Genomic DNA, 60948 nt, shown 5'->3' on the forward strand with positions numbered 1-60948 from the left:
ACAGCTCTGGAGTATAATACAGGATGTAACTCAGGATCAGTAATGTAATGTATGTACACATTGATTGCACCAGCAGAATAGTGAGTGCAGCTCTGGAGTATAATACAGGATGTAACTCAGGATCAGTAATGTAATGTATGTACAGAGTGACTGCACCAGCAGAATAGTGAGTGCAGCTCTGGGGTATAATACAGGATGTAACTCAGGATCAGTAATGTAATGTATGTACACAGTGACTGCACCAGCAGAATAGTGAGTGCAGCTCTGGGTAATAATACACGATTTAACTCAGGATCAGTAATGTAATGTATGTACACAGTGACTGCACCAGCAGAATAGTGAGTGGAGCTCTGGAGTATTGCAGCGCCCCAGAGTCCCTGTCGTTGCAGTACCGATGCTCCGCCGCTAAGGGGGGCTGTGGTACATCTGATGGCACTGAAGGAGTTCATCTGACCAGGTATCACAGACACCAATACATTTCATAGTCTGGCCTCCAGGGGGAGCTAAGGGCACTATGCATTAGGCCACTCCTCACAGTCTGATAAAACTGGGGGTTGGATAGGAAGTTAGATCAGAAAGCTGACTGGGTTGGAACCAGGCAACACCTTGTGGCAGAGGGTGTTGTAGGGGAAGATTCAGAGGGGTCCCTGTCAGGGGTGGGATCCTGACAGAGGCCTAGCAACCAGAGAGAACGTTACGGGACCGCGCCTGCACTTGATCGCGGCGGTGCCCTAAGAAAGGACAAGAAGCGAGGTATATTGTGCTGAGTGAGAAACAAGATCAACGCAACAAGGAGAAATACCAGTAGGAGTCGTGCTGTAAGATCGAGGCAACATCCTACTGAGGCGCGTAGCCGGTGGCCGGAACGCCGAGGAAGTATCAGGCTCTAAGCAATACTTCAAACCTACGGCAGGACAGTCAGCTATAGGCGGGCTGTCTCACACCAATCACCTATGAAGACATGGGGCGCACACTAGGAGAAGGGCGACACTAGGGTCCAGGAAGAGCTCCGAGCCTACCCGTCATACGGGTGCGTCCTAGCCATATCATCTGAGGGACGAAGAAGAACATCAGAATCCAGTTGTGAGGGAACATGAGAAACAGACACAACAGTTGTGGGGACTATCCCGTAAGCCCAGCAGGGGAGGACCACAACACACAAGCGCTAGAAGGTAGGCACAGATTTCCACCTGCAAAGGGAACTCTGGAGGTGCCATCGGACCGGCCGGACTTGCGCAGCCTGGTTAACCGTATTCCGGACTGAGGACCCTGAAGCCTTCAGTAAAGAGGTAAAGAGACTGCAACCTGGTGTCCTCGTTATTTACTGCGACCGGCACCGCACCACAACATCATCACCATCATCCACATCTATTATTGGGCGCCCCTCAGCAGGGTCACGGACCGGGTCTAGCCACCGTGACAATCCCAGAGCAGAGACTCAGAGGCCCGGTACCGGGTACCCCTCGGCCCTGCGGCAGTGGGGGCGCTGCAAACTTGGCGTCACGAACAGGATCTACTTAAGCCTGAAGAATCAGGTCATGTGTGCCTTGGAATTGTGATTTATTGTGCTTGGACTGTGACTTATTGCAAAGACTGTGTATTGCCACTTGCCGCCAGAAGTTCCCGCCAAAACCGCCGCCATTACAGCGCTAAGGAGAGCGCAGGAGAAGAAGAAGGGCGTGGAGTGGGCGTAGACAAGCTGGAGAGCGCGAAAGACAATGGCCGCCCAGTCTAAATATTTCTGCCCCTTGAGGACGTGTCCGTCAGCAGCCGAGATCCGCCTACTGATCCTCAATGGGGGCGGAGACAACGAAAGCGAAACCGCCCACGAAGGAGAGAGCGGGAAAAGGACCAGGAAGAAGGAGCGAGCCACATTGAGGACGCCATGGCCAGCTGCCCGGAGCCGGAGCGTGGGGTCGGAGCCGAGGACTCCCCCAGCTACCCGGAGAGGCACCGCAGCCAGACCTCCACAGTTGACGCTAACCTCCTGCAGATCGGAGCGGACGAGCTGATCCACCAACTCCTGCGGACGCAGCTGAGCACTGAGGCCGGGTGGAAGAAGACCATCATCGGGAGCGTCACCAGACATCTGTCGGCAGCCTCGTCTGGTCCGGAGCAAGAAAGAAGTTCCAGCGCTCCAAAGCCAGAAGGCAGTGCCCTGCCGAAAAGCGAGATGCTGCGAACGGAGAGGACAACGCCGCAGCGCAAGGCCCTGCAACCAGCGTTCCAGATCCCAGCGGAGACGGAGCAAATCGGCACCGGAGGGACCGCATCTGAAGCAGGTATGAAGAACGACCCTGCCCCGCCAGCGGAGGACCTGCTGATAGGCCCCGTCGCGGCACCCCCTCTCCCTGGGACCTATAGACTCCGGCGCCTTACACCCTGGGATCGGGCCACAGGTATGGAGCACTTCTTAAAGACCCCGATCTCGCCGATCACCTTGCCGAGCGAGGTCTATGCGGAGCTACGGCCGCCAAAGCGAGAGTAAACCTCGATGCCATGGATATGTAAATAGTTAACTGCTTGTTTCCCTGCTTTTTGCTGCTACAACCCGATCAGGGTTAACTCTTAAAGGGATCCCTTTGTTTACCCGGGATCCCTTCTTTTGTTTTTTTTGTTTCCTGTTTATTCATCATTGAAATAACTGCTGAATCATGAACAATGCATGATTACAAACTTTTTGTACATAGTTTGCACCTTCTTAAAGGTGCTCTCTACTGGTTTTACACAAGGAAAGGACTCTTTGCGAAGACACTGGTCTTGGAACCAGCACCGGAGTCCTTACTGCGAACAGACTTGCAGCTTGAGAAGTTGCACTACCTCATAGAGACTTGGTCCCCTCTTAAAGGGAATGTTCACATATTGCACTTATGGACAGTGTTGCCTTAAGATGGTTAAATGGCAATAATGTCTTGAAAGAAGAAGTTAAATGTAGCTAACTAGTTGATTGTGAGAAATGTTTAATGATGTTGATAGAAGAATGAGGACAGAAAGTGAACCCGTATGGGGTTAGTCAGTGAGTCCTCCAAGGAGCCATACAGAGATGGCTCAGAGATCTTGAACTGAGAGATGGATGATACGTTCTATACTGTGTATACACTGTGTTCCAAATTATTATGCACAAAGAGTTTAGGAGTGATAAGGTTAGAATTTTTTTGTTTGTCATTTAAACTCATTGATGGTGATGTGTGTCAGGGCTCTTTATATCACTGAAAGCAATTGCAGATACCTGTGCAAATTAGTTTGGCAGGTGTGTCCAAATAAAGGCAAGACTACTTAAGAAGGCTGTTCCACATTATTAAGCAGCCTACATTTTTGGCCAAAATGGGAAAGAAAAAAGATGTGTCGGCTGCTGAGAAGCAACAAATTGTGGAGTATTTAGGTCAAGGCATGACTACAATCAACATTGCCAAGACACTTCATCGTGATCATCGCACAATCAAGAAGTATGTAGCTGATTCCCAGCACACATGTGTGCGTGCTGATAAGGAAACATTGAGGACCCTTTCCAACAGGCAATTGCGTAAGGTTAAAAGAGCAGCTGCAAAAATGCCTCATCATAGCAGCAGACAAGTTTTTGAAGCTGCTGGTGCCTCCAACGTCCCCAGAACAACAAGATGCAGGGTCCTTCAGAGGTGCGTAAGCCATCCTGTCGACCACCTCTATCCACTGCACACAAGCAGAAACAGCTCCAGTGGGCCAAACGATACATGAAGACTGACTTCCAAAATGTTTTGTTCACCGATGAGTGCCGTGCAACGCTCGATGGTCCAGATGGATGGAGTGGAGGATGGCTGGTTGATGGACACCCCATGAAAACACGGCTAAGGCGCCAACAAGGAGGAGGTGGAGTAATGTTTTGGGCTGGAATCATGGGGAGAGAGATTGTCGGCCCCTTTATGATCCCTGAAGGGGTAAAGATGAACTCCATAATCTATATGGAGTTTCTAAAAACACTTCCTGCCATGGTTCAAGAGGAAGAACCGTGCTTTCTGCAGCAAGATCATTTTCATGCATGATAATGCACCGTCTCATGCTGCAAAAAACACATCTGCATCTCTGGCTACTATGGGCATAAAAGAGGACAAACTTATGGTGTGGCCACCATCTTCCCCTGACCTCAACCCCATTGAGAACCTCTGGAGCATCATCAAAAGGAGTGTCTATGATGGCGGGAGGCAGTTCACATCTAAGCAACAGCTCTGGGAAGGTATTCTGTCCACATGCAAAACAATTGAAGCAGAAACCATCCAAAAACTGACAAATTCAATGGACGAGAGAGTTCAGAAGCTTCTTTCGAACAAGGGGTCCTATGTGCAAATGTAACATCACCTAGAATAAAGTTTTCACTTGAAAACTGTTTGATTTCATTTTTAATAAGCTGATAATGCTTATAACATCACAATTGACCATTTTTTTGTTCAAAATAAAATAAAAAAGGTTGAAAACACTGCTGTGCATAATAATTTGGAACATGCATTTTGAGTGTTTATTTTTTTTTAAAAGATACTGTTTTCATAGGCAGTTTGTTCCAAAACATTGCAATTATACTAGAATAGTAGATGACTGGAAAATAAAAATGACTGCAATTCAGATAGGTAATTTAGAGAAAATATGAGGAAATATTATTTGCATAATAATTTGGAACACAGTGTAGTAGCAGAAAGGCAGTAGGCCCGGGCAGAAAGGGGCGGTCCTGCAACAGAACGAGAGGCAGTAGGCCTGGGGCAGATAGACAGGCGGTCCTGCAGATGTAAAGATGGAAAATGAAGAAAAAGTTGACTAGCCTTATAATGTTCTATAAGAAGGTCTTTAGTGGAATCAGCGAGTACGTCCTTAAAGGCAAAGTTAAATTATTGTTCAAAAATTTTGCACTTAGTAGAATACCCGGTTGGGTAAGAGAAGTTATTTATAGTCTGTTATTTAAAGTATTTAACCATGTTTGTAACGTTCAAGTGTCCTCACCTCCCATAAAGGGAAGCTCTGTTAAAAAGTTTACTTGTACTTGCATTTTCAAAATTGTATGTCTTTTTGCTGACATGTATTGTTTTCTTCCCAGTCCAGGAGTACTGGATTTAACCGGGGGGGAGTGCAGCGCCCCAGAGTCCTGGTCGTTGCAGTACCGATGCTCCGCCGCTAAGGGGGGCTGTGGTACATCTGATGGCACTGAAGGAGTTCATCTGACCAGGTATCACAGACACCAATACATTTCATAGTCTGGCCTCCAGGGGGAGCTAAGGGCACTATGCATTAGGCCACTCCTCACAGTCTGGTAAAACTGGGGGTTGGATAGGAAGTTAGATCAGAAAGCTGACTGGGTTGGAACCAGGCAACACCTTGTGGCAGAGGGTGTTGTAGGGGAAGATTCAGAGGGGTCCCTGTCAGGGGTGGGATCCTGACAGAGGCCTAGCAACCAGAGAGAACATTACGGGACCGCGCCTGCACTTGATCGCGGCGGTGCCCTAAGAAAGGACAAGAAGCGAGGTATATTGTGCTGAGTGAGAAACGAGATCAACGCAACAAGGAGAAATACCAGTAGGAGTCGTGCTGTAAGATCGAGGCAACATCCTACTGAGGCGCGTAGCCGGTGGCCGGAACGCCGAGGAAGTATCAGGCTCCAAGCAATACTTCAAACCTACGGCAGGACAGTCAGTTAGAGGCGGGCTGTCTCACACCAATCACCTATGAAGACAGGGGGGGCACACTAGGAGAAGGGCGACTCTAGGGTCCAGGAAGAGCTCCGAGCCTACCCGTCATACGGGTGCGTCCTAGCCATATCATCTGGGGGATGAAGAAGAACATCAGAATCCAGTTGTGAGGGAACACGAGAAACAGACACAACAGTTGTGGGGACTATCCCGTAAGCCCAGCAGGGGAGGACCACAACACACAAGCGCTAGAAGGTAGGCACAGATTTCCACCTGCAAAGGGAACTCTGGAGGTGCCATCGGACCGGCCGGACTTGCGCAGCCTGGTGAACCGTATTCCGGACTGAGGACCCAGAGACCTTCAGTAAAGAGGTAAAGAGACTGCAACCTGGTGTACTCGTTATTTACTGCACCGGCACCGCACCGCACTACCACCATCATCCACATCTATTATTGGGCGCCCCTCAGCAGGGTCACGGACCGGGTCTAGCCACCGTGACAATCCCAGAGCAGAGACTCAGAGGCCCGGTACTGGGTACCCCTCGGCTCTGCGGCAGTGGGGGCGCTGCAGTATAATACAGGATGTAACTCAGGATCAGTAATGTAATGTATGTACACAGTGACCGCACCAGCAGAATAGTGAGTGCAGCTCTGGGGTATAATACAGGATGTAACTCAGGATCAGTAATATAATGTATGTACACAGTGACTGCACCAGCAGTATAGTGAGTGCAGCTCTGGAGTATAATACAGGATGTAACTCAGGATCAGTAATGTATGTACACAGTGACTGCACCAGGAGAATAGTGAGTGCAGCTCTGGGGTATAATACAGGAGGTAAGTCAGGATCAGTAATGTAATGTATGTACACAGTGACTGCACCAGCAGAATAGTGAGTGCAGCTCTGGAGTATAATACAGGATGTAACTCAGGATCAGTAATGTAATGTATGTACACAGGGACCGCACCAGCAGAATAGTGAGTGCAGCTCTGGAGTATAATACAGGATGTAACTCAGGATCAGTAATGTAATGTATGTACACAGTGACCGCACCAGCAGAATAGTGAGTGCAGCTCTGGGGTATAATACAGGATGTAACTCAGGATCAGTAATATAATGTATGTACACAGTGACTGCACCAGCAGTATAGTGAGTGCAGCTCTGGAGTATAATACAGGATGTAACTCAGGATCAGTAATGTATGTACACAGTGACTGCACCAGCAGAATAGTGAGTGCAGCTCTGGGGTATAATACAGGAGGTAAGTCAGGATCAGTAATGTAATGTATGTACACAGTGACTGCACCAGCAGAATAGTGAGTGCAGCTCTGGAGTGTAATACAGGATGTAACTCAGGATCAGTAATTTAATGTATGTACATAGTGACTGCACCAGCAGAATAGTGAGTGCAGCTCTGGAGTATAATACAGGATGTAACTCAGGATCAGTAATGTATGTACACAGTGACTGCACCAGCAGAATAGTGAGTGCAGCTCTGGGGTATAATACAGGAGGTAACTCAGGATCAGTAATGTAATGTATGTACACAGTGACTGCACCAGCAGAATAGTGAGTGCAGCTCTGGAGGATAATGCAGGATGTAACTCAGGATCAGTAATGTAATGTATGTACATAGTGACTGCACCAGCAGAATAGTGAGTGCAGCTCTGGGGTATAATTCTATAACTGCTGCAGTGCTCCACCATGCTCAGTAGTTCTCCTTTGGATAGGTGCAGGTATGATCAGTGACTCCATCTTAGCTGCGTTGTCTATTAACCCCTTCCCGACCCATGATGCCACGTAGGCGTCATGAAAACCCGTGCCAATCCGACCCATGACGCCTATGTGGCGTCATGGAATGATCGCGTCCCTGCAGATCGGGTGAAGGGGTTAACTCCGATTTCACCCAATCTGCAGAGACAGGGGGAGTGGTGCTTCAGCCCAGGGGGGGTGGCTTCACCCCCCCCGTGGCTACGATCGCTCTGATTGGCTGTTGAAAGTGAAACTGCCAATCAGAGCGATTTGTAATATTTCACCTGAAAAACTGGTGAAATATTACAATCCAGCCATGGCCGATGCTGCAATATCATCGGCCATGGCTGGAAACACTAATGTGACCCCCCCCCCACCCCACCGATCGCCCCCCCCAGTGCTCCGTTATGGGGTCCGGTCCCCTCGGTCCTGTGCTCCGCTGCCCCGTGCTCCTGCCCGCTCCCCCCGTGCTGCTATGCCACCCCCCTGTGCTCCGACGCCCCCCCCCGTGCCCCGATCTCCCCCCCCTTATACTCACCGAGGCTCCCGGTGTCCGTCCGCCTCCTCGCTGGGCGCCGCCATCTTCCAAAATGGCGGGCGCATGCTCAGTGCGCCCGCCGAATCTGCCAGTCGGCAGATTCGTTAAAAGTACATTTTGATCGCTGTGATAGGTTCTATCACAGCGATCGAAATAAAAAAAATAATAAATAAACCCCCCCCTTTATCACCCCCATAGGTAGGGACAATAATAAAATAAAGAAAATATTTTTTTATTTTTTTTTTATTTTTCCACTAGGGTGAGGGTTAGAACTAGGGTTAGGGTTATGGGTAATCTTAGGGTTAGGGGTAGGGTTAGGGTTACAGGGTTACAGGTAGGGTTAGGGTTAGGGGTAGGGTTAGGGTTATGGCATGTGCGGATTTGGCTGCGGATCCGCAGCGGATTGGCCGCGGATCCGCAGCGGATTGGCCGCGGATCCGCAGCGGATTGGCCGCGGATCCGCAGCGGATTGGCCGCGGATCCGCAGCGGATTGGCCGCGGATCCGCAGTGGATTGGCCGCTGTGAATTCGTAGCAGTTTTCCATCAGGTTTACAGTACCATGTACACCTATGGAAAACCAAATCCGCTGTGCCCATGGTGCGGAAAATTCCGTGCAGAAACGCTGCGTTGTATTTTCCGCAGCATGTCAATTCTTTGTGCGGATTCCGCAGCGTTTTACACCTGTTCCTCAATAGGAATCCGCAGGTGAAATCCGCACAAAAAAACACTGGAAATCTGCTGTAAATCCGCAGGTAAAACGCAGTGCCTTTTACCTGCAGATTTTTCAAAAATCGTGCGGAAAAATCTTACACGAATCCGCAACGTGGGCACATACCCTTAGGGTTAGGGTTGGAATTAGGGCTAGGGTTGGAAATAGGGTTAAGAATAGGCTTGTGGTTAGGGTTACGGATAGGGTTAGGGGTGTGTTGGGGTTACAGTTGTGGTTAGGGTTGGGATTAGGGTTAGGGTTGGGATTAGGGTTGGAATTAGGGTTACGGGTGTGTTGGGGTTAGGGTTGTGGTTAGGGGTGTGTTGGGGTTAGGGTTGGGATTAGGGTTATGGCTACAGTTGGGATTAGGATTAGGGGTGTGTTGGGGTTAGTGTTGAAGTTAGAATTGAGGGGTATCCACTGTTTAGGCACATCAGGGGCTCTGCAAACGCAACATGGCGCCACCATTGATTCCAGCCAATCTTGCATTCAAAAAGTCAAATGGTGCTCCCTCTCTTCCAAGCCCCGACATGCGCCCAAACAGTGGTTTACCCCCACATTTGGGGTACCAGCGTACTCAGGACAAACTGGGCAACAACTGTTGGGGTCCAATTTCTCCTGTTACTCTTGCAAAAATAAAAAATTACTTGCTAAGACATAATTTTTGAGGAAAGAACAATTATTTTTTATTTTCATGGCTCTGCGTTATAAACTTCTGTGAAGCACTTGGGGGTTGAAAGTGCTCACCACACATCTAGATAAGTTCCTTCGGGGGTCTAGTTTCCAAAATGGGGTCACTTGTGGGGTGTTTCTACTGTTTAGGCACATCAGGGGCTCTGCAAATGCAACGTGACGCCCGCAGACCATTCCATCAAAGTCTGCATTTCAAATGTCACTACTTCCCTTCCGAGCCCTGACGTGCGCCCAAACAGTGGTTTACCCCCACATATGGGGTATCAGCGTACTCAGGAGAAACTGGACAACAACTTTTGGGGTCCAATTTCTCCTATTACCCTTGCAAAAATAAAAAAATCTGGGCTAAAAAATATTTTTGAGGAAAGGAAACATTTATTATTTTCACGGCTCTGCGTTATAAACTTCTGTGAAGCACTTGGGGGTTCAAAGTGCTCACCACACATCTAGATAAGTTCCCTTGGGGGTCTAGTTTCCAAAATGGAGTCACTTGTGGGGAGTTCCTACTGTTTAGGCACATCAGGGGCTCTGCAAACGCAACCTGACGCCCGCAGAGCATTCCATCAAAGTCTGCATTTCAAAACGTCACTACTTCCCTTCCGAACCCCGACGTGTGCCAAAACAGTGGTTTACCCCCACATATGGGGTATCAGCGTACTCAGGAGAAACTGGACAACAACTTTTGGGGTCCAATTTCTCCTGTTACCTTTGGGAAAATAAAAAATTGTGGGCTAAAAAATCATTTTTGAGAAAAGAAAAATTATTTTTTTATTTTCACGGCTCTGCGTTATAAACTTCTGCGAAGCACTTGGGGGTTCAAAGTGCTCACCACACATCTAGATTAGTTCCTTGGGAGGTCTAGTTTCCAAAATGGGGTCACTTGTGTGGGAGCTCCAATGTTTAGGCACACAGGGGCTCTCCAAACGCGACATGGTGTCCGCTAATGATTGGAGCTAATTTTCCATTCAAAAAGCCAAATGGCGTGCCTTCCCTTCCGAGCCCTGCCGTGCGCCCAAACAGTGGTTTACCCCCACATATGGGGTATCATCGTACTCAGGACAAACTGGAGAACAACATTTGGGGTCCAATTTCTCCTATTACCCTTGGGGAAATAAAAAATTCTGGGCTAAAAATCATTTTTGAGGAAAGAAAAATTATTTTTTATTTTCATGGCTCTGCGTTATAAACTTCTGTGAAGCACCTGGGGGTTATAAGTGCTCACTATGCATCTAGATAAGTTCCTTTGGGGGTCTAGTTTCCAAAATGGGGTAACTTGTAGGGGAGCTCCAATGTTTAGGCACACAGGGGCTCTCCAAACGCGACATGGTGTCCGCTAACGATTGGAGCTAATTTTCCATTCAAAAAGTCAAATGGCACGCCTCCCCTTCCGAGCCTTGCCGTGCACCCAAACAGTGGTTTACCCCCACATATGAGGTATCAACATACTCAGGAGAAATTGCCCAACAAATTTTAGGATCCATTTTATCCTGTTGCCCATGTGAAAATGAAAAAATTAAGGCTAAAAGAAATTTTGTGTGAAAAAAAAGTACTTTTTAATTTTTACGGATCAATTTGTGAAGCACCTGAGAGTTTAAAGTGCTCACTATGCTTCTAGATAAGTTCCTTGGGGGGTCTAGTTTCCAAAATGGGGTCACTTGTGGGAGCGCTCCAATGTTTAGGCACACAGGGGCTCTCCAAACGTGACATGGTGTCTGCTAGCAATGGAGATAATTTTTCATTCAAAAAGTCAAATGGCGCTCCTTCCCTTCCGAGCCTTACCATGTGCCCAAACAGTGGTTTACCCCCACATGTGAGGTATCGGTGTACTCAGGAGAAATTGTCCAACAAATTTTAGGATCCATTTTATCCTGTTGCCCATGTGACAATGAAAAAATTGAGGCTAAAATAATTTTTTTGTGAAAAAAAAAGTACTGTTTCATTTTTACGGATCAATTTGTGAAGCACCTGGGGGTTTAAAGTGCTCACTATGCTTCTAGATAAGTTCCTTGGGGGTCTAGTTTCCAAAATGGGGTCACTTGTGGGGGAGCTCCAATGTTTAGGCACACGGGGGCTCTCCAAACGCGACATGGTGTCCGCTAAAGATTGGAGCCAATTTTTCATTGAAAAAGTCAAATGGCGCTCCTTCCCTTCCGAGCCCTGCCGTGCGCCCAAACAGTGGTTTACCCCCACATATGAGGTATCAGCGTACTCAGGACAAATTGGACAACATCGTTCGTGGTCCAGTTTTTCCTTTTACCCTTGGGAAAATAAAAAAATTGTTGCTAAAATATCATTTTTGTGACTAAAAAGTTAAATGTTCATTTTTTCCTTCCATGTTGCTTCTGCTGCTGTGAAACACCCGAAGGGTTAATAAACTTCTTGAATGTGGTTTTGAGCACCTTGAGGGGTGCAGTTTTTAGAATGGTGTCACTTTTGGGTATTTTCAGCCATATAGAACCCTCAAACTGACTTCAAATGTGAGGTGGTCCCTAAAAAAAATGGTTTTGTAAATTTTGTTGTAAAAATGAGAAATCACTGGTCAAATTTTAACCCTTATAACTTCCTAGCAAAAAAAATAATTGTTTCCAAAATTGAGCTGATGTAAAGTAGACATGTGGGAAATGTTATTTATTAACTATTTTGTGTCACATAACTCTCTGGTTTAACAGAATAAAAATTCAAAATGTGAAAATTGCAAAATTTTCAAAATTTTCGCCAAATTTCCATTTTTTTCACAAATAAACTCAGAAATTATCGACCTAAATTTACCACTAACATGAAGCCCAATATGTCACGAAAAAACAATCTCAGAATCGCTAGGATCCGTTGAAGCGTTCCTGAGTTATTACCTCATAAAGGGACACTGGTCAGAATTGCAAAAAACGGCAAGGTCATTAAGGCCAAAATAGGCTGGGTCATGAAGGGGTTAATATTCAGGAAATCTTATATCTGCCTCATATCTTTAAACAGACATAGGCCACTGCTGTTTTCCACCATACTTTACACTTTAGCTCTACTTTACTTGACCAGAATTTTGTCATTATTCATAGCTGTTTTGACTATTCCTGACGTCTTTCGGGGGCTGGAGCGGCTGCTCTGTACGTCCCTTATACTTTACACTTCAGCTCTAATTGTCTTCTGTGCATTAGGGGCTGAAGATCCTGACATAAAGGTTGTAGCTCGTTGTCCTCCTGGAAGACCCTGTAGACCACAGACTGATCACTAATGACAGCGCTGTGAGGGTCCTCGTATTATTAGTGCCGGTCCGGCCGCATTCACACGGTCAGTATTATCAGGAGAGGTGATAATCCCGGAGTGGTGACGAGCTTCTATGATTCTTTTCCTCTGATTGTTCCTCTCCTGGTTACAAATACTGATGTAAAATACTGACCATATACTGATAGTGTGAACGTGGCGTTATGGCGCAGTCGGAGGCTGTATAAATCGCTGCGCGGACTGACCGGCGGCTCTCTCAGCCCCAGTGTGGAATTATTAGGCAACTTAATAAAAACCAAATATATTCCCATCTCACTTGTTTATTTTCACCAGGTAAACCAATATCACTGCACAAAATTTAGAAATAAACATTTCTGACATGCAAAAACAAACCCCCAAAAAATTAGTGACCAATATAGCCCCCTTTCTTTATGATGACACTCAGCAGCCTTCATCCATAGATTCTGTCAGTTGCCTGATCTGTTTACGATGAACATTGCGTGCAGCAGCCACCACAGCCTCCAGGCACTGTTCCGAGAGGTGGACTGTTTTCCCTCCCTGTAGATCTCACATTTTATGAGGGACCACAGGTTCTCTATGGGGTTCAGATCAGGTGAACAAGGGGGCCATGTCATTATTTGTTCTTCCTTGAGACCTTTACTGGCCGGCCACACTGTGGAGTAGTTGGAGGCATGTGATGGAGCATTGTCCTGCATGAAAATCATGTTTTTCTTGAACGATACCGACTTCTTCCTGTACCACTGCTTGAAGAAGTTGTCTTCCAGAAACTGGCAGTAGGTCTGGGAGTTGAGCCTCACTCCATCCTCAACCCGAAAAGGTCCCACAAGTTCATCTTTGATGATCCCAGCCCATACCAGTCCCCCACCTCCACCTTGTGGCGTCTGAGTCGGAGTGGAGCTCTCTGCCCGTTACTGATCCAGCCTCTGGCCCATCCATCTGGCCCATCAAGAGTCACTCTCATTTCATCAGTCCATAAAACCTTTGAGAAGTCAGTCTTAAGATATTTCTTGGCCCAGTCTTGACGTTTCATCTTATGTTTCTTGTTCACAGGTGGTCGTTTTTCAGCCTTCCTTACCTTGGCCATGTCCCTGAGTATCGCACACCTTGTGCTTTTCGTTACTCCAGTAACGTTGCAGCTCTGAAATATGGCAAAACTGGTGGCAAATGGCATCTTGGCAGCTTCACGCTTGATTTTCCTCAATTCTTCGGCAGTTATTTTGCGCCTTTCTTGCCCAACACGCTTCTTGCGACTTTGTTGGCTATTTGCCATGAAACGCTTGATTGTTCGGTGATCACGCTTCAAAAGTTTGGCAATTTCAAGACTGCTGCATCCCTCTGCAAGACGTCTCACAATGGTGGACTTTTCAGAGCCGTCAAATCTCTCTTCTGACCCATTTTGCCAAAGGAAAAGAAGTTGCCTAATAATTAAACACACCTTATTTAGGGTTCTGATGTCATTAGACAACACCCCTCCTCATTACAGAGATGCACATCACCGGATTTACTTAATTGGAGTAGGACAACATGTATAAAAAGGATCATGTGATCAAAATACAACTTGCCTAATAATTCTGCACACAGCGTATACATCCAGGAGTTTCTCACAAAGACGGGATATTCCTGGGTGATGGGGCTGCTGTGTGTGGGCTGAATACCAGGGTCCAGCCAACAGGTGGCGCCCTGCACACGGCCCTGCACTTCACACATAATTAGTGTCTTTATTTTGTATTAGTGCTAATTACTTTATGTTATTACCATGACACCCACAGACATCACACTGACTCCATACACTGCCCGGGGTGTGCCAAGCTGTGAGAACACAGTGACGCCCATCTCACCCATCAGGTACACTGTAAAACTGAACGGAGTGTGAGGAGGGTGCTCTTGTTTAGGTATTATAATCCAGAGCTGCGCTCACTATTCTGCTGGTGCAGTCACTGTGTACATACATTACTGATCCTGAGTTACATCCTGTATTATAATCCAGAGCTGCGCTCACTATTCTGCTGGTGCAGTCACTGTGTACATACATTACTGATCCTGAGTTACATCCTGTATTATACTCCAGAGCTGCACTCACTATTCTGCTGGTGCAGTCACTGTGTACATACATTACATTACTGATCCTGAGATACATCCTGTATTATACTCCAGAGCTGCACTCACTATTCTGCTGGTGCAGTCACTGTGTACATACATTATATTACTGATCCTGAGTTACATCCTGTATTATACCCCAGAGTTGCACTCACTATTCTGCTGGTGCAGTCACTGTGTACATACATTACATTACTGATCCCGAGATACATCCTGTATTATACTCCAGAGCTGTACTCACTATTCTGCTGGTGCAGTCACTGTGTACATACATTACATTACTGATCCTGAGATACATCCTGTATTATACTCCAGAGCTGCACTCACTATTCTGCTGGTGCAGTCACTGTGTACATACATTACATTACTGATCCTGAGTTACATCCTGTATTATACTCCAGAGCTGCACTCACTATTCTGCTGGTGCAGTCACTGTGTACATACATTACTGATCCTGAGTTACATCCTGTATTATACCCCAGAGCTGCACTCACTATTCTGCTGGTGCAGTCACTGTGTACATACATTACATTACTGATCCTGAGTTACATCCTGTATTATACCCCAGAGCTGCACTCACTATTCTGCTGGTGCAGTCACTGTGTACATACATTACATTACTGATCCTGAGTTACATCCTGTATTATACCCCAGAGTTGCACTCACTATTCTGCTGGTGCAGTCACTGTGTACATACATTACATTACTGATCCCGAGATACATCCTGTATTATACTCCAGAGCTGTACTCACTATTCTGCTGGTGCAGTCACTGTGTACATACATTACATTACTGATCCTGAGATACATCCTGTATTATACTCCAGAGCTGCACTCACTATTCTGCTGGTGCAGTCACTGTGTACATACATTATATTACTGATCCTGAGTTACATCCTGTATTATACTCCAGAGCTGTACTCACTATTCTGCTGGTGCAGTCACTGTGTACATACATTACATTACTGATCCTGAGTTACATCCTGTATTATACCCCAGAGCTGCACTCACTATTCTGCTGGTGCAGTCACTGTGTACATATATTACATTACTGATCCTGAGTTACATCCTGTATTATACTCCAGAGCTGCACTCACTATTCTGCTGGTGCAGTCACTGTGTACATACATTACATTACTGATCCTGAGTTACATCCTGTATTATACTCCAGAGCTGCACTCACTATTCTGCTGGTGCAGTCACTGTGTACATACATTACATTACTGATCCTGAGTTGCATCTTGTATTATACTCCAAAGCTGCACTCACTATTCTGCTGGTGCAGTCACTGTGTACATACATTACATTACTGATCCTGAGTTACATCCTGTATTATACCCCAGAGCTGTACTCACTATTCTGCTGGCTTATTCCTGAATCCGTTAGCATGCTTTTGGACATACACCGGTTCCTTTTTCCTACATCAGTTTCTTATACAGTATGATATATATCTGTACAGCTGGCTATAATCCTTACTTTATGGACACCATATACGGCGCCTCCAGTGGTTGATTAGGATATGGCAGATCCATCGTTGAGTGTTTCACGTTGTGTGACCCGTAAGTTGATGGTCTGTGGATCTTTTCTTTCCCCATCAAGTGAAATTCTAGAGCAGTAATCTCTAATCTGTGGCTGTCAGCAAATGATGAAGGTGTAAATCTGAAACAGCTGGCAGGCCACATGTAGGAGACCACGGCCCCAGAAGATTGTAGAAGATTCAAAGCTAGCTCCTAGGTAAAATCTTACATCATGAGCCCAGGATTGTCCAGGAGGATTCTGAGAAATTCTAAAGTTGGTTCCAGTAGATAGATGAAAGGGTTAATGTCATTATCTCAGTAAATTAGAATACTAATTTACTAATACCAGCTTGAAAAAAATGATTGTAAAATCCGATTTGTTGGTCTACTGAATGTATGTTCATTAAATGTAGAATGTAACCCCGCAAGGGCAGGGTCCTCGCCCCTCTGTACCAGTCTGTCATAGTTAGCTTGTTTACTGTATGTGATATTTCTATTTTTATGTAACCCCGTCTAATGTTCAGCACCATGGAATTAATGGTGCTATATAAGTAAATAAATAATAATAAATGCACTCAATACTTGGTCCTTTTGCATCAATTACTGCATCACTGCGGCGTGGTATGTAGGTGATCAGCCTGTGGCTCTGCTGAGGGGTTATGGAAGCCCAGGTTGCTTTGATAGCAGCCTTCAGCTCGTCTGCATTGTTGGCTCTGGTGTCTCATCTTCCTCTTGACAATACTCCATAGATTCTCTATGGGGTTAAGGTCAGGCGAGTTTGCTGCCAATCAAGCCCAGTGATACTGTTGTTTTTACACCATATATTGGTACTTTTGGCAGTGTGGACAGGGGCCAAGTCCTGCTGGAGAATGACATTTCCATTTCCGAAAAGCTTGTCGGCAGAGGGAAGCATGAAGTGCTCTACAATGTCCTGGTAGACGGCTGCGCTGACTTTGGTCTTGATAAAACACAGTGGACCTACACCAGCAGATGACATGGCTCCCCAAACCATCCCTGATTGTGGAGACCTCACACTAGACCTCCAGCAGCTTGGATTGTGGCCTCTCCACTCTTCCTCCAGACTCTGGGACCTTGGACCACTGACAACAGTCTGGTTCTTCTTCTCCTTGGCCCAGGTAAGACGCTTCTGGTGTTGTCTATTGGTCATGAGTGGCCGGACACAAGGAATGTGACACTTGTAGCCCATGTCCTGGACACGTCTGTGTGTGGTGAAGCAATGACTCCAGCAGCAGTCCACTCCTTGTGAATCTCCCCCACATTACTGAATGGCCTTTTCTTAACAATCCTTTCCAGGCTGCAGTTATCCCGGTTGCTTGTGCACCTTTTCCTACCACACTTTTTCTTCCACTTTCCATTAATATGCTTGGATACAGCACTGTGTGAACAGCCAGCTTCTTCAGCAATGACCTTTTGTGGCTTCCCCTCCTTGTGGAGTGTGTCAATGACGCCTTCTGGACATTTGTCAGTCAGAGTCTTCCCCATGATTGTGGAGCTACTGAAACAGGCTAAGTGACCTTTATAAACGCTTAGGAAGCCTTTACAGGTGATTATTGTTAATCATTCTAATTTATTGAGATAATGACTTTTGGGTTTTCATTGGCTGTAAGCCATAATCAACATTAACAGAAATAAACATGTGAAATAGATCACTCTGTGTGTAATTACTCTATAGAATATATGAGATTCACTTTTTGTATTGAAGAACTGAGATAAATTCACTTTTTGATTATATTCCAATTTTGTGAGAAGCACCTGTATATGTGCATCTACCTAAAACATCACATCATAGACTATAACATGTTCTAACCAGAACATTACATCATGGGCCATATCAGGTTCTACCTAGAACATTACATCATGGACATATCAGGTTCTTCTTCCTAGAACATTACATCATGGACATATCAGGTTCTTCTTCCTAGAACATTACATCATAGACATATCAGGTTCTTCTTCCTAGAACATTACATCATGGGCCATATCAGGTTCTACCTAGAACATTACATCATGGGCCTTATCAGGTTCTACCTAGAACATTACATCATGGGCCATATCAGGTTCTACCTAGAACATTACATCATGGGCCTTATCAGGTTCTACCTAGAACATTACATCATGGACATATCAGGTTCTTCTTCCTAGAACATTACTCATGGGCCATATCAGGTTCTACCTAGAAAATTAAATCATGGACATATCAGGTTCTACCTAGAACATTACATCATGGGCCTTATCAGGTTCTACCTAGAACATTACATCATGGACATATCAGGTTCTTCTTCCTAGAACATTACATCATGGACATATCAGGTTCTTCTTCCTAGAACATTACATCATAGACATATCAGGTTCTTCTTCCTAGAACATTACATCATGGGCCATATCAGGTTCTACCTAGAACATTACATCATGGGCCTTATCAGGTTCTACCTAGAACATTACATCATGGGCCATATCAGGTTCTACCTAGAACATTACATCATGGGCCTTATCAGGTTCTACCTAGAACATTACATCATGGACATATCAGGTTCTTCTTCCTAGAACATTACTCATGGGCCATATCAGGTTCTACCTAGAAAATTAAATCATGGACATATCAGGTTCTACCTAGAACATTACATCATGGGCCTTATCAGGTTCTACCTAGAACATTACATAATGGACATATCAGGTTCTTCTTCCTAGAACATTACTCATGGGCCATATCAGGTTCTACCTAGAAAATTACATCATGGACATTTCAGGTTCTACCTAGAACATTACATCATGGACATATCAGGTTCTTCCTAGAACATTACATCATGGGCCTTATCAGGTTCTACCTAGAACATTACATCATGGACATATCAGTTTCAACCTAGAACATTACATCATGGACCATAGCAGGTGCTACCTAGAATAACACATCTTGGACCATACCTAGCTCTACTTAGAACATTACATCATGGACCATAGCAATATATAATGGTCTGGATTCTGTGTAGAGCTTTAGATTGTAGGCTACATCTGATTCTACATACTAGCCTTTGGTTGCAAACCCTCAGCCTGGTGCTTGCTGGGCTCTCTGGTGAGGGCTGGGAAGCACATAAATTAGAGATCAGAGGACTCAGGAGAGGAGTAGCTGGTGCCATGGCTGCTGCTGGGATGGGACACTTGACATTCCCACACTTGCTGGGCAGGTGCAGAATATGACACATAGAGTGTGATGTAGATTAAAGGACCAAGCACCCAGCAACATCCCAGGGGAGAGCATGCTCTGATCACAGGCAGGGAAAATAGGAGGGAGAGAGAAAGTAAAACACAGAGAGGAAGCCGGGGAGATAGAACACCAAGAGATCTGAGCAAATGGCAGCACTTCTGTTGACACAGGCTGCAGGAGTGCACCCTCGGGTATTTATGGGGCCTGCTGAGAGACGTTCACAAGACATCACCTCAGGGGAAGGAGAAAAAGATATAATAATAGAGGATACAAAAAGGCACCATACGTGACTATAAATAACATGCAATTGGGATATTAGTGCCCATGTGCCCTCCATGTTCATACTTGGTATGGTCCAATGGTTCAGCTAAGCAGTAGTAATACTGTAGATGCTTATGTTTTCAAACATTTACAACAGCGTTGTCCATGGAGAAATTAGTCCTGACCGTTTCCCAAAGAAGCCCAGACCATGCCTTCAAGACCACAGCTCAGTGACTATGCCTGATAGACCAAGGTGCCCAGACCATGCCTCCATTACCACAGCTCAGTGACCATCCCTGACAGACCAAGGTGCCCAGACCATGCCTTCAAGACCACAGCTCAGTGACCTTCCCTTATAGACCAAGGTGCCCAGACCATGCCTTCAAGACCACAGCTCTGTGACCTTCCCTTATAGACCAAGGTGCCCAGACCATGCCTTCAAGACCACAGCTCAGTGACCTTCCCTTATAGACCAAGGTGCCCAGACCATGCCTTCAAGACCACAGCTCTGTGACCTTCCCTTATAGACCAAGGTGCCCAGACCATGCCTTCAAGACCACAGCTCAGTGACCTTCCCTTATAGACCAAGGTGCCCAGACCATGCCTCCATTACCACAGCTCAGTGACCATCCCTGACAGACCAAGGTGCCCAGACCATGCCTTCAAGACCACAGCTCAGTGACCTTCCCTTATAGACCAAGGTGCCCAAACCATGCCTCCATTACCACAGCTCAGTGACCATCCCTGACAGACCAAGGTGTCCAGACCATGCCTTCAAGACCACAGCTCAGTGACCTTCCCTTATAGACCAAGGTGCCCCGACCATGCCTTCAAGACCGCAGCTCAGTGACCATCCCTGGCAGACCAAGGTGCCCAGACTATGCCTCCATTACCACAGCTCAGTGACCATCCATGACAGACCAAGGTGTCCAGACCATGCCTTCAAGACCACAGCTCAGTGACCTTCCCTTATAGACCAAGGTGCCCAGACCATGCCTTCAAGACCGCAGCTCAGTGACCATCCCTGACAGACCAAGGTGCCCAGACCATGCCTTCAAGACCACAGCTCAGTGACCATCCCTGATAGACCAAGGTGCCCAGACCATATCTCCATGACCACAGCCCAGTGACCATCCCTGATAGACAAAGGTGCCCATACCATGCCTCCATGACCACAGCTCAGTGACCATCCCTGATAGACCAAGGTCCCTATACCATGGCTCCATGGCCACAGCTCAGTGACCATCCCTGATAGACCAAGGTCCCCATACCATGGCTCCATGGCCACAGCTCAGTGACCATCCCTGATAGACCAAGGTGCCCAGACCATGCCTCCATCACCACAGCACAGTGACCATCCCTGATTATTACTCCATGATGCCTATATCATACCCCCATGACCACAGCACAGTGACCATCCCTGACCATAGCACTAAATGCCCAGATCCCAAGATAATGCTTCCATGACCACAGTGTATTGACCAGCCCTGACCATAGTCCTAAGATACCCAAAGCCTGTCTTCATGACCACAGCAGCTCAGTGACCATACCTGACCATACCTCCAAAACCAGCACAGAACATAGCTCTAAAATGCCCAGACTGTGTCCCTATGACCACAGATAAGTGAGCTTCACCTACTCCCTGGTGATCTATTAAAGTCTACTGACGAGCTGGTAAACCATGTTGTCCTTAGTAACTTGAAACCCATTGAATGTACCTAATTTTTGTTCAGGGATCCAATCCACTCCTAATGCTAATCTGTCATTGTGTTGATCCGCTGAGATAATACCCAGCTCCTGTTGGCCCAGTGAGATAATCTCTAAATTCGACTAGGTCCCTGGTGGTCCACTAAGATGGTATTTCTAAATAGTGTCAGGTGGACTAGGGGGATAGTTTCCCATTCAGTGGTTTGATATAATCCCTTGTGGCCCAGTGAGACAGTCTAATAAGACTATAGTCCCTAGTGGTCCATTGTGATAGTGTCCAACTCCGTCCCCTAGGACATCATCGACCTTCTGATGACCACTAAGTGGTCCAGCCGTGTTGAATAAACCCCCTCATGATCTCATTGCACTATGTATTGCTCCTGGTAAAGTGGTGGTCACTGTCCCCCCCCAACTGCCCAATCCAAAAAATGGAATGTCTAAACCTTTTGTGTGACTGTGGGACTTCTAGGATATTCCATGTATCAGTGCAGACACAAGGAGACCTCCTAGCAGATGTGGTGACAACAGCTGGGGAGGGGTCCCAGTATTATAGGGGGGGCGGGCAACAAGGTGTTAATTGAGTAATGATGGAGATTAGGTGAATCTAAACATAGAATTACCCTGTGTACAGACTGCCCCCCATGTGCGGGGTCACAATGATACACTAATGACCATTTATCATTGGTGGGGGCTTCAGGGTGCCACATGAGGGTCTTGGCATAGGAGCTTGCCCTCTTCTGTCCCATGTGAATGAGACAATGATGGGATCCTGCCCCCCCCCCCTCCCTCTGAGCAGTATGGGGTCTCTCCTCCCACTGTATAAAGCTCTCCCCCCAGGTCCTGGCTGTCAGATCACATCATGCACTCAACTGGAATACTGGGCTGCTGCCTGCGCACCCCACCCGAGGCCAGGAGAGACATGGGTGAGTACCAGGACACCGCCACGGTATATGTGTGTGACACGTGTGCGCTATGTGTGTACAGGTGCGGGACGGGGGCACGAAGCTGTATGGAGTCCTCTGATCACTGAGTACAGATAATGTAGTACATGTCACCTGCAGTCCTATGTAACACCACAGATAACACAGTGATAACTCTCTGAGTACAGATAATGTAGTAGATGTCACCTGCAGTCCTATGTAACACCACAGATAACACAGTGATATCTCTGAGCACTGATAATGTAGTAGATGTCACCTGCAGTCCTATGTAACACCACAGATAACACAGTGATAACTCTGAGTACAGATAATGCAGATGTCACCTGCAGTCCTATGTAACACCACAGATAACACAGTGATAACTCTCTGAGTACAGATAATGTAGTAGATGTCACCTGCAGTCCTATGTAACACCACAGATAACACAGTGATATCTCTGAGCACTGATAATGTAGTAGATGTCGCCTGCAGTCCTATGTAACACCACAGATAACACAGTGATAACTCTGAGTACAGATAATGCAGATGTCACCTGCAGTCCTATGTAACACCACAGATAACACAGTGATAACTCTCTGAGTACAGATAATGTGGTAAATGTCACCTGCAGTCCTATGTAACACCACAGATAACACAGTGATCACTCTGAGTACAGATAATGTGGTAGATGCCACCTGCAGTCCTATGTAACACCACAGATAACAGTGATAACTCTCTGAGTACAGATAATGTGGTAAATGTCACCTGCAGTCCTATGTAACACCACAGATAACACAGTGATAACTCTCTGAGTACAGATAATGTGGTAAATGTCACCTGCAGTCCTATGTAACACCACAGATAACACAGTGATATCTCTGAGCACTGATAATGTAGTAGATGTCACCTGCAGTCCTATGTAACACCACAGATAACACAGTGAGTCTTTTATTAAATAAAATACTTTCACATGACACTAACTATGATACATTACAAATGGAACACAACAAAACAAAACATAAGAACAAAGCTCCAATCAGACGGCCACAAAAGACAAAAAAAAGAAACCTACTAATCAGGGACAAGAAAGAAAATTCCAATTAAATAAAGAAAGCAAAAAGAAAGACAACAAACAAAATACTCATAACTTACATTAATACCCCTGTAAAAATTATAAATAGTAAATAGTATAAAATCATACAAGACCCCCGGCCCAGCTTCATTCATACTACTATATACAACCCCAACTACATTCACACCGTCCTATATATAATATTATAAACAATATATACACTATAAACACATTATATACAGATTTATACAACGCCGCAAACACAGCAAAACCCTACTGGTCCCACTGCCTTACCTTACAGCCACCCGCTTGCACCGCCACATACACCCTACAACAAACCTAAATACAATACACTATACAAAATTATTATTATTAAAAAAATTTTATTTTTTTTTATTTTTTTTTTATTTTTTTTTTTATATATATATACACACACCTACACTAACTATCCCGCCACCCCTGATCCAGCTCTGGCCACAAAGTTCAGGAATTATCCGAGCTAGGATCAGGCCCCAAAGTTTTTCCCCAGGCGGGGCCTGGGCCAGGCCAGATCAGTCTCATATCACCGCTGTTGAAACCCCCCAATCCCCCACCCAACCTAACTAAGACCCTCTATTATACACACTATATACAATATATACAATACACTATATACAATATATACATAAACCAACTTCACAACCTACATACTCACCACCCAAGGCTCAAGTTCGATGCCTGCAAACCTTCTATTCAGGGAACAGAGATACAAAACAAAAATCTAGGGTGTAAAGATATCAGCCCACCACCAGGATATAGGAGCGCTAACGGACTAAGGCACCCCGAAGGAGAAACCCCTCCAGAGATGGGCCGCCCTCCGGGCACCCAGTCTTTCGCACTCCAGAGAACGCACCTTCACCAGGGCACCTAGGATGCTGCTACAAACTTCATCTACACGGAGGATTTTATGCTGCGTTGAAACTAAAACTCGTGCGTTCCACGTGAAGTACCTGACCACTGCGCTGACTAAGAATAAAGTGGCTCGGTCCCTTCTCCCGAGGTCTCTGAACGCTCCATAGGCCCACTCGGCATAGGACAGAGTGGCCAGCCGCGGCCAACCAATGGAAGCGCCCAGCCTGTTGTACACCTCTGTATTAAAAGGACAATGAAGCAGGAAGTGCTCCATGCTTTCCAGCATGGTAGCGCAAGCCTCACGGGGACAATTCCTGTCCACGGAGCTCCTGTGCTTCAAATTGTCCTTCACATACAACTTACCTTGGAAGCAGCGCCAAGTCAAGTCCCAATACTTCTTGGGGATCCTGCTAGAATTTAGCAAACTTAACCCAACCTCTAGATCCCGACTTGGGCAGTCCTTGAGGACCAATGGTTTCTGAAAATGCGAAAGCAAGACCCGCATGTCGAGGAGTTTCCTCGGGAGGGACCTCACTTCCCACATTCCCAGACCCCACCGGCGCATCATTTTCAGAACCGGGGTAACATAAGCCGGGAGATGCCCGTGCGGTGTGCGGAGATCCTTCAATCTTCCCCCTGTCTCCCATTCCTGGAAGAAAGGCTGAAACCATCCCTTGCAGGAGAATACCCACGGAGGAGCCCTCTCTTTCCAGAGGTTTGCCACGTTAACTTTCAAAAAGGTGTTCACTAGGAACACCACGGGGTTTACCATATTCAACCCCCCTAGTCTCCTCGTGCGGTAAGTGACCTCCCGTTTGACTAGGTTCAGTCTATTCCCCCATAACATCTGGAAGAACAGACTGTAGACCCGTGTCCAGAGAGGCTTTGGTAAGACACAGACGCTGCCCAGGTAGATTAGCAAGGGGAGCAGGAAAGCTTTGCACAGGTCAACCCTTTCCCTCAGGGTCAAAGACCAACCCTTCCATTGGTCCACTCTTTGGGCGACACCTTTGATTCTGCCTTCCCAGTTTTTCGTGGGGTAATCACCCTGGCCAAATTCGATGCCTAGGACTTTGGCATGTTCTTGGGGTTCGGGGAGGGTGTCCGGAAGATCAAACGCGGGATCCCCGCCTCCCAGCCAGAGACTCTCACACTTGTCCTGGTTGACCTTGGACCCGGATGCCTCCGAGTAGCTCTCCACTTCTGACATCACCACCATCGCCTCCTCTTGCGAAGAAACAAAGACCGTGACGTCATCCGCGTAGGCCACTACCCTCAGGATAGCCTCCGGCGCCACCCCGCCCATCCTCACCCCCGCCAACGGCCCACAATCGACCCTTCTGAGGAAGGGATCGATCGCAAACGCGTAAAGCAAAGGGCTAAGAGGGCAGCCCTGGCGGACACCGGACCCTACCCCGAAAGGTTGTCCAATCCACCCGTTTACCAGAGGGAAAGTCTCAGCCCCTGCGTACAAGGTCTTAAGCCAGTCCACAAACCCTCCAGGCAGACCATACCTCAAAAGAGTGGACCAGAGGTACTCGTGGTCAACCCGATCAAAGGCTTTTGCCTGATCCAGGGTCAGCAAGAACCCCTTCCAAAGGCCTGCCCTGCCTTGCTCCACGGCCTCTCGGACACCCAGAACAGCACTGAAAGTGCTACGGCCAGGAACGCAACAGTGCTGGGCCTCCGAAAGGAGCCGCGGCGCAAACTTCACCAGCCTGTTGAAGAGTATCTTAGCCAAAACCTTCCTGTCCACATTGAGAAGTGATATGGGACGCCAATTCTCAATGCGTGATGGATCCTTACCCTTTGACAAAATGATCAGAGCCGACCTCCTTAATGATCTCGGCAGAGTGCCCGAGGAGAGACACTCATTAAACACCTGAGTCAAGAGGGGGACCAAGGAGTCCCTAAAGGTCTTAAAGAACTCGGATGTTAAGCCATCCGGACCTGGCGATTTTTTGGGCCGGAGCCCATCGATCGCCAGTCTCACTTCCTCTTCTTTGATCGCTTCTGCCAAACCGCCCAGCGAGAGGTCAGCCCCTGGCTCAGGAACAGCTTCAGCCAGGAAAGCCGACATCCTGTCACGATCCAGTTCCTTCCTTCCCAAGAGGTGCGAGTAGTATGAACTGACGACCTCCAAGATCCCTGATCTGGACCTTCTCAGGGATCCCGTACTGTCCATCAGCCCCGTCACTTTCTTACTATTCACTGACATCTTGCAGCTTCTGTAGGGGTCGGGCGAGTAGTACTTCCCGTAGTCCCTCTCAAAAACCAAAGATGCGTGCCTATCGTACTGACACCTCATTAGCAAGGATTTCACACTGGAGATCGCCTCGCGGCTACCCCCAGTCGAGACAAGATGCTCGAGTCTCCTCCTCAGGCTCTGATACAGACGATCCCTGTTCAGGCTTCTGAGGTTCGAGAGTTGCCGGAAGAATCTCGCCACCCGATGTTTGAACATCTCCCACCACTCCGACTTAGTGTTACTTAGGCCCAGCAGCGGTACCTGGCTCTGAAGAAATTCCTCAAAGGACCGTCTTACAGCTTCTTCCTCAAGGAGTGACGAATTCAGCTTCCAATAACCTCTTCCCATCCGAGGAGTCTCTGTAACGCTCAGAGAAAACATAATCAAACAGTGATCGGAGAATTCCACCTCCACAACCGACAACGGCGAGGAAACGGCCTCCTCCTTCAAATAAAACCTGTCTAACCTAGACCTGCACTGACTACCTCTAAAAAAGGTGAACCCCGCGTGGCCTGTGTTGTGCCGGATGTGGACATCCACCAGGCGTGCCTCACTTACTATCCTATTTAGCGCGACGCAATCGTAAGCCAGCCGGTCTACGGAACCTCCTCTATCACAGGGTCTCGTGACATTGTTGAAATCCCCTCCAAAGACCACCTGCCGACTCGAAAATAAGTAAGGTTTGATCTTCATGAAGAGACACTTGCGGTCCCACTTGGACTGGGGACTGTAGATGTTAATGAGCCGAAGCTCCTGTCCCCCCATGGAGACATCTAGGATCAAGCATCTCCCCATTTCTAACTCGATCAATCGTCTACATTCAACCGCTGCGGTCTTAAAAAGGACCGCCACCCCACTATACGGCTCGGCCGCAAGAGACCAGTAGGAGGGCCCATGCCTCCACTCCCGCCTTGCTTTATGCATGGTTGATAGGTCGGTCAACCTGGTCTCCTGCAAAAACAAAATGTCGGCGTCAAGTTGGCCGAGAAAATGAAAGGCCGTGTACCTTGCCGCTTCTGACTTTATGCTGGCAACATTAATGGTTGCCAGCGTCAACGGGGTGGGTGCCGCCATCATGATTGATTGAATTAGATAGCCTTTTTCTTCCCACCCCCAACAGTTTCACCCTCTTCCTCTGACAATGATGAGTTTTTAGTGCGCTTAAGACAAACTGACTCATCCATTCTCTCCTTACATACACTCTGGCCCTTGTCTGGTGGTCCCGAGGTAGTCCCCCCCCCAGAAGGCTTTGTATTTGCCCCCTGAGAAGAAGACCCAGCGACCTCCTGAGCCCCAACAACCCTGTCCGCAACCTCCGGCCCCGGGTCCCCATCGCCCCCCTCTGGAGGGGAGTCCTGGAGGGCCCGGAACCGGTTAGAGAGATCCACCAGAGGGGGGGCGGCTGGACCTTCCAATGGCACCTGGATCAGGGCTACGGAGTCAGAGGGGTCGCACTCCGAGGAGGAGGCTCGAGGCCCGGACCCCCTCTTATCCTTAGTTGTTTTCCTGTTACCCTTTTTCTTTTGCTGTGACCACTCCCCCTCTCTCTCATCCAGACTGTCACCGGATGAAGGTTCCTGGGCAGACATGGCGTCCTTTTGCTCCTCTCTTTCAAGTCTCTTGACTTCCTCGCTCAATTCGCTGTCTTTAGGATCCTCAGCTGCAAGTGAAGCACCCGGGTCAGAGTTTAGGGTCATTACTCCCTGCCCCCTTTTCCCATGGCGCTGCTCCTGCCGCCTGATATTGGATGGCGGCAGCCTGCTCCTCACCGGTTCCCTGCCTCCTCCGCCTCTGCTGGTCCCTTCACCGGCGAGATTAGTCCCGGCTTTCGCCTGTCCCGCACTCGCCGCTTTCAGGACCGCATTGGCAAAGGAACGCGGACAGCGACTGAACGGGTGACCGAGGTCACCACACAGGTTACACCTAATCCTGCCACAGGTAGCAGCAAGATGGCCGAGGTCCCCACACAGTGCGCATTTCTGGGTGGTACACTGCGCACTGAAGTGTGTGGGGCTGCCGCACCTGTGACAGACCTTAGGCTGCCCCCGGTAGAAAATCAAGATCCTGTCCCTCCCCAAAAATGTTGAGGAAGGGATATGGGTAACGGTGTTTCCTGAAACCTTCAATTTCACCATGAAGGTCCAGGCTCCTGACCAGATACCATGCTCATCGAGGGTCTTCTCGGGAATACCGACGATGTCGCCGTATCGTCCAACCCAGGTGGAGATGTCGACACAGGAAAGTGACTCGTTACTGGTCAAAACGGTCACCTTCCTGACTGAGTTCTGGCGGGATATTGCCACAGCGAGGAAACCCTGCCATTCGGGGCGACCCCGAGCCAGCTCATGGCGAGACCAGAAAAGCTCAAGGCCCTCCGGTCTCACGAAGCTGACATCGAAGTAGGAGGTCCCATAGGGATGGATCAAGGCAAAGATGTCATATGCCACGAAGCCCATCCCCAGCAGGAGCTCAGCAACCTTTGACCGATCAGGACAGGCATCCTTGCTTACCCACTGGAGACGGGCCACGTTCCTACGGTTGCTCCTCTGCCCTGGTGTCGGCAGAGACCAGACAGTCTCTGCCCCTCTATCTCGGAAGGCGGAAAGACCGTGTCTCTCTATCCAGAAAGACAGATCAACTTCCCTCCCCTCTACATTGATGGAACTCTCCCCTCTCCTCAGGGCGTCCAGGAAGCGCTGTTGCAAGTCACCATCCTCAGGGTCACCAGACAAGGGCGCACTACTACCCCCAGCAGTGACAGCCGCTGAATAGCTTGGGGCTGAAGCCCCCGCCACCGCTGGGGGGGCAGCGGGACCACTACCTGCTTCCCCTCCACCAACACCAGTAATGCTCTCCTCATTCACTCCTCCACTACTCCCATCATTTGCAACATCACTACTCCCACCATTCACTCCACTACTACTCCCATCATTTGCAACATCACTACTCCCATCATTTACTCCACCACTGCTCCCATCATTCATTCCACCACTACTCCCACCATTCACTCCACTACTACCATCATTTCCTGCACAGCTCCTTTCATTCCCCTTACCACTGTCACCACTTCCCGTCACTTTATTACCTGTATTGTCACCACCATTTGTCCCAGTGTTCTCTGCACCTGCCACAGTCACATCCATTCCTTCCTCACTTGTGTCTGCTAGCTTCTCTGCACTCACACCTGCCGGACCGGGGGAGGGGTGCAGCACCACACCCGATTTCCCTTGATTGGTGCTGACTCTCTGTTGTGTCCTTGGAGCGCCTTGCCCCCCCACTGCAGCAGTTTGCACTTTATTATTTTGGGCCCGCTGCTTGTTGGGGGGCGCCGCCTGCCCCGCACCCACAGACTTCGCGGTCCTGGTGTCATGCTGGGGTGCTGGAGCACTCTGTCCCCCTGTCGCAGCAGGGCGCCTCGTGTTCCCTGCAGATGATTTATCCTTTTTCTGTCCTTTTTGGACACGCTGCTCTCCTGTCACAGCTGCGTGCCTGTTCTCCTTTAAGGCGCACTGCGCCCCTGTCACAACAGTGCGCCCTCCTTTCGCCGCACCATGTTCCTCGGACCTGCCCCCCACAGCCCCGGCGTCGGCCGGCTCAGCCGTAGTGAGCAGGGATGGAGTCTGCCCACACCGTCCCCCTTTCGCAACGGCGTGGACACCCACCTCACCCTCCTCAGCCCCGGTGATAACCGGCTTAGCCGCAGAGGGCAGAGAGGGAAACTCCTCGGGGTCCCCTATGTCCGGCGCTGTGAGTACCTCCACAGCCTCGCCCCCTGCACTGTTCCCCGCACAGACGGCAGCACCGCCGGACGTCCTCCTCCTCTCCCCACCTTGCCTATGCCCCGGACCCACTGCAGAGCCCGTGCGTTTAGGTTTGGTGGGGTTTACACAGGAGGTGGTAGGTGTAACATCATCCATCGGTACATATTTGTAACTCACCACCTCCCGTGCGGTCTCCTTCGTTTTCTTCTTCCTCTTCTTTGTTTCCTCTGCTGGCTCGTCCTCACCAAAGGAGAAGCGGTCCAGGTTCACTGGAGACTCCAGCTGTCGGATCTCCTGTAGCAGACCGCCCTCCTCCTCTTCCTCCGCTGACACTCCAGCCTGTGCTGTCGGAGTCCTCTGCCGTGCCGGGAGGCCGCTTCCCTGTTGTCGGCTCTGCGGCTCACTCTCCCGGCTGGTTCCAGCTTGTAGGACTCCAGTCACGACCACATCGGCGTCCTCCTCCTCCTCGTCGCTTAGGACGCCGGCTGGCGGCTCTCCTGAGGTATTTAACCCCTTCATTTCTGAGAACCGCCGCTGGTTCTTAAACCTCTCCAGGAAGGGACCTGCGCTTTTCTCAATCCCCTCCCGGAGGAGCACTAACCGGGCCACCTCATCTCTGAGGGCTCTGAACCTCTGGGAGGTCACAGGTTTCTCCTTGTTAGAGGCTCGGGTATTCAGGATCCGAGCCTCCCGCAGCTCCTCCTTCAGCTCGGTCAGTGCTTTGCCGGCGTCCTCATACTCACGTAGCATGGCGACCACTCGGGAGGAGAAGGTACTCGTGGACTCGCCGGAGCTCCTCTCCCCCCAGGATGTTCCTGGGCTCTCCTTCCTGGGGCCTGGGGTGCCCCTGTCTCCCTCTCTGGGCGGACGATGAGCCGTCTCAGGGTTGGAGTAGGTGGGTAAGGTTTTCTTCACCCGTCCTGACCTCCTCAGTCCCTCTTGGGCCAGTTGCTGTTGCTGCTGCTCTCTGTCCCCCGCCGGCACAGACCGGGGAACAGAAGCCTGGGAAGCCATGTCGGCCTCCCGGGAAGCCTGCCTCTCCCTGGGGAGAAGAGAGGCAGACTCTGGGCCTCCTGCTGGAAGTCCTGGAGCTCACAATACAGGTGCTGCTCCCAGCAGGGTGTGACTGATTGTGCGCACCTGTCCTCCACACTCAGTCCTATGTAACACCACAGATAACACAGTGATAACTCACTGAGTACAGATAATGTAGTAGATGTCACCCGCAGTCCTATGTAACACCACAGATAACACAGTGATGACTCTCTGAGTACAGATAATGTAGTAGATGTCACCTGCAGTCCTATGTAACACCACAGATCACACAGTGATAACTCACTGAGTACAGATAATGTAGTAGAGGTCGCCTGCAGTCCTATGTAACACCACAGATCACACAGTGATAACTCTCTGAGTACAGATAATGTAGTAGATGTCACCTGCAGTCCTATGTAACACCACAGATAACACAGTGATAACTCTCTGAGTACAGATAATGTAGTAGATGTCACCTGCAGTCCTATGTAACACCACAGATCACACAGTGATAACTCTCTGAGTACAGATAATGTAGTAGATGTCACCTGCAGTCCTATGTAACACCACAGATAACACAGTGATAACTCTCTGAGTACAGATCATGCAGTAGATGTCACCTTCAGTCCTATGTAACACCACAGATAACACAGTGATAACTCTCTGAGTACAGATAATGTAGATGTCACCTGCAGTCCTATGTAACACCACAGATCACACAGTGATAACTCTCTGAGTACAGATAATGTAGGAGATGTCACCTGCAGTCCTATGTAACCCCACAGATAACACAGAATGTAGTATTGCCTGTGTGTATACTTCTTTACCTCAGACGTCAGAGCAGACATCTTTTGGGCCTAGCTCATGAAAACTTGAGTAAAGGAGGCGCTGTCCTTCTTGCCGCTAGCGACCAATCACAGCATAGCTTTCATTTCACCAGAGCTGTTTACAGAATGAAAGCTGCTCAGTGATTGGTTGCTTGTTTTTGGTCTCTTTTGGTCGATGAGGCCTAAGGAATGATCTGTAGGAGCTTTTGTGACAATATAATTCTCGGCCCCTCCGTCCGCATTGTCTTGTGGGGTCAGCTTAGTGTTTTCTTGGGATTTTGTGAATTATTTGAGAAGCTGTAAAGGCGGCCATATGCGTCACCTCCTGGCCATCCACAGGTCTCGTCTGTCCAGTTGTCACTACAAGTCCGGGCAGGTGTGTTATGCTGGGACTTGTAGTGCGCAGCTCTGGACAGGTCTTCCGCTGGTAGATTCCTTGGGCAAACATGGCAGCGGTGTGTGAATTGCGGTAACCTCAGGTCACTTTCTCCTTGGGTCAGCATTTAGCCATTAGTGACATCGGACGTCTCTTCTGCTTCACTCAGGCACAAAGTTTCCTCATCCCGCTGGATATTATCTCTCTCCGCCATATTGCTCTCCTCCGGGATCGCCAGCCGCGACCGCGCCACAAATCTCTGCCCAATTGGAAAACAGGGAATTATGGGAGAAGTTTAATACCGTGGGGACAGAAATGATACTGACCAAAAATGGGCGGTAAGTGTGTGATGTTCGTCCTGGGCCTCCTGGTTCATGAACAGAATGGGAAGGCAGTAATGGTGGCCAACAGTGGCCGCCACTCTGCATCTGACAGGAACCCCTGGGGTGGGCTTCAGCCTCCCAGCTCGGGGGACGAGTCTGACTGTCCTTCTTGTCCCGACAGGCGGATGTTCCCAGAGTTTTCGGTCTCTTTGTCCGGCCTGGACCCGCACGGTCTCTACAGTCTCTGTGTCCAGGCCGTCCCTGATGGTGAGAACCGCTACAAGTGGCGTGACCGGACCTGGAGCATGAGCAGCAGGGCAGAGCCAGGACCCCCCACCCGTCTCTACCTCCACCCCGAATCCCCAGCCCCTGGTCACCGATGGATGGAGAGACCCGTCTGCTTCAACAAGATCCGACTGACCAACAACACCCTGAGCCAGGGAGGACAGGTATGGCGGAGATGTGTCCATAGAACCTATGAGGATGGCGCCACCTAGTGTCGTATAATCATGAAAAACTGAGAATTATTGTGGTGGCAGGGAGCCCCCTACCTGGACGAGCCTCGTACCCTCATGGCGGCCCTCATAACTTCTCATGATACTTTCTGCTCAGATCGTCCTGCAGTCCATGCACCGTTACTACCTGCGATTATTCATCATCCCCACATCTAATAACGGACCCCATGCCCGGCCGGCCTCCTCCATCTCTTTCCCAGAGACGTCCTTCATAGCGGTCACCAGCTACCAGAATCCCAAGGTCAGTAAGGGTCATTACTTGTGTATGGACACCCCCTTTAAGAGGGTATTTGTGTCTTCGTAGATGGATATTGTCGGATGGTTCTTGTAAAACCGAGCACTTTGGCAATTTACTATTTGTTAAAATCTGCAGCCGTTCATGAGATATTAACACTTTTCTTTTTGTTTACAGTTTGTTGCCTAGGTGACCGACCACCGCTGCTGCCGAGCTTGTAAGCACTGTGCTGAAGCTTGCTGAGAATAGGAGGTAACAGACTGCTCCACCAATGCTGGCCAGCTTTAAAGCAGCACTTACAAGCTCAATAAAAAAGAGCTTGAGCACAATAGGTGGTCGATCTCCATAGCAACCAGGTGTAAACTAAAGTGTTCATATCTCCAGAACGGCTGAAAATTTTAATAAGCTGTAAATTGCAAAATTGCTTGTATTTACTATTTACGATTTGGCAACACCAGATTATGACGATGGGAACAAACCCTTTAAGTGCATTGGGCTCCCTATAAAATCTAAGTTTTATGGCTCCTCCCCCTATCACTGTCTCCTCCCACTTGCACTAGCTCCTCCTCTCACCCATTCTCCCTCTCTGCAGCTCTCCTTGCTGAAAATAGAAGAAAATCCATTTGCAAAAGGAATTAAATATTTCAAGAGTCAGCAGGAAAAGTAAGTGTCGCCCCCTACTGGCACAATATTGGTCTGTGGGTGGTGTCAGCCCCCATAATGTTTTGATTGTGGAATCGTTTATTAAGATGAAACTTTATACAACATAATAGTAAAAAAAAATCTATTTTAGCAGCAATCCAAGAAAAAGGCACCACAGGCCGGGACTGGACGGAGATGGGTCCCCAGGTCAGTCCGAGAGCGCGATATCATCTGCACTAAATGACAAGACATTACAACATACCTCCCTTATTTAATACGTAAAACTCATGCTGAGTCACATCCTGTATTATACTCCAGAGCTGCACTCACTATTCTGCTGGTGCAGTCACTGTGTACATACATTACATTACTGATCCTGAGTTACCTCCTGTATTATACCCCAGAGCTGCACTCACTATTCTGCTGGTGCAGTCACTGTGTACATACATTACTGATCCTGAGTCACATCCTGTATTATACTCCAGAGCTGCACTCACTATTCTGCTGGTGCAGTCACTGTGTACATACATTACATTACTGATCCTGAGTTACCTCCTGTATCTCTTTTTTATTATAAAAGTACAAAACAAAACTTACAGACAAACTCAATAACAAAACAAATTATTCACAGTCCCCAAAAGTCCAATGTCCAGCATATTTATACAAACAAAATGTTCCTCCATTTCATTAATACCCCCAGCAAGGGAAGAGACCTCAACCTATATCCTTTTTCCTCTCCCCTTGTACCTTTTTCCCTCATACACACATACCCATGCATTCATCCCTAGAAAAATAAACAAAAGTCGGCCAACTGCCCTAAAGAAAGTGAATAGGCCACCTGGCCGAAACTTAATCATATATTTTATATATATATATTTTTTTATTTTTATTTTTTTTCCTTTTTTTTTTTTTTTTTTTTTTCCTCCTAAACTAAACCACCACCATTCCCCCAAAGGTCCCACGAAAGTTTGTGGCCTATCACACAAGGTCCCACGAGAGTTTGTGGCCTATCACACAAGGTCCCACGAAAGTTTGTGGCCTTCACTATACAACAAGGTCCACAGAAGTTTATGGCCCTTTTATCCTCTTCTTGGCATCCCGCCGGACGTCCATTCTCCAAAACCCATCCCCCCACCCCCCAAGAAACCCCCCACCCCACCTAAACTAAATCCCCCCTACACGCATCATAGTACACATGTAACATATATACAACCTTATAATAACATATAATCAATAATAACATAATAATAACCAATACACACCTTAACCATGACCAAAGAACAGGCCCAAGTTCAATGCTTGCAAGCCCTATACCCGGGTTACCAATTACAAAACAAAAATCTATAAGTGAGGGTTACAGCCCACCACCAGGAACTGGAGACCATAGAGGCTCTCACCCTAATCTACCGCACATCACCCTGACCCTCCCTAACACAAAAGAGAAAATCCTGTCCCTATTGCCCTACCAATCTCTCCCTACCTGCCCCTACCTGTCCCTCACTGACCCTCACTACCAACCTAATACTAACTACCTGTCCCTAAAGACTGTCCCTATCTGTCCCTCCCTGTCCCTACACATCTATCTGACCCTACAAAATAAAGATGAAAAGATAAATAAGACTAACTCAACCCTATCACAGGCACACAGAACCTAACTCTCCCTAGGGCACATTAAAGGAGAAACCCCTCCAAAGAAGAGAGGCCCTCCCTGCACCCAGCCTCTCAAACTCCAGCAAGCGCACTTTTGCCAGGTCACCCAGGATGTTCCTAATCACCTCTTCCCTGGGGAGGACTTTCCGCTGAGTAGACACTAGACACTGTGCATTCCACGTGTGGAACCTAGTTACTAAACTAACTAAGAAAACAGTGCCCCGATCTCGGCCACCAAGGGACCTGAATGCCCCATAGGCCCACTCCGCATAGGAAAGGCCTGCCAGCCTAGGCCAGCCAATGGAAGCACCCACCCTGCTGTAGACCTCTGTATTAAAGGGACACCGAAGCAGGAAATGCTCCATGCTTTCAAGCATACCGCCACACTCTTCGCGGGGACAATCCCGGTCATCAGAGCATCTGCACTTCAGGTTGTCCCTCACATACAGCTTCCCATGGAAGCAGCGCCAAGCCAAGTCCCAAAACTTCAAGGGGATCCGCTTAGAGTTCAATAACCCGAGCCCCACCTCCAGATCCCAGCTTGGGCAATCCCTGAGCGCCAGGGGCTTCTGAAAGTGGGTCAACAGGACCCTATTGTCAAGTAACCTTCTCGACATGGTCCTGATCTCCCACACTCCCAGACCCCACCGACGGATCACCTTCAGAACCGGGGTAGCATAAGCCGGAAGATGCCCATGAGGTGTTCGAAGGTCCTTTACCTGCCCTCCTGTCTCCCATTCCTGGAAGAAAAGCCGAAACCACCCCCTACAGGAGAATACCCACAGAGGAGCCCTCTCTGACCAGAGGTTGGCGATGTTTGCCTTAAGAAAGGTGTTTACTAGAAACACCACTGGGTTGACCATACCCAACCCTCCTAGTCTCCTCGTGCGGTACGTGACCTCCCTCTTGATTAGGTTCAGCCTATTTCCCCATAACAATTGGAAAAACAGGCTGTAGACCCGTGTCCAAAGAGGCTCTGGCAAGATGCAGACGCTGCCCAAATATATTAGCAAAGGAAGCAAATAGCCCTTGGCAAGACTAACCCTTTCCCTTAGGGTCAAAGACCAACCCTTCCACTGATCCACCTTCTGGGCGGCAATCTTAAGTCTGCCCTCCCAGTTTTGCTGGGGATAGTCCCCCGGGCCGAAACTGATGCCTAATATTTTTGCTGTGGCCTGAGGCCCTGGAAGGGTGTCCGGGAGATCAAAACTTGGATCTCCCCCTCCCAGCCAGAGACTCTCACACTTGTCCCGGTTGATCATGGAACCGGATGCCACCGAGTAGCGTTCAACCTCAGACATCACCCAATCTGCCTCCTCTCTCGAGGATACAAAAAGGGAAACATCATCAGCGTACGCCACTACCCTCAAGGCGGCCTCTGGCTCCGCCTGGTCCATCCTGACTCCCACCAACGGTCCACGCTCCACCCTCCTTAAAAGGGGGTCGATCGCAAACACGTATAACAGCGGGCTCAGAGGACAGCCCTGGCGGACACCAGACCTCACCTCAAAAGGGTGTCCGACCCAACCGTTCACGAGCGGAAAAGTCTCTGCCCCATTGTATAAAACTCTCAACCAATCAACAAACCTCCCAGGCAGACCATACCTCAGAAGGACGGACCAGAGGTACTCATGGTTAACCCGGTCAAAGGCCTTCGCCTGGTCTAAGGACAGCAAGTACCCCTTCCAGTGACCTGCCCTGCCCTGCTCCACTGCCTCCCGGACACCGAGCACAGCACTAAATGTACTGCAGCCTGGAACAGAGCAGTGCTGGGCCCCCGAAAGGAGCCGGGGCGCAAACTGCACCAACCGATTAAAAAGCACCTTTGCCAGAACCTTTCGGTCCGTATTGAGAAGCGCTATGGGACGCCAATTCTCAATACGGGACGAGTCTTTACCCTTTGACAGGATAATCAGGGCTGACTTCCTCATTGAACTGGGTAGAATGCCCGAGGAGAGGCACTCATTAAAAACCTCAGTCAAGAGGGGGACCAAAGAGTCCCTAAAAGTCTTGTAGAACTCGGATGTTAAGCCATCCGGACCGGGCGACTTTTTGGGCCGGAGCCCATCAATCGCCCGTCTCACTTCCTCTTCCCTGATTGCTTCTGCCAAAACATGAAGAGAGGGGTCATCCCCTGGCTCAGGGATGGTTTCAGTCAGGAAAGCCGACATCTCATCCCGATCAGGATCCCTCCTCCCCAAGAGGTGCAAGTAGAAGGATCTGACCACCTCCAGGATCCCTGATTTGGATCTGTTCAGGGACCCCGTACTGTCAATCAGTCCTCTCACCATCTTACAATTCACTGACAACCTGCAGTTTCTGTAAGGGTCGGGCGAGCGGTACCTCCCGAAATCCCTCTCAAAAACCAAGGATGTGTGGCTATCATACTGGCACCCCTTGAGCAAGGTCTTCACCCTGGAGATTTCCTCTCGGTCCCCTCCAGTCGAGACGAGCTGCTCGAGTTTCCTCCCCAGCTCCCGATACAGGCGGTACCTGTTCAGGCCTCTGAGGCTCGAGAGCTGACGGAAGAACCCCGCGACCCTTCTTTTGAAGATCTCCCACCACTCAGACTTATTGCTACAAAGACCCAAGAGAGGTACCTGGCTCTGAAGAAATTCCTCAAAGGACTGTCTTACTTCCGCCTCTTCCAGAAGGGACGAATTCAGCTTCCATAGGCCTCTCCCCATCCGGGGGGTCTCTGTAACATTCAAAGTAAAGAAAATGAAACAGTGATCGGAGAACTCCACCTCAACAGCGGACACTGCAGAAGAGACGGCTTCCTCCTTTAAAAAAAACCTATCTATCCTAGACCTACTGCTTCCCCTAAAAAAGGTGAAACCCCCGTGACCTGGGGTGTGCCGGATGTGGACATCCACCAGGCGAGCTTCGCTTACTATGCTATTCAAGGCTACGCTATCATAAGCCAGCCGGTCTCCGGGGCCTCCCCTATCACGGAGTCTGGTTACAGTATTAAAATCCCCACCGAAGACCACCTGCCGGCTCGTAAAAAGATAGGGCTTGATCCTCAGGAAGAGACATTTACGGTCCCACTTAGATTGCGGGCCATATATATTGATGAGCCGAAGCTCCTGTCCCCTCATGAAGACGTCAAGGACCAAACATCTCCCCATTTCTACCTCGATCACCCGTCTGCATTCCACCTCCACGGTCTTAAAAAGGACCGCTACCCCGCTATACGGCTCGGCCGCAAGAGACCAGTATGAGGGCCCACTCCTCCATTCCCTCTTTGCTTTGTAGATGGACCCCAGGTCCGTTAGTCTGGTCTCCTGCAAAAATAAAATATCAGCCTCAACCCGGGTGAAAAAATCAAAGGCCGTAAATCTAGCCGTATCCGACTTTATGCTGGCGACATTAATCGACGCCAGAGTCAACGGGGTAGGTTCCGCCATCATGGGTGATTGAGTTAGATGGCCTGTTTTTTAACCGTACCCCCTGATTTCCTCTCCCCTTCTGAGGAGGAGCCCGACTCACCCCTCCTCTTTAAAGATACCGAGGTGTCCATATCCTCCTTTATAGCACTGGATTTCCCAGAAATAGATTCCTTGCCCCTGGACCCCGAGGTAGTCCCCCCTCCAGAGGAGTGTGAATCCCCCGGAGGACAGACCTCACCACTCCCCGAAGGCACCCCAGATGTTGCGACCGGCCCCTCACCCCCGACCTCCGACACAGCAGAGTCATCGAGGGCTTGGAACCGATTGGAGAGGGGGATCAGAGGGGAGTCAGCGAGCTTTTCCGTAGGCACCCCAGTGGCCAGGGGGGGAGCTTAGATTTTTTAGCCTTGCTCTTCCTCTTCTTCCGACTCTTACCGGTACGATTGTCACCCGTTTTTTTAGGCTGCTCCACCACCTCTTCATCCAGACTTTCATACTGGGAAGAGTTATCAGAAGCAGCCAACTCCTCCCTCTCCAACCTCCGGATCTCCTCGCTCACCGCCTTCTCCCCCAGGGCCTCAGAGGCTTCGGCTGCCGTCTCCAGGGTGGGGGCAGTCATCACCCCAGTTGCCTGAGGCTTATCCTGCCCCCTGCCCTTACGGCTCCTCACCTGTTGCCACTGGTGGGCAGATGTACCAGCCTCTCCTTTCCTCACCGACCCCTCAGCTCCCCTCATGCCTCCACCCTCAGCCACAGCAGAAGTTGCACCACCGGGGACCCCCCCTTGGCTCCCCCCTGCCGGGCCAGAGATGGTGCTGGAAAAGGAACGGGGGCAGCGGCTATACGGGTGACCTAGGTCACCACACAGGTGACACCTAATGTCACCACAGGCCGCGGCAAGATGGCCTACCGCGCCACACAAGGCACATTTCTGTACCTTGCAGCCTGCGCTGAAGTGGCGGGGATCACCGCACCTGTGGCAGACCTTCGGTTGCCCCTGGTAGAAGATCTGGATTCTGTCCCTACCCAGAAATGCTGAGGAAGGGATGTGGGTGACCGTACCTCCTGAAACCTTCAACTTTACCATGAAGGTCCAGCCCCCTGACCAAATGCCAAACTCGTCCCTATTTTTTTTAGGGACCTCGGTGACTTCCCCATAACGGGAAAGCCACGTCATTATGTCGACCCCAGAGAGTGACTCGTTACTTGTCAGAACGGTCACCCTCTTTACACTATTTTGGCGAGACACCGCCTGCACGGCAAAGTCTTGCCAGCCGGGCTCCCCCTTTGCCAGTTCGAAATTCGACCAGAAAAGCTCCAAGCCCTCTGGCCGAACAAAACTGACATCGAAGAAGGAGGTGCCAAACGGATGAATCAGGGCAAAGATGTCCGTCGCCCTGAAGTCCATCTTCAGAAGGAGCTCCACAACCCTCGCCCTTGGCGGGCACGCTTCACTGCCCCTCCACCGAAGACGGACCACATTCCGCCTGGCCACCCCTTGCCCGGCTGTCGGGAGGGACCAAACCGTTTCCCCTTCCCTTTTATCTTGGAAGGCAGCCTGGCCGTGTCTATCCAGCCAAAAGGCCAAGTCCACCACTCTTCCCTCTACTTCGATCGTCCGTTCTCCCTTTTTGAGGGCCTCCAGGAAGCGGCGCCGCAAAACGCTATCCCTGAGGTCCAGAGGCGAGGAAACCCCCTGACTAGACCCCGGGGCTCCAGCCACCACCCCCGAATAACTCCGAGAACCTGTGGCTGGGGGGGCAGATGGACCGGCCCCCTCCCCCCTTCTCCCACTACCATCAGACACCGTACTCACACTTGCCACCTTAGACGCACTGCCACTCGCATCCTCAACCATAGACACTTCCATACCCGCACCCTCCTCATCCACTCCATCAGTCACCCTACTCTCACTCACATGCACACTGGGGTCAGTATTATTTTGCCTCACCTTTTGGGTATTTCCAGGTTCTGTTACACCTCTGCTACCGCCACCTACTGGTGGCATCCTCCCTGCTGGGGGGTTTGACACACACAGCGCTGCTGTCCCTTTAAGAGTCCTGCTGCCATGGGACTTAAGCAGCACAGCCTGACTTTCCACCACAGCAGGCACAGAGTCTCCTCCCTCACTGGCAGGTAGGAAGCCAGGTGCAGACTCACCTCCATCCTGCCTTGTCACCGGAGCCCCCACCGCAGGTAAGCCCCCAGACTCAGGGGACCCCACCAGGCAGGCGCCCTTGCTGCTATCTGCTGCAGTCCCTGCTCCATTGCTGGCTAAGACCATTTTTTTTCCTTTTCCTTGGGAAGCCACGCCCCCAGCCTTCAGCCGCACAGCAGAGCTATCCAAAGCTGCACCTGCATGGGCAGCAGGTGCCGAGGAGGCCACGCCCCCTGAGACCGGCCGCAGCGGGACCCCCAGAGCCGACCCAGAGCTGGATCCACCCCCAGGAATCCCCCCGGCGGTACCAGTCCCCTGAGGCACAGCACCCCCCACCACCACACCCTGGGCCACAAACAGCCTGGCCACAGCAACTCCAGCGGCTGGCCCCAGGCTAGGCCACTCCCCCTCAGCATCCACCAGCGGCGGTGCCCCCAATGCAGGAGGCCCCGACTTCACCGCAGACCCCGCCAGGGGAGGCCCCACCATTTTCTTTTTATGAGCCTGTAATGCCGAAGCCGCAGGCCCCTCCCCCTTTACTTTACTAGGTGCCTGGGACCCCAGAAGCGATCCAGATTTAGCGGATCCGTAAGTGGGGGACCCGGACACCCCAGCGCTCACCGCCGGAGATGCGGTCCCGGCTGCCACTCTCTTGCCCACCTCTGGGCCACCTTCCACACCATGCTCCATATCAGACACATCACTACCCCCTCCGTTACCACAAACAGAGGCAGCGCCCTGCGTGTCATAGCCTGTAATCTCCCCGCTCCCTCGCTGCGGACCCACAACAGAGTCCGAGCCGGGGTGGGTAGCGGGTGCCGCACAGCGGGATCGGGGGGCCCCAGAGAGGGGGACATACACATATTTCTCCACAGTAGATGTTTTCTTGTTATTCCTTTTCTTAACCTTCCTCTTCATCCCCCTCCTGGTTGCCTCGTCCTCACAGATCTCATCCCCGAACCTCAGCTGGTTAAAACGGACCGGGGACTCGATCTGCCGGATCTGCTGCATGACGAGGCAGCCCCCCTCACTGCTACTACCACCATCCTCATCCTTCCCCTCGCTCCCGCTGTCCCCTGAAGGGCCAGAATCTGACGGGAGAGCCACCTGCTCGGGGGCTATCCCGCTATGCGACGCCTGGAGATCTCTTACCAGGCCACCAGGCGGTGGGTAGGGCGCGACCTCCTCCTCGCATTCCTCATCATCCTCCTCCACCACCTGGCCGGAGCTCCGTGATCCCTCCGGAGCCACACCGGTCATGGCTCTGAACCGGTCGTCGTTCTCCAGCTTTTCACGGAAGGGCCCGCTGCCATCCAGGATCTCACACCTCCGGCTTTCCAGGTCTTGTATGGATTGTTTTATCTTCTTGACCGCGGCGGATAGCTCGGCCTTCTTATTGCCGGAGGCCCTGTCAGACCTGTCCTTAGCTACCCTCAACTCCCCCCAGAGGGATTTTAGCTTCCTTGAGGCGTCATCATACTCGCAGAGGTGCGCATGGATGCGTGAACCATAGCCCACGGCGGATTCTCTAGCCGCCTTAGTACCCCAACCAAGGGGCACCGCTGCAACACCCCTGCTCGTACTAGGCCTACCTCCGGGGGAAGGAGCCGCCGCGGCCTCAGGGGTCCTACGGGTCTTCATGCTGGATCCCTTGCCTGATCCTTGGCCAGATCTTGTGGCCCTAGCCGGAGTTGGAGTCCTCCCACCCCCCGCCGGCTTGGACCGGGAGGCGGGAGCCGGGGGCCCAGCCCCGGAGGCCAGTCCCAAAATGAGCCTTCTTTCCTGGGAAGGGGGCAGACAAAAAGTCCTGGATGAAAAAGTTTACCTCCCTTCCCAGGAGCTCTCTCTATGCAGCACACAGAGCACACGGCAAGCAGGCTCCACCTCTTCCTGCTGTGCAGTCACTGTGTACATACATTACATTACTGATCCTGAGTTACATCCTGTATTATCCTCCAGAGCTGCACTCACTATTCTGCTGCTGCAGTCACTGTGTACATACATTACTGATCCTGAGTTACATCCTGTATTATACACCAGAGCTGCACTCACTATTCTGCTGGTGCAGTCACTGTGTACATACATTACATTACTGATCCTGAGTTACATCCTGTATTATACTCCAGAGCTGCACTCACTATTCTGCTGCTGCAGTCACTGTGTACATACATTACTGATCCTGAGTTACATCCTGTATTATACACCAGAGCTGCACTCACTATTCTGCTGGTGCAGTCACTGTGCACATACATTACATTACTGATCCTGAGTTACATCCTGTATGATACCCCAGAGCTGCACTCACTATTCTGCTGGTGCAGTCACTGTGTACATACATTATATTACTGATCCTGAGTTACCTCCTGTATTATACCCCAGAGCTGCACTCACTATTCTGCTGGTGCAGTCACTGTGTACATACATTACATTACTGATCCTGAGTTACCTCCTGTATTATACCCCAGAGCTGCACTCACTATTCTGCTGGTGCAGTCACTGTGTACATACATTACATTACTGATCCTGAGTTACCTCCTGTATTATACCCCAGAGCTGCACTCACTATTCTGCTGGTGCAGTCACTGTGTACATACATTACATTACTGATCCTGAGTTACCTCCTGTATTATACCCCAGAGCTGCACTCACTATTCTGCTGGTGCAGTCACTGTGTACATACATTACATTACTGATCCTGAGTTACCTCCTGTATTATACCCCAGAGCTGCACTCACTATTCTGCTGGTGCAGTCACTGTGTACATACATTACATTACTGATCCTGAGTTACATCCTGTATTATACTCCAGAGCTGCACTCACTATTCTGCTGGTGCTGTCACTGTGTACATACATTACATTACTGATCCTGTACTGATCCTGTATTATACCCCAGAGCTGCACTCACTATTCTGCTGGTGCAGTCACTGTGTACATACATTACTGATCCTGAGTTAACTCCTGTATTATCCTCCAGAGCTGCACTCACTATTCTCCTGGTGCAGTCACCGTGTACATACATTACATTACTGATCCTGAGTTTCATCCTGTATTATACTCCAGAGCTGCACTCACTATTCTGCTGGTGCAGTCACTTTGTATATACATTACATTACTGATCCTGAGTTACATCCTGTATTATACTCCAGAGCTGCACTCACTATTCTGCTGGTGCAGTCACTGTGTACATACATTACATTACTGGTCCTGAGTTACATCCTGTATTATACCCCAGAGCTGCACTCACTATTCTGCTGGTGCAGTCACTGTGTACATACATTACATTACTGATCCTGAGTTACCTCCTGTATTATACCCCAGAGCTGCACTCACTATTCTGCTGGTGCAGTCACTGTGTACATACATTACATTACTGATCCTGAGTTACATCCTGTATTATACTCCAGAGCTGCACTCACTATTCTGCTGGTGCTGTCACTGTGTACATACATTACATTACTGATCCTGTACTGATCCTGTATTATACCCCAGAGCTGCACTCACTATTCTGCTGGTGCAGTCACTGTGTACATACATTACTGATCCTGAGTTACCTCCTGTATTATACCCCAGAGCTGCACTCACTATTCTGCTGGTGCAGTCACTGTGTACATACATTATATTACTGATCCTGAGTTAACTCCTGTATTATCCTCCAGAGCTGCACTCACTATTCTCCTGGTGCAGTCACCGTGTACATACATTACATTACTGATCCTGAGTTTCATCCTGTATTATACTCCAGAGCTGCACTCACTATTCTGCTGGTGCAGTCACTTTGTATATACATTACATTACTGATCCTGAGTTACCTCCTGTATTATACCCCAGAGCTGCACTCACTATTCTGCTGGTGCAGTCACTGTGTACATACATTACATTACTGATCCTGAGTTACCTCCTGTATTATACCCCAGAGCTGCACTCACTATTCTGCTGGTGCAGTCACTGTGTACATACATTACATTACTGATCCTGAGTTACCTCCTGTATTATACCCCAGAGCTGCACTCACTATTCTGCTGGTGCAGTCACTGTGTACATACATTACATTACTGATCCTGAGTTACCTCCTGTATTATACTCCAGAGCTGCACTCACTATTCTGCTGGTGCAGTCACTGTGTACATACATTACATTACTGATCCTGAGTTACCTCCTGTATTATACCCCAGAGCTGCACTCACTATTCTGCTGGTGCAGTCACTGTGTACATACATTACATTACTGATCCTGAGTTACCTCCTGTATTATACTCCAGAGCTGCACTCACTATTCTGCTGGTGCAGTCACTGTGTACATACATTACATTACTGATCCTGAGTTACCTCCTGTATTATACCCCAGAGCTGCACTCACTATTCTGCTGGTGCAGTCACTGTGTACATACATTACATTACTGATCCTGAGTTACCTCCTGTATTATACTCCAGAGCTGCACTCACTATTCTGCTGGTGCAGTCACTGTGTACATACATTACATTACTGATCCTGATTTACCTCCTGTATTATACTCCAGAGCTGCACTCACTATTCTGCTGGTGCAGTCACTGTGTACATACATTACATTACTGATCCTGATTTACCTCCTGTATTATACCCCAGAGCTGCACTCACTATTCTGCTGGTGCAGTCACTGTGTACATACATTACATTACTGATCCTGAGTTATCTCCTGTATTATACTCCAGAGCTGCACTCACTATTCTGCTGGTGCAGTCACTGTGTACATACATTACTGATCCTGAGTTACCTCCTGTATTATACCCCAGAGCTGCACTCACTATTCTGCTGGTGCAGTCACTGTGTACATACATTACATTACTGATCCTGAGTTACATCCTGTATTATACTCCAGAGCTGCACTCACTATTCTCCTGGTGCAGTCACCGTGTACATACATTACATTACTGATCCTGAGTTACATCCTGTATTATACTCCAGAGCTGCACTCACTATTCTGCTGGTGCAGTCACTGTGTACATACATTACATTACTGATCCTGAGTTACATCCTGTATTATACTCCAGAGCTGCACTCACTATTCTGCTGGTGCAGTCACTGTGTACATAAATTACATTACTGATCCTGAGTTACATCCTGTATTATACTCCAGAGCTGCACTCACTATTCTGCTGGTGCAGTCACTGTGTACATACATTACATTACTGATCCTGAGTTACATCCTGTATTATACTCCAGAGCTGCACTCACTATTCTGCTGGTGCAGTCACTGTGTACATACATTACATTACTGATCCTGATTTACTTCCTGTATTATACCCCAGAGCTGCACTCACTATTCTGCTGGTGCAGTCACTGTGTACATACATTACATTACTGATCCTGAGTTACATCCTGTATTATACTCCAGAGCTGCACTCACTATTCTGCTGGTGCAGTCACTGTGTACATACATTACTGATCCTGAGTTACATCCTGTATTATACCCCAGAGCTGCACTCACTATACTGCTGGTGCAGTCACTATATACATGCATTACATTACTGATCCTGAGTTTCCGCCTGTATTATACCCCAGAGCTGCGCTCACTATTCTGCTGGTGCAGTCACTGTGTACATACATTACATTACTGATCCTGAGTTACATCCTGTATTATACCCCAGAGCTGCACTCACTATACTGCTGGTGCAGTCACTATATACATGCATTACATTACTGATCCTGAGTTTCTGCCTGTATTATACCCCAGAGCTGCACTCACTATTCTGCTGGTGCAGTCACTATATACATGCATTACATTACTGATCCTGAGTTACCTCCTGTATTATACCCCAGAGCTGCACTCACTATTCTGCTGGTGCAGTCACTGTGTACATACATTACATTACTGATCCTGAGTTTCCGCCTGTATTATACCCCAGAGCTGCACTCACTATTCTGCTGGTGCAGTCACTATATACATGCATTACATTACTGATCCTGAGTTACATCCTGTATTATACACCAGAGCTGCACTCACTATTCTGCTGGTGCAGTCACTGTGTACATACATTACATTACTGATCCTGAGTTACATCCTGTATTATACCCCAGAGCTGCACTCACTATTCTGCTGGTGCAGTCACTGTGTACATACATTACTGATCCTGAGTTATATCCTGTATTATACCCCAGAGCTGCACTCACTATTCTGCTGGTGCAGTCACTGTGTACATACATTACTGATCCTGAGTTACATCCTGTATTATACTCCAGAGCTGCACTCACTATACTGCTGGTGCAGTCACTATATACATGCATTACATTACTGATCCTGAGTTTCCGCCTGTATTATACCCCAGAGCTGCGCTCACTAGTCTGTCTTAGTTATTGGAAACAATCAGTACTTGTGGATATAGGCCCCTAACAGCTTAGTTGAGCCCCTACATTGCAGAGGACGCTCGGCTACATATAATATACGCTGGTTTTGTTTTCTGTCTTTTCAGTTATTAAGAGACATAACGAGAGCGCCGCGGAGCTGACAGCCTCTCAGAGAGACAGCAGGGTGGAGAGTCCCGGAGATGAGAATGTGGAGAGACGTCTTGTATCAGCAGAGAGGAGCGGAGCAGAAGAAGAGCAGAGGCCGGAAGTCACAGAAAAGAGACAGACACCTGGAGAAGAGAGTCCCCGAGACTTCCCGAGCCTGGCCAAGGGCAGAGACAGGACACACAGGGAGGCTACAGAGGACAGAGAGGAGCGGGCACACAGGACAGACAGCCTCATACAGTGGGACCCCGTAACACAGAGTCCCCTGTGGGCAGCCCCCTCTGCGCTGTCAGCCTACAGTCCCCGCGCCTGCCCCCTAGGTCACAGGTAAGGTCGTTGTCTCTGCACTTGACGTGTCCCGCCCGTCGTGCCGCTATCTGACCGCTCCTCTTCATTTCCAGATTGGCTCTTCCTCCTCCTTCCGCTTTGGCCCCGTTTCCTCCCTCGGCCTCTAATTTGCATCCTGTTGCCCCCTATTTTATGGGCTCCTGGGCCTCTCCGCCAGTCAGACTGAGTTACCCCTTTTCTGCCCTGAATGCCCCCCTCCTGCATCAGGTGTGCACGCCGCCCTGGTATCTGCCCCCACATACCACCTCGGGGGGCCTCTGATGGCACAAGCACGGTATGGGGCCCTGCACAGCAGCACAGAGGACTACGGTGCCCGGCCTGAGCGGTGACCAGTGACTGCTGAGGATGATAATGGCCGAGACATCCACGAGGGCGTGAAGCGGAAGATGTGCTGCAGCAGAGAGGACGGGGGATGCTCTGCAGACATGACATTCTCCCATCTCCGGGGTCTCGGTGACGTGTGTGGTCTCCACTATGATGGCCGCCGCCGCCCCATGAGCTGTATAATACTGTATAATAAAGCCTTTATTTACATCACTACATCAGTCACATGTGCTGCTGCTCCCCTCCCGACGAGGTGGCCGGGGCCTCGGCCCCCCGAGTCCTCTGCTCCCCATCATATTCCTGCAGGAAGGTGTGAAGCTTCGAGGGGTAATCGGTCATAACCCCGGTGACCCCGCAGTCCAAGGCTCGCCGGAAATCAGAGTCCTGGTTCAGTACCCAGAGGTAAACCTGTAGGGGGCGCAACAGAGGACACGAGAATAGGTATGCAGAGTATCACACCCATCATATGACTGCTGCAGCCTATCATACCCATTATATGACCACTGCTGACTATCACACCCATCATGACTGCTGCAGACTATCATACCCATCATAAAACGTCTGCAGACTATCACACCCATCATATGACTGCTGCAGACTATCACACCCAGCATATGACTGCTGCAGACTATCACACCCAGCATATGACCACTGCAGACTATCACATCCATTATCTGACCGCTGCAGACTGTCCCAGCCATCATAAGACGTCTGCAGACTATCACATCTGCCATATGACTGGGTCGGGTATCACAGGGCTCGGGTACCTGGATGCCTCTGGCCTGGAGGTGCTGGAATAGACTCTTCCTCATTATTAGTCTGTAAGAAAAATGAATGGTGTCATTATAACCGGTGACATCACATACCGCGACGTAATATAATATTATAATGCGGGGTCACAGACACATACAGCGGCTTCTCACTAAATGAAAATATCATCAAAAAGTGAATTTATTTCAGTTCTTCAATACAGAAAGTGAATCTCCTATATTGTATAGAGTGATTACACACAGAGTGATCTATTCCACGTGTTTATTTCTGTTAATGTTGATGATTTTGGCTTACAGCCAATGAAAACCCAAAAGTCATTATCTCAGTAAATTAGAATACTTTATAACACCGGCTTGAAAAATGATTGTAAAATCTGGAATGTCGTCCTACTGAATGTATGATCAGTAAATGCACTCAATACTTGGTCGGGGCTCCTGTGCATCAATTACTGCATCAATGCGGCGTGGCATGGAGGCGATCAGCCTGTGGCACTGCTGAGGGGTTATGGAAGCCCAGGTTGCTTTGATAACAGCCTTCAGCTCGCCTGCATTATTGGGTCTGGTGTCTCTCATCTTCCTCTTGACAATACTCCATAGATTCTCTATGGGGTTAAGGTCAGGTGAGTTTGCTTCCAATCAAGCCCAGTGATACTGTTGTTTTTACACCAGGTATTGGTACTTTTTGGCAGTGTGGACAGGGGCCAAGTCCTGCTGGAGAATGACATTTCCATCTCCAAAAAGCTTGTCGGCAGAGGGAAGCATGAAGTGCTCTACAATGTCCTGGTAGACGGCTGCGCTGACTTTGGTCTTGATAAAACACAGTGGACCTACACCAGCAGATGACATGGCTCCCCAAACCATCACTGATTGTGGAGACTTCACACTAGACCTCCAGCAGCTTGGATTGTGGCCTCCACTCTTCCTCCAGACTCTGGGACCTTGGACCACTGACAACAGTCCAGTTCTTCTTCTCCTTGGCCCAGGTAAGACACTTCTGGCGTTGTCTATTGGTCATGAGTGGCTGACACAAGGAATGTGACACTTGTAGCCCATGTCCTGGACACGTCTGTGTGTGGTGAAGCAATGACTCCAGCAGCAGTCCACTCCTTGTGAATCTCCCCCACATTACTGAATGGCCTTTTCTTAACAATCCTTTCCAGGCTGCGGTTATCCCGGTTCCTTGTGCTCCTTTTTCTACCACACTTTTTCCTTCCACTTCACTCTCCATTAATATGCTTGGATACAGCACTGTGTGAACAGCCGGCTTCTATAGCAATGACCTTTTGTGGCTTCCCCTCCTTGTGGAGTGTATCAGTGACGCCTTCTGGACATCTGTCAGGTCCCCAGTCTTCCCCATGATTGTGGAGCTACTGAAACAGACTAAGGGACCTTTATAAACGCTTAGGAAGAATTTACAGGTGATTATTGTTAGTTAATCTAATTTACTGAGATAACGACTTTTGGGTTTTCATTGGCTGTAAGCCATAATCATCAACATTAACAGAAATAAACACGTGAAATAGATCACTCTGTGTGTAATGACTCTATAGAATATAGGAGATTCACTTTTTGTAATGAAGACCTGAAATAAATTGACTTTTTGATGATATTCTAATATAGTGAGAAGCTCCTGTGTGACATTATAACTGCATTTCTCAAGATCTTCACTGCAGATCTGCGGCAGACAGGTGAGACTGGTTTAACCATTCTGTTACCTGCATGCCCATAGTAATAGCTCAAAATCGTCCAGGGGTGACAGATTCCCTTTAACCCATGACGTGCTGCCACATACTGTGCAATGAGGAGTTTCCCTGGAAGAAGTGACGCAGGGAAGAACTTACTTGTCCTGTAGATAAACCAGAAAGCGGCTCCTCATCAGAGAGTGACTGGGAAAATACGTCCTGTAGAGAGAGAAGAGGTGAGACCCCGGAACACAGCCGAGCCCCCGCCCACATCATGTATATGGCCGAGACCCCCTGCACCCTGTATACGGGCGAGCCCCCACCCCCTGTATACGGCGGCGCAGACCCCCTGCACCTGTATGTGGCTGAGCCCTCGCCCACCCCCTGAATACTGCGGTGACCCCCTGCCCCCTGTATATACTGCAGTCTGACCTGTTTATAAGGGACGGCATGTACGTTTCCACCACTGACTCCGGCAAATCCACGAACGGCAGCAGCCCCGTGTAATAGAGGAGGAGGAGGATGGCGCCGCGGCGGGGGGTGAACATGAACGGCATCTCTGGGTTCTGAGGGAAAATGATGAGAAAGTCGTAGTCGTAGTCCCAGGAGAACGAGCGGTGACTCGGGCAGCATTGTACCAAGCTGAATATGGAGGTAATAACCAGGGAGGAGTAGTGGTGGGAGGATGAGAGGAGTAGTGGTGGGAGGATGAGAGGAGTAGTGGGGCTACAGAGGAGGATAAGGGAAAAGGGGACAACTGGTGAGCAGCTGAAAATGATGTAGTAGTAGTAGCGTGGAGATGTGACAGAGGTGGTCGGGAGGACAAGAAAGATGAGAAGAGTAGTACCAAGGAGGGTGAATAGGAGAATGATGGGGTAGTAGTACTAGATGGAAGGATGATTAGGAGATGATAGGAAAGTAGTACTGAGGAGGAGGATGGAGTAATACTAGAAGGAGCATGAAGAAGCAGGAGAGTGCAGGATGGGAGTAGTAGTATATGCGATAATGCAGGAGGATGATGGGATAGTAGTAATCACTGAGGAGAGTAGTAGTACCTCCTTCCGACATTTCTTCATGACCTTGTCACTGGTGCTGGCCCAGATGGTTCTCTCCGTGCGCTGGTATTTCTTCACAAGGTCCGACACCTGCACATAATGATGAGATTACTGTCTGCGGGCACATGGGGGGCACACAACAGGTACATGGGGGCACACAACGGGTACATGGGAGCACACAACGGGTACATGGGAGCACACAACGGGTACATGGGGCAAACAGCGGGTACATAGGGGGCACGCAGCGGGTACATGGGGAGCCAGCGGCGGGTATATGGGGGCACGCAGCGTGTACATAGGGAGTAAACAGCGGGAACATGGGGCAATCGGTGAGTACATGGGGGCACACAGCGGGTACATGGAGAGCAAACGGTGGGTACATGGGGGCGCGCAGCGGGTACATGGGGAGCAAACAGTGGGTACATGGGGGCACGCAGTGGGTACGTGGGGAGCAAATGGCAGGTACATGGGGGCACGCAGCGGGTACATGGGGAGCAAACGGCGGGTACATGGGGCACACAGCTGGTACATGGGGAGCACACGGTGGGTACATGGGGGCACGCAACGGGTACATGGGGAGCAAATGGCGGGTACATGGGGGCACGCAGCGGGTACATGGGGAGCACACGGTGGGTACATGGGGGCACGCAGCGAGTACATGGGGAGCAAATGGCGGGTACATGGGGGCACGCAGCGGGTGCATGGGGAGCAAACGACGGGTACATGGGGGGCAAATGGCAGGTACATGGGGCACACAGCGGGTACACGGGGAGCAAACGATGGATACATGGGGGGCACATGGCAGTACTGCCCACCCCCAGCAGTAGCTACCTTTCTTATCAGTTCATCGCTATCCTCCTTGATCTCCACATTGATGGGTTTATCCGGGTGTCTCCTGAAGACCTCCTCCAGCAGAGGGATACTGTGGTCTGCGCCTGACGAGATGTGACCTGGGACACAAACGTCAGAGGAAAAGCTGGGACTTATAGTTCTCCAACATCCTGAAGCTACCAGATCCGAGACTCCAGCCTACCTGGGAAGAAGGTGACCTCCAGATGCTCACGATAAGGCGGCAGCTCCTGGGGCAGAAAACACATATAAAGTACACGGCCGCCGCTCAGGACCCCAGAGATGTTCATCCTGCACATGATTAGATACAGTGCAGCAAACCCTCAGCTGTGATAGTGAAAGGCCAGCAGAGATATTGAAATGCAAAGGAGCTGAGACCCGCAGAATGCCTCATTACACTGTGTATATTCAGTATATATATATCTCTATCCACACACGTCACTGCCGTTACCTCGTATCTCACGTCCTTTATGTTCACATCGTGTCCTGTTTGCCGTAATAAATTGCCGTCATGTGACACCACGACGCGTCCGTCTATAGTCATGTGACAGTCCAACTCCAGGAGGTCGGTGTGATGGGTGACAGCGCTGCATGAAAAGGAACACTTAAAGGGGTTGTCCAGTAGGTTTTGGGATTACAACAACACTGCCCCCCCGACAGATCAACACTTCCCCTCCAGAGATCAATGTTGCCCCCCACAGATCAATCTCCCCGCATAAATCAACGCTGCCCCCCACAGATCAATCACTCCACAGATCAGCGCTGCCCCCTCAGATAAATTCCCCAACCCATTGATCAACACTGCCTCCTCACAGATCAACACTTCCCCAATACAGATCAATGCTGCCCCCCACAGATCAATCCCCCACAGAGCAGCGCTGCCCCCACAGATAAATTCCCCACTCCACAGATCAGTGCTGCTCCGCACAGATCAGCGCTGCCCACCACAGATCAATCCCCCGACAGATCAGCGCTGCCCCCCAACAGATCAACACTTCCCCTCCACAGATCAACGCTGCCCCCCACAGATCAACGCTGCCCCCACAGATCAACACTGCCCTGCACAGATCAACGCTGCCCCGCACAGATCAACGCTGCCCCCCACAGATCAACGCTGCCCCCCACAGATCAACGCTGCCCCCCACAGATCAACGCTGCCCCGCACAGATCAACGCTGCCCCGCACAGATCGCTGCCCCGCACAGATCAACACTGCCCCCACAGATCAATCCCCCCACAGATCAGCGCTGCCCCCAGATAAATTCCCCACTCCACAGATCAGTGCTGCCCTGCACAGATCAACGCTGACCCCCACAGATTAATCCCCCACAGATCAGCACTACCCCAACAGATCAACTCTTCCCCTCCACAGATCAACGCTGCCACCCACAGATCAACACTGCCCCCCCACAGATCAACGCTGCCCCACACAGATCAACGCTGCCCCCCACAGATCAATGCTGCTCCCCACAGATCAACAGTGCCCCGCACAGATAAACGCTGAACCGTACAGATCAATGCTGCCCCGCACAGATCAACACGGCCCCGCACAGATCAATGCTGCCCTGCACAGATCAAAGCTGCCCCGCACAGATCAACACTGCCCCGCACAGATCAACCCTGCCCCGCACAGATCAACGCTGCCCCGCACAGATCAACACTGCCCCACAAAGATCAACACTGCCCCGCACAGATCAACGCTGCCCCTCACAGATCAACACTGCCCCACACAGATTAACGCTGCCCCGCACAGATCAATGCTGCCCCGCACAGAACAACGCTTCCCCGCACAGATCAACGCTGCCCCGCACAGATCAACGCTGCCCCGCACAGATCAACACTGCCCAGACAGATCAATTCTGCCCCGCACAGATCAACGTTGCCCCCCACAGATCAATGCTGCCTGCATAGATCAACGCTGCCCCTCACAGATCAACACTGCCCCGCACAGATCAACGCTGCCCCGCACAGATTAACGCTGACCCGCACAGATCAACACTGCCCCGCACAGATCAACGCTGCCCCGCACAGATCAACACTGCCCCCACAGATCAATCCCCCCACAGATCAGCGCTGCCCCCAGATAAATTCCCCACTCCACAGATCAGTGCTGCCCTGCACAGATCAACGCTGACCCCCACAGATTAATCCCCCACAGATCAGCACTACCCCAACAGATCAACTCTTCCCCTCCACAGATCAACGCTGCCACCCACAGATCAACACTGCCCCCCCACAGATCAACGCTGCCCCACACAGATCAACGCTGCCCCCCACAGATCAATGCTGCTCCCCACAGATCAACAGTGCCCCGCACAGATAAACGCTGAACCGTACAGATCAATGCTGCCCCGCACAGATCAACACGGCCCCGCACAGATCAATGCTGCCCTGCACAGATCAAAGCTGCCCCGCACAGATCAACACTGCCCCGCACAGATCAACACTGCCCTGCACAGATCAACGCTGCCCCGCACAGATCAACACTGCCCCACAAAGATCAACACTGCCCCGCACAGATCAACGCTGCCCCTCACAGATCAACACTGCCCCACACAGATTAACGCTGCCCCGCACAGATCAATGCTGCCCCGCACAGAACAACGCTTCCCCGCACAGATCAACGCTGCCCCGCACAGATCAACACTGCCCCGCACAGATCAACACTGCCCAGACAGATCAATTCTGCCCCGCACAGATCAACGTTGCCCCCCACAGATCAATGCTGCCTGCATAGATCAACGCTGCCCCTCACAGATCAACACTGCCCCGCACAGATCAACGCTGCCCCGCACAGATTAACGCTGACCCGCACAGATCAACACTGCCCCGCACAGATCAACGCTGCCCCTCACAGATCAACACTGCCCCACACAGATCAATGCTGCCCCGCACAGAACAACGCTTCCCCGCACAGATCAACGCTGCCCCGCACAGATCAACGCTGCCCCGCACAGATCAACACTGCCCAGACAGATCAATTCTGCCCCGCACAGATCAACGTTGCCCCCCACAGATCAATGCTGCCTGCATAGATCAACGCTGCCCCTCACAGATCAACACTGCCCCGCACAGATCAACGCTGCCCCGCACAGATTAACGCTGACCCGCACAGATCAACACTGCCCCGCACAGATCAACGCTGCCCCTCACAGATCAACACTGCCCCACACAGATCAACGCTGCCCCGCACAGATCAACACTTCCCCGCACAGATCAACGCTGCCCCGCACAGATCAACACTGCCCTGCACAGATCAACACTGCCCACACAGATCAATTCTGCCCCGCACAGATCAACGTTGCCGCCCACAGATCAATGCTGCCTGCATAGATCAACACTGCCCCGCACAGATCAACGCTGCCCCCACAGATAAACGCTGCCCCCTACAGATCAACGCTGCCCGTACAGATCAACGCTGCCCCCCCACAGATCTATGCTGCCCCCTACAGATCAATGCTGCCCCCCTACAGATCAATGCTGACCCCCCTACAGATCAATACTGCCCCCCACAGATCAATACTGCCCCCCCACAGATCAATGCTGCTCCTCATAGATCAATGCTGCCCTCCCACTAAACAATGCTGTCCCCCACTTACTTATCAAATGCCTCCATGGTGTTTTCTATCTTCTCTCCGGCTCCTGGAGGACAGGGGGCATATTATAATCAGGTCATTGTGAATATCACCCCAGCTTTCCCAGACTCCTGACCGGCATTTTCTATTCTGAAGTATGGGAAAGGTGTCTGACAACCTCAGCAGCAGGTGTAATTACAGCATCAGTGGTTGTCACCTAACTTCCCCAGAAAGTGACCAGTGTCAGTGACATTACTAACTATAGGGGGACGCCCCATACCTTCTATAATAAAGGGTTACATGGTGGGGCGCCGGGTGGTCTGGGCCCCACAGCTGGCATGACTTACCCCCTCGGTGGGAGATGTGGCGGCAGTGGAAGGCCAGTCTCTTCCTCTTCTGCAGGATGTGGGGATTCTTCAGTAAGTAATAGGATGTGGCAGCGTAGCCCCCCAGGACTGGCACCAGGTAATATAAGGAGCGCACCATGATGAGGAGATGGGGCCCGGCAGCAGGACCTGAGGAGAAGAGCCCCGAGAGAGTCATCATCCAGCTGCAGGATGTGAATGACACAGAGGATTGGAGGAGTGATGCTCCTCTACTACAGCAGCCGCCTCCTCACTGTGTCTGCCATGGGCACTGCCCGGAAAATCTCTTCTCAGTGCCCAGGATTAATGTCTGCACAGTAATATGTCTGCTGTACAGCGGAATATGCAGCCACAGGGTATCTTCTATTCTACTGTCACAGGGTATCCTCTACTGCCACAGGATATCCTCTATTCTACTGCCACAGGGTATCCTCTGTTCTATTGCCACAGGGTATCCTCTGTTCTATTGTCACAGGGTATCCTCTGTTCTACTGCCACAGGGTATCCTCTACTGCCACAGGGTATCCTCTACTGCCACAGGGTATCTTCTATTCTACTGCCACAGGGTATCCTCTACTGCCATAGGGTATCTTCTATTCTACTGCCACAGGGTATCCTCTACTGCCATAGGGTATCTTCTATTCTACTGCCACAGGGTATCCTCTATTGTACTGCCACAGGGTATCCTCTATTCTACTGCCACAGGGTATCCTCTACTGCCATAGGGTGTCCTCTATTCTACTGCCACAGGGTATCCTCTATTCTACTGCCATAGGGTATCCTCTATTCTACTGTCACAGGGTATCCTCTATTCTACTGTCACAGGGTATCCTCTACTGCCACAGGGTATCCTCTATTCTACTGCCACAGGGTATCCTCTACTGCCACAGGGTATCCTCTATTCTACTGCCACAGGGTATCTTCTACTGCCACAGGATATCCTCTATTCTACTGCCACAGGGTATCCTCTATTCTACTGCCACAGGGTATCCTCTACTGCCATAGGGTGTCCTCTATTCTACTGCCACAGGGTATCCTCTATTCTACTGCCATAGGGTATCCTCTATTCTACTGTCACAGGGTATCCTCTATTCTACTGTCACAGGGTATCCTCTACTGCCACAGGGTATCCTCTATTCTACTGCCACAGGGTATCCTCTACTGCCACAGGGTATCTTCTATTCTACTGCCACAGGGTATCCTCTACTGCCACAGGGTATCCTCTGTTCTATTGCCACAGGGTATCCTCTGTTCTATTGTCACAGGGTATCCTCTGTTCTATTGCCACAGAATATCTTCTATTCTACTGCCACAGGGTATCCTCTACTGCCACAGGGTATCTTCTATTCTACTGCCACAGGGTATCCTCTACTGCCACAGGGTATCCTCTATTCTACTGCCACAGGGTATCCTCTACTGCCACAGGGTATCCTCTATTCTACTGCCACAGGGTATCCTCTACTGCCACAGGATGTCCTCTATTCTACTGCCACAGGGTATCCTCTGTTCTATTGCCACAGGGTATCCTCTGTTCTATTGTCACAGGGTATCCTCTGTTCTATTGCCACAGAATATCTTCTATTCTACTGCCACAGGGTATCCTCTACTGCCACAGGGTATCCTCTACTGCCATAGGGTATCTTCTATTCTACTGCCACAGGGTATCCTCTATTGTACTGCCACAGGGTATCCTCTATTCTACTGCCACAGGGTATCCTCTACTGCCATAGGGTGTCCTCTATTCTACTGCCACAGGGTATCCTCTATTCTACTGTCACAGGGTATCCTCTATTCTACTGTCACAGGGTATCCTCTACTGCCATAGGGTATCCTCTATTCTACTGTCACAGGGTATCCTCTATTCTACTGTCACAGGGTATCCTCTACTGCCACAGGGTATCCTCTATTCTACTGCCACAGGGTATCCTCTACTGCCACAGGATATCCTCTATTCTACTGACACAGGGTATCTTCTATTCTACTGAGAAAAATGTGTATATAGAACACACACACCGGCGCTCCCAAAGGATGTTGAACGTGGAAAAGAAAAAAGCTGCTGGCGCCTAGACAGTTACTGTGCTCAGCTTGTCATGTGTTGAAGGGAGAAAAACCTGTGTTAAAAAGCTTTAGGTCACCGCGCTATCCTAATCAAAAACAATAGACTAGGCCAGTTCAAACAATGCATAAAAGATGGTTCCAACTGGAATAAAGTAGGAAAAGCACTTACAGTAAGTAAGGGGTATCCTCTAGGTATCCTCTACTGACACAGGTATCTTCTATTCTACTGCCACAGAGTATCCTCTATTTTATTGCCACTGGGCATCCTCTATTCTACTGACACAGGATATCCTCTACTGTCACAGGGTATATTCTATTCTACTGCCACAGGTTATCCTCTGTTGCTACAGGGTGTCATCTACTGCCACATGGTATCTTCTATTATACTGCCATTGGGTATCCTCTGTTCTACTGCCACAGGGTATCCTCTATTCTGCCACAGGGTATCATCTAAAGCCACAGGGTATCCTCTACTGCCATAGGTTATACTCTACTCTAATGCCACAGGGTATCCTCCACTACCACAGGGTATCTTCTATTCTACTGCCACACGGCATCCTCTACTGTAACAGGTTATCATCAAATCTGTTACTGCAGGATATCCTCTACCTCCATACAGCAATCACTACTCTGCCGTCACTGGGTATCCTCTAATATCAGGGTATCATCAGCTTTTCCTCCACTATTAGGGTCTACTTCTCCTCTGACATGGTAATGGCTATCTTGTACTTTGCTGACAGACGGGATCCATTACAGCCGGAAGGAATTTTCAACTCTTCTGATTCAAGTTCCCCTCTTAATCCACGGGGCATCCTCTATTCTACTGCCACAGGGCATCCTCTATTCTACTGCCACGGGGCATCCTCTACCCTTCACCCAGTTCGTTCCATGCGTGGCTATCCTGGCACAAGATTACTATTAGCCTACTGGTAGGCGGCATCTGATATCTTTACACGCAGCCATGCCCTGATCCGTACCACCTATTCATGCCCTGCTACATAATGCCAGCTATTCCTCTGGCACAGGCTTTTCTTGCCTACCCTATGGCACAGGGCACCCACCTGGTTATGTGCTGCTCCCGGCACCGTCTATCCTCCCGTGTGCTACAGAGGGCTTGGTCCTTCTCGGTTTGTCTCCCGGACCAATGTACCCATGACGATCCCAGCTCAGATGATCTGCCCCTCACCTGGCACACAGCCTCGCCTCCGGTTCTGGCACAGTCCTTGCCCCCCACCTGGCACACAGCCTCGCCTCCGGTTCTGGCACAGTCCTTGCCCCTCACCTGGCACACAGCCTCGCCTCCGGTTCTGGCACAGTCCTTGCCCCTCACCTGGCACACAGCCTCGCCTCCGGTTCTGGCACAGTCCTCGCCCCTCGGTTTGGCACAGCCTCCACACCTGCCGCTGACTGATGGATCTTCGTGCCTGGCACAGAGCAGTCGGTCCTGTGGGCAGATTGTGGGCACACTATGGACACGGCAGCCTGTCGGTGGCTGGCACCGTGCCCACAGCTGCGCCCGCTTTCTACCTGCTTTGTGGATTGGACGGGAATGCTGCAGCTCAGCAGATAGAAGCCGACAATCAGCAGTTTCTGATCAGGAGGGGGGTGCAGGCGGTGCCCCTGGCATGACAGAACCGGGTCACCAGAGAAGGCATGTAATCCCCGACTGCACGAGCCGTCCTGGCAGCTAGGAGGTTAATGCCGCCCTGACACACCTGTCCACATTCCAGGCAGGTACAAACCTGCAGCCGCCCAGGACCACAACCTGTTTGGGCAGTGACCAGGGACGGGACGGCCGGACCCCCAACCGCATGTCCTGCAGCTACCAGCTCTACGTCATGTCCAGGGGGTACCGTGCTGAAGTATCTAAGCCTCGCCTGCGATACCGACCGAGGACACACACCACGCCATATATTGTTACAGAATGTCAGTGTATCTAATCCTCTCCTGTGTGATACTGTCTGCTGAGCCGTGTATCTAATCCTCTCCTGTGTAATACTGTCTGCTG

General features: G+C 49.8%; 2 protein-coding genes across 7 annotated transcripts; one reads left to right on the forward strand and one right to left on the reverse strand.

The window, feature by feature from the left end:
* The first annotated feature begins 32450 nt into the window (after positions 1–32450).
* On the forward strand, positions 32451–48801 carry LOC143785334 (uncharacterized). The gene is made up of 8 exons (XM_077274086.1): positions 32451–32592; positions 32683–32851; positions 33018–33285; positions 33449–33592; positions 34179–34249; positions 34380–34435; positions 47876–48242; positions 48317–48801. The coding sequence occupies exons 1-8, from the start codon at positions 32451–32453 to the stop codon at positions 48522–48524; spliced, it is 1425 nt and encodes a 474-aa protein (XP_077130201.1). The 3' UTR covers positions 48525–48801.
* GDPD3 (glycerophosphodiester phosphodiesterase domain containing 3) lies at positions 48771–60748 on the reverse strand. 6 transcript variants are annotated; one of them, XM_077273980.1, is made up of 13 exons: positions 60468–60748; positions 60271–60384; positions 60002–60126; positions 56865–57032; positions 56542–56584; positions 53395–53530; positions 53128–53173; positions 52926–53044; positions 52095–52184; positions 51472–51605; positions 51199–51258; positions 49355–49406; positions 48771–48995 (listed from the first exon to the last, which is right to left on the reverse strand). In XM_077273980.1, the coding sequence occupies exons 4-13, from the start codon at positions 57001–57003 to the stop codon at positions 48810–48812; spliced, it is 1005 nt and encodes a 334-aa protein (XP_077130095.1). In that variant the 5' UTR covers positions 57004–57032; positions 60002–60126; positions 60271–60384; positions 60468–60748; the 3' UTR covers positions 48771–48809. The 6 variants fall into 6 exon arrangements, with proteins under 6 accessions (XP_077130095.1, XP_077130096.1, XP_077130094.1 ...); XM_077273981.1 differs by lacking the exon at positions 60002–60126; XM_077273979.1 differs by having other exon boundaries at positions 60223–60748.
* Positions 60749–60948: the final 200 nt, after the last annotated feature.

This window comes from Ranitomeya variabilis, chromosome 7, assembly GCF_051348905.1.
Source record: "Ranitomeya variabilis isolate aRanVar5 chromosome 7, aRanVar5.hap1, whole genome shotgun sequence".
Lineage (NCBI taxonomy): Eukaryota > Metazoa > Chordata > Amphibia > Anura > Dendrobatidae > Ranitomeya > Ranitomeya variabilis.

Coding starts and splice junctions, on each gene's coding strand:
- LOC143785334 (XM_077274086.1), top strand. CDS start 32,451: ATGCGTCACCTCCTGGCCATCCACAGGTCTCGTCTGTCCAGTTGTCAC. Junction 33,593..34,178: donor CCAGCTACCAGAATCCCAAG/GTCAGTAAGGGT, acceptor CCCTCTCTGCAG/CTCTCCTTGCTGAAAATAGA. Junction 34,436..47,875: donor GGACGGAGATGGGTCCCCAG/GTCAGTCCGAGA, acceptor CTGTCTTTTCAG/TTATTAAGAGACATAACGAG.
- GDPD3 (XM_077273981.1), bottom strand. CDS start 57,003: ATGGTGCGCTCCTTATATTACCTGGTGCCAGTCCTGGGGGGCTACGCT. Junction 51,606..52,094: donor TGAAGAAATGTCGGAAGGAG/GTACTACTACTC, acceptor ATTTTCCCTCAG/AACCCAGAGATGCCGTTCAT. Junction 49,407..51,198: donor CTGGTTTATCTACAGGACAA/GTAAGTTCTTCC, acceptor TTTTTCTTACAG/ACTAATAATGAGGAAGAGTC.